The following is a 72,089-nucleotide window of genomic DNA, read 5'->3' as shown; positions in this document are numbered from 1 at the left end:
CACACTTTTCAAGATTTTATTTTATTTTCTTCTTTTATTTTCTCAATTTCTTCCCCAATATCTATCGATAAGCCAGAAAAATTTTGAAATTTAGCTTGGGCGTTTCCACTAGCTAGCTTTTGTTTTATTTTGCAATGCGGTTTTTGTTTCAATGCAATGATCAGGAAATACCCGGGAAAGAGTATTACGTTTTCATTTATTTCGATTCTATAAAAGCAAACAATTAAATCGAAATCTCCAAACCAAACACGTAAAAGGCGATCCGGCTCGCAGAACCAAAAAGTTAAGCAGTAGGACTTTTAATCTATATGTATTTGAGGCTTCAGGGGCATGAAGTACCCTTCAAATTCTAACCCTAGGGTAGGTGTAAGGTGTAAGGCGTAGTAGTTTCCGACAATATACATTTAATACATATATTGTTTTTAATCTATTTAATGGTTTAACAGATCATTTAATTTACATTTAATTAAAATTTGTACTATAGTTTTTAGTTATAGTCTAGTTCAGTTTTTAGATATAGTACAGTTTTTAAATATTTGTATTCTGTTTCTTCTAGGATATCCAAAACAAACTTAATGTTGCACATACCACAATTCAAAAGTTTTTTAGTATCCCGCTCCCCATAACTAAGCTTGATGTTATCGCGATACCTAGCCTTGCAACAGTTCCATTTATTAGCGCAAGTGGTATTCTGATAGCTAGGTAAGTGTGTTTAATTACTTATTACTAATACAATTACTATATTATATTAATAACTATAATATTATTACTAATAATATTATTTCATAATCCTTATAGAGAATCTGAAATTCTAAAGAAAGATGCATTTGAAATATCGCGCGAACTAATATATCAATGGATTGGTATATGGATAACGCCCGAATGGTGGACTGATGCCAATGTGAATAAAGCGCTAATCAGTTTTATTGCGTCGGAAATCGTTTTTGAAGTAAGTCAATATAATAAATATAATACGATTTTTGAAAAATACATATATAAGTTTTATTCCTTAGATTAATGGCGGAAAAGAGTTTAATGGCAAATATCCAATGACAATTCTTTACTCATTGTACTATGAGTTAAGCAAGAGGTATCCCAACTCGCACATAACAGGAATTAAACACGAGTTTGCCTCAATAAAAGTTCAGCTTATAATTCGAATGCTTTGCCTTACCGTAGGAAAATACACTTTTAGACTCGCAATACAAAGCTTTATTTCAGACTACAAATTTAAAACGTATAAAAGCTCTGACTTCTGGAATGCAATCACGACACAAGCCATAGCAGATAATTCACTAGATAGTGATCTGAGTATATTAAGCATTTCTGAGTCTTGGTTAAAGCATAGCCGCCTGCCTCTTGTCACAATAATACGAGATTATGATTCAGAAACTGCAATTGTTCAACAAAAGGTATATCTTAGGGAAAGGCTACATGATGTTCCCGACCAGGACAGTATGCTTTGGTGGATCCCAATTGCGTTAACGCGGCAAGACAGTCTAAATTTTGTGAATCCTAGTTCATTTATATGGATGAATAAGACTAGGCAAATGTTAATTTCAAACCTTCCAAGCAAAAATATGTTCATAATTGTTAATGAAGAGGAAATCGGACCCTTCCCCGTTAACTATGACGACAACAATTGGAACATGCTATCAAAATATCTAAGGACGGAAGAAAAAAGAGAATCCATTCCAGTATATACGAGGTATCTATATCATATTTAACTTTTAAAATACGAATTTTAATACAAATATATAAAAATTCATATATAAATATTCAAGATCTTTGCTTCGAGAATTTTAAGTTCTTTAAAATACGTCTAACGCAGAGATAGGTTGTAGACTTGTCCGACGCTGAACATATCTGCGGAGCAATTAAAAGGGAACATCGTAGGGCCCATATGGTTCCTAAAGAGGTATGTGTTCAGTTCATCGAGAAGTTATACTTCCTGAGGATGACGAGCACAATACGCGTCCAATTATCCTCTTGCTAATGTAGCAAACTCTATAAATATGAGAGACATCCAAGCAAACGGGAATTACAATCAACACCTGTTCCAACATATCCTTGTGAAATACTTCACATTGATATATTCACGTTGGGTATAAAGCTGTACTTAAGATGTATAGACAAATTTACCAAATTTGCCGAACTTTTTCCCTAAGAATCAAAATCTTCGGTTAATTTGCACGGAAGACTGGAAGAGGCTCTCCAACTATTTTACTGTCCCAAAAAAAAAAAAAAAATTAAATAAAAGGGGGACTTTTGTGCCCTACCGTCCTAAACTACTTCCCATCGCTAGAAATAGAATTGTACCATACCCCAACGCACAAGATCGAAGTGAAGTGGTTTTCCTCCACCTTTTTGGATACCTGTTCAAAAACTTTTAAGGATTTTGAGCTAGTCCAACACTTCTAGTACTGTTCAGGCTAGCAGGCTAAACACCAGGAATTGGTTGGCTTTAGAAAACAAAGGTTAGGAAACTTCAGAGCGTTAGTAGAAAGCAGGTAGAACTTAACAAATCTAAATTTCAATAACCTGTCACATACAATCTTGGAAAACAGCGCAGTAACAATTAAAATAAAATCCTGAAAAATGTTTCATAAGTCCGATTTAAGGAAGTGAAACAAGAATTCAGGGCTCTTCCTTCTCGCCAATTTTAAAAACCTTTCTTAAAAGGAAAAAAGGCGATACGTTTCCTTAGATCCGGGTAACTAACATAAAAAATAATAGAAAATTTAATAAGAATCTTTAACACAACATTATTACACTAAGAATTTCATATAACAAACAACTCCTAAAAATACCACTGTTAATACACTAAAGTATAGCAATGATTTGTTAAACGTTATTTTTTGTAAGCTTTGCTCTGCCTTTCGTAGATGTGGGCTACACGTATGAAGGCCCGATATCCCGCTTCAGCACGGCAATTTCTAGAGGATCACTGGCGTCTTCAAGCTGGTTCACGTCGTTGACCTGGGAAAAATGACAGGAGGATTAAGACATTGGTCTAGTACTATCTCAAAGACGCAAAGACGCTATCTCATCGCTCGATAAACAGGGTGGGAATCATCGTCTAGTTGGGACTTAGTCGTCTAATATGACAATGAGGTCGTAACAGTTGTTGGGCCGAAATTACACGAGCTACTCAACCTGATGGCATTGCCGGCTGTCCTAACACAAGTAACCGCATACGATAACCGCCTATCTCTGGACTAAGTGCATATCATCAGCTTAAAGAACTTGGAAAAGATGTCCGAGGTGGCCGAGGAGTTGTTGCTTTCATCCCTACGGAGGCAGAATTGGCTCTGCTCATCTTTTCTCTCTTGTATTTTCTGTGGAGGAAGTGGACCTCTCCGTGATCACTGATCCGCCCCTTACCCCAGGGCAGACCAAGGCTACTTAGTCTGCGGGGCGCAGATCTTAAAGGGGCAGGAGTTAACACGCAGCACTTGCTTCCACCTCCCAACCCGCTCGCTGCCAGCACTGCAGAACCGGTTATTGTTCTGCAAGCAGGGCAATTCCTACCGCACCTCCATCGCAGCGTCAGCACCGGACGACAGGCAAACGACTCTGGAGCTCTGCAGCATACCGTTGACAAAGTTGCTTACGCTGCGAGTGTGACTGTGCTGACATGTGGGATTTGCCTAAGAGTTCAGACAAAACGCTGGCAAGGTAGTAGAATTGGGCAGCGGAGCTTAGCTAAACTTTAAAACTAACTTTGTACTTAATCAAAAAGAAAACCCCCAATTTTAACAGAAAACAAGAGAGAATGTTATAGTCGAGTTCCCCGACTATCAGATGCCCGGTACTCAGCCAGTGTGAATGCGAACGCCAAATTGGATTATTTTTTCTGGGATATCGATAGATATTGGGGAATAAAATGAGAAAAAAATTTAAAAATTGTTCCAAAGTGTGAGCGTTACCGGTTCGGCGTCTTCAGGACGTGGGAGTGAGCGTGCCAAAAAGTAATTTGGCAAATCTATGGAAATTTACAGGACTAATAAAGAAATGAAAAAAAAAATAAAAAATCGCTTGGGTGCCACAATTTCGGCTCTGACGACAAAAGTTGTGAGAGTTAAGGAAGGAATTAGTAAGTTAATAAGTGGAAAACGTAATTTGCTTAGAATAACAAAATATGGAGACAAGAAGCAATTACACCGAGATTCCCCACACCCGGACCATCTTTCAACCCGACTCTATCGACAAACGAGCAGCCCTCGATTCCCTCTTCCTCAATACAAGGCTTTTGCTGGCCAATCGTTCAATTACGGTCCGAACGGATTTGCAGGGGGAATGTCCCGATTCCAAGGGGTCAGATTAGCAATAAAAAACAAACCAAATCAATCAGGGCAAAGCTGCAGATCTAACTTTAACCCCTGGCAGGAGGAGGGCGGTGTCATCAACCTGAACTTCTTCCATAAAGCATAGAGGCATTACCACATAAAACCAACATTAACGGTACCGGGATCTTCCACAAGCGAGTATCAACAGGAACATTAAAAAAAAAATATAATTTCGAGAATCCTCACCATAAAATGATCAAAATTCACTTGTCGAAGAGGTCAAGTGCCTTGATGATGGAGTATACAATTTTATGGTCGACGCTTGTCTAGCGTATCTCTTCGTATGACACGAAAAGTGGGTTCAAACTACAAATCCTCACAGACACCTGTGCTAAGAAAAATTGTATAATCCCCAGAAATTCTGCCGGTGCAATACCGTTAACAATAACCTTTTCTTAACAGTCTAAAGCAATTGGGAACAACATGCGTCAAAAGCACTGATTGATACGAATAATTTTGGTTAAGTCAAATAGATGAAAGTTGCGCCACAATTGAGAAAAAAATGCTCACGATAGTATGGGACTTGGACGGCATCTATCAAAATTTACACCGATCATTAGCCCTTGACGTTCGCATAAGGGAACATAAACTTTACCGCCAAATTAAAACGTTGGAAATCCCGAATCGAAGAGTACAATCAAGAGTTAATTTATAAGCCCAGCAAGTCATATGCAGTGGCCGACGCACTTTCACGAGTAGCAACATAAGCCAATCATTTGGGAACGGCAACTGCATCCAAGTCTGATTTGATAGTCACCATACATATTGCCTTTCATACGCCACGTTGAAACCCCTAATAATGTCAAACGCAACCAAATTATTATTTCGTCAAATTATACTTGTGAAAACCCGCATGTTACTTACGTAAGCCTCACAATTCTGATTGACCACAATACACAATCCAAATTACAACACTCCCTCTCTCAATACCTAAAGCCGTCGGTAATAAACGGGTTTCAATTTCCGGAATCCTACCTTTAATCCCTTTAAATGTCATCGAAAGAGAACATCGCAGAGCACCCAGAAACCCCAAAGAAGATTGCATCCTACTCCTCGAGACATATTATTTCCCAAAGGTCGACTATATTCGTACTCAAATATCTTCCTGCGCTACCTGTAAATTAAATAATACGACAAAATCCCAAAAATTCCTGCGTTGCAGTCGACCCTATTCAAAATTACCCATGCAAAATATTAAAAAAAAAAATGTAAAACGCTTAAATCAAAAGTTCTTATCTTGACCCTTCTCATACTTTTTATCTTTCTAAGCGAAAAATCAGTACCCACTAATGGCGTGTTCAAAATAACCCACGACCTCGATCTAGGAACAGTAGAATAAACTATCGAACAGATAGCCAGCGAGGGATTGATTCTCACGGATCGAGGAATCAACGCCCTAATGAATACTGAATAGAGCATGGATAGTGCACCAGAAAGAAGACCACGGTCCATAAAGATCAATGGGTTGGGGGTTCACCGGATAAATCTGACTGGGATGACTAAGCACATGAATCTCCCTTAAAATGATGTCACTGCTTTCACCAGCAAAGGTAACGAAATAAATGGGGACTTTCATGCAACAACGATTCTACTCTTAAAGGCAATAAATATAGCTAACCAAGTCAAAATGGGGTTCTGCTAACTGGCATAGACCAGCGAATTTAGTGGATCATGATGAAGCCGATATGATTCTGTCAGAAATTAACAGCCTTCCCTACCAAAATGATGTGGAAGCGGTAAAATTCTCTATACCAGAAATACTTCTGATAATCTTGCTTAATGTAGTAGACAGACATCACCGATTGATTAGGGCATACCCTTCAATATCCAACGGAAAGCTAGTCGTACTTAAACATAATAATTGACAGTGACAACGGACAATTAGGAAACGTCCCTCGACTACTGGAGTGAACCAAGAGGACGGTACCATTGGTGGCTGAAATCGTGAAGTCTCTGCGGTATTTCCGCATGGCGAAGCTTTGTAGGAACTAGTTGCGAACTCTGTGCCCTATCTGGTATTCTGCTGCTACCTTGCGGCTTGTTCCCTCTCAGCCGCACACAGCCGCTTTATCGCCAACTCAGTGATATCCATGCAGTTTTAGAGACCATCTCTTCAAATCCGGGATGATTCTTTGGGTCCTTTGGGTACTGGAGGAGTAGCCTGCGTCATTATTCACGCTAACGACCTAGATACGCTCGCAGCCTTCCAATATGTTTCCGCAGGTTTTCTTTGAGATACAACCACCTTGGTACTTCCTGGCAATGCACGGATGCGAGCTTCCAAATTGCTCTTCATCAGCGCTGTGTCCTATCGCCAAACCAATTTAGCTCGCAAAAGGTTACCGCTGTCCGTCGTATCCTTTTTCCGTCCGTATGTCTTTTCTTTCGCCTCGACTGCGTCTCTTGAGTAGAGAGACTGCTCGTGGACACTTCCACCCGGTGGGAAAGTATCCCAATGGAATGCATCTGGAATACAACGATGCTAGGAGGTATGGCGCGCAGGCTGCCTTGCAGATAGTGCCATTAATACCGTCCAAGCCGGGAGAGCGCCTGCTCTTCACCCAGGCCACACACGCGGAGCCAAATCTTGTATACGCGCACCAATGGGTCATCGGCATTATTTCACACGAACCGTTTCCAGGCATCCATTTTCTCCCTTCCAATGAGTTTACATCCTATATATAGCTGCAGTATCTACTGCACCGAATAATAACTGTAGAAGTGGCCCACAAGCGCAGGAAACCTGTGCAGTGCACCAACTGCTACGAATATGGCCACACCAAAGCGTACTGCACCCTACAGTTCAATTAAGTTATGCAGCAACTGTGGTGAAAAACACACAGCCAACTGGCGAGGATGCATTGTTTACAAGGAACTCAAGAGTCGCCTAAACAAACAAGTGGATTCAGCTCAGGATCGTATCACACCAACAATTCACAAAGTAATGGAACCAACTACAACTAACATTCCTTCGTCTGCCAGCCACCGAACCAAATTCTTCCGTTGCAAGTGTACTAAAATCTGGGATCCAAGTACCAACAGCAGAAACGAATAAACACACAGAACATGCAAAAGCAGCCTATTGGCGTTGAAGCGATTATGCTTTCGATGTAGAAAAGCATGAAAGACTTCATGACCTTCATGGAAGAAACTATGTAAGAGCTTATGAAGAACCAAAACATCTTTATTCAAATGCTCGTTTATGCTAAAACAGGATAATGACTCCCTTAATAATAGCTACCTGGAACGCTAATGGCGTTTCGCGGCACAAGCTATAAATTGCTCAGTTCTTAGCCAACAGAAACATTGACGTTATGCTACTCTCAGAGGCTCACCTTACCTAAAAGTACAACTTTTAAATACCAGGTTATACATTTTACTTTACGAATCACCCGGATGGCAAGGCCCATGAAGGCACTGGGATACTAATACGATTGCGAATTAAGCACCACTTTCTTGGTAATTGGCAAGAGACTCTCAGAGACTCACCTTACCTAAAAGTACAACTTCTAAATACCAGGTTATACATTTTACTTTACGAATCACCCGGATGGCAAGGCCCATGAAGACACTGGTATACTAATAAGATTGCGAATTTAGCACCACTTTCTTGGTAATTGGCAAGAAGACTGCTTACAATGTACCCCTATAAACCTCCAATGCCATCGCTTCACAATCTCTGAGGAAAAATTCACAACACTTTTTGACTCGTTTGGTGAAAGGTTTCTTGCAGCTGGCGATTGGAATACCAAGCACATGTACGGGGGATATTGGATAGCGAACCCTAAAGGAAAAAAGCTGTACAACGCAATCATCAAACCGCAACACAAACTTAACTATGTTTCCCCGGGAGCGCCTACATACTGGCCAGTAGATCCCATGAAGCTTCCAGATTTTATTGACTTTGCCATCACAAAAAGGATATCCCAATCAATGATTACAGCTGAGGCACTACCAGAACTCGCATCTGATCACTGTCCGGTATGGTCTTTCATCTTTTATACCATAGAATCAATACTTAATATACTTTTATAATATAGAATCAATACTTGTCGCAGCAGCAAAAGCGTCCACTCCACAAGACAACCATGTATACAGTATAAAGTTTAACAAGACAAGTAGAGATATTGACCTGCATGTGCTTAAAAAACGACGACACCGAAGGGAGTGGCAGATCACCTGGCGCAAAGAGTAAATTAAAAACAGCTGCTCGAAAACTTACCAAAGCGCTTAAGAAAGAAGAAGCGGACGCACAACTAAGGTACATCGAGAATCTCACTCGCACAGGCACAAAGAACTCGTTGTGGAAAGACCACATGAACCTACAGGCACCAACAGAAACGGTTGTACCTCTCCGTAACTCTACCGGAAACTGGTCTCGCAGTGACACGGACAGAGCAAGAGTCTTCGCTGATCATCTTAAAAAAGTATTTCAATCAAATCCAGCCACTAACTCATTTACTCTCCCGCCTTTAACTGCATCTGACTTAGCACCACAAGATCCTGTAGAATTTCGGCCAAGCGAGATAACGAAAGTCATTAAAGAGAAACTGAAGACTGGAAAATCGCCCAGCTACGACTATGGTAAATAAGCCCGAAAATGATCAACGAGCTCCCAATGTGTGCAGTTCTACGAATCTGCTTGCTCTTAAACGCTCTTCAACTAAAATTGGTTACTTCTTTCAAAAGTGGAAGAAATCAATTATAATTATGATCCCTAAGCCTGGGAAAGACAAAACACAGCCATCATCATGCAGGCCAATAAGCTCACTTACTTGTCTATCCAAGTTATTTGAAAAAGTGCTGCTGCTACGCATCAGCCCCCACCTCAAAACACACTCCCTTCGCACCAATTTGGTTTTCGGGCAGAACATGGAGCCATTGAACAGGTTACCGCATCACAACGGAAATTCGCACTGCCTTTGAACACCGTGAATATTGCACAGCTCTCTTCTTAGACGTTGCACAAGTATGGCTGGATGGACTTATGTTTTAAATAATCAAACTGCTGCCTCAAAACATACATACGCTTCTAAAGGATTACCTATATAAAAGAGTGTTCGCGGTTAGATGCACTTTAGTGCTTGCAGTTCAAGCACTTTAAGCGATTGTACTATAGAAGCTTTTATACTATAGAAAGCCTCAAGGAAATGTTCTGTTCCCATTTCTATACACCCTATACATACCATATGGACCTATGACTCCGAGCTATGGGGCAACGTATCGAGAAGCAACATCGACATAGTACAGCGAGCACAGTCAAGGATTCTGAGAATCATTGCTGGAGCTCCATGGTATCTTCGGAACGAGAATATAAAATTCATAAAATGATATTTAGTTAGTTTAAATTAAGATTTGAAAACTTATTGTTAGAAGGGAAGATTCAATAAATAAGCAAAAAATGAAAAAAAAAAAAGTTGAATGAGGCACGCCTCAGCTCGACCACTAAGAGGTCTGCAGCGGCATCTGTTGCTGTTATAAAAGGTTATTTATGAGGAGTCTGATTGCTTATATTTGGTCTTTGGATCTGCGGGGGACTTTTAAATGGATTAAAAATGATAACGAATTATTGATTGGGGTGAGAGTTTTTCTTTTTATTCCACACGTTACTCGTGGAGTAATAGCTGCTGATATTTTTCATAAGGTGTATACAATGGGGTTAGATTAATTTTTGGTTCCATGTAGTTTCCGCTTAACACTACTTCTCATATCTTAATCTTATTTGAAACTTGACAATCTTGCTCTATGGTTGTATCAGATACATTCCTGATAAACATACTGTTTTGATCTATGTGTTTATTTAAGTGTGCGCCAATTATTGAAACAAAATTGCATATTGGTTTGGTTTTATGTATGATACTTTTAATGAATTAATTATTTACTTCTTTGAATTCTTGATTAAAGTCTTTATTGTTTTCTTTGATATATGTACATATGTATCTATATTTATCTAAATTATCTTTTAATAGCCATTCATGTCGGATTAGAGTGTAATGTTAGTGGTATGGATAATTTTCTGCTTAGTAGTGTTTTAACTGTATTTGGTTCGCGCCAGTCCAGGCCGATGAATTGATATTTAATATGTTGTCGCTGTCAATATTTCCTAATTTGTCCTAATTAAGATGTTTTGGGTTGAAAAGTCCTTGTCGGAGATATTGTATTCTCATCTTTGCATAAAAGTTGTTACGAAATTTCGCGTTCGCATTTCTACTAGCTGAGTAAAGGGGTATTTGATAGTCGAGGAACTCGACTGGTTTTTTAACACACATTTAGACAAATTTTCAAATTCAAGTCGGATATAATATTATATTTTCAATTCACAATATACATTTATTTTAAGGGCAAAACTACTGCATGACGCCTGGAACTTAGCTTATGCTGGTGAACTTAATTTTTCCACTGCTCTTAATGTAACATTATTTTTAAAGTATGAACGTAATCATATTGTTTGGAGTCCAGTATTCACATTTCTCGACCAAGTTGGCAAACGTCTAGAAAAATCATCAATTAATAAAAAGTTTGAGGTGAGCATAACATAATGTAATACAAAAATATAATCTAAAACGGTTTTTTCAGCTTTACATTATAGAACTTTTAGCTCCATTATATGAATACTTAGGAACTGCACATTTTAACGAAGACATAAATACAACTGAACTCCGTAAATTTACTACATCGTTTTTATGTAAAGCTGGATATTTTCCATGTTTTAAAGAAGCAAGAAGGGCCTTCAATATATGGATCAACAGTTCTTTTCCAAACTCTGAAACTCCGTAAGTGGCTTGGAATTTTAAGTTAATTAAATATGAGTATACAAAAAATTAATAATTTATTTATTTAGGGTTCCCAACGAGTTCATTTGTTCAATTTTCAAGTGGGGCTCTATGGAGGAATGGATGTTTGGGCTCGATCGTATACGCGAGTTTCCCAAGTCTCGTATTCAGAGTGATCGTACCCACTTATTAAAAATGCTGGCTGGATGTCCAGCGCAGCAAGATAAAATTATTATTCTACTTGAAATGGCCATCCTCAAAAATATTTCAATTTTTTCCGATAACGACAAAATGTTAATTATTAGTATGGTTACTTCTCGATCCATAGGATACACGACACTATTGGATTTTCTGTCAAATAATTGGGACTATATTCATCAGGAGTAAGTGATCCTTTTTAATTTGAAAGTAAAAAAAATAGTGCTTATTATTAATTAATGACACAATTTCGTAGTATAAAGCCATTTGGATGATGTGAAATTTTAACTTTCTCACCATTTACATCTCTGTGGACTGTCGATAGTTTTGGATAGCTTGTGGACGTGGCCAACATGTTTTTGGTATACCAGAATTGAAGAAAAAGAAATAAACACATGTTTGAAAAGAATGGGATCGGCAGTTTTGTACGGTTACGTACGGTCGGTGTTACATACTATTTTACGAATCTATTACACGCTTTTACACCACGAATAACGGGTACATATACGCAATTAATCATTGCCCATAATTTTCTCAAATTCGATGATAGGGTCCGTTTAATAATATCGTTATTTCCTATAAATTTCCTGCCGTGTATTCAGAACCACTATTCTACTGAACGTTCTTGTATAATTGTTATTCTATCGTCGAGTTCTCCGACTATCAGATACCCGTTACTCAGCTAGTGGAGTTTTTGTGGGTTCAGGCAGGTGCAGGACAAGGTATGCTTTCCATATTTATAAGTACATATTTAATAAGTACTTTGCGGATCGAAGAGGCTTAGAATGTTGTGTTGTTTATATTGTTAATCGCTTCTATTGTGGAAAGGGAGTCGGAGCAGATGCAGCTTTCCCTCTTCTTTTTAATGCTGTACTGTGCGTGGAAAATTAGGTTGTCTGCCAATTATTCAGGACATTGATGCCGTGGTTTCGTATGAATCTCCCAAGAGTTCTTCCTCTTCTGTAATTTGTCGGGGTTGAAGTCTCCTGTTAACTATTTTTAACTGGGATCGGGACTTCTGGTTTGTTAGTGATGCGAATTTCGTGAAATGAGATGATTATTGGGTGTATCAATTCATTGCGATTCGTAATTCGTTGTAGTTGTTCCGGTATCTATTCATGTTCCATTGTAGTAGTTTCAGGATCATAACAGATGTTTTAAGAGTTAAGATAATTATACCCATTACTCCTAGATTTAAAAGAAAAAAAAGTACGTAACAGGTAGAAGGAAGCGTTTCCGACTAAATAAAGGATAAATATTCTTGATCAGGATCAATAGCCGAGTCGATCTGGCCATCTAAATGAACGTCGAGATCTCAGAAACTACAACAGCTAGAAGGTTGATATTTAGCTTACATTCTAGAGACAAAGACGCAGCGCAAGTTTGTTGACCCATGTCTAACGCCCTCAAAACGGACAAAACTGCCAAGCCCACACTTTTAAAAAATGTGTTGATATTTTTTCACATTATTATTAGTCTTGTAAATTTCTATCGATTTGCAATAAAGCGTTTGGCCCCACCCACTCTAACGCCCCAAAACCACAAAAGCCACGCCCACACTTTGACAAAATGTTTTGATATTTTTGGATTGCTCGTGATTGGAAGTACGGGTGCATTGAGTTGTTGAGATCCAGTTGAAAAGTTGGATGATTGAGAATTTAATTTCTAGTCACTGGATTTCTAGTTCAGGTCCTTTGAGATGTTGAGGTCCTTTTAAGTTGTTCAATTCATAATTTGATTTCTTGGCGATATATGAAAATAGAAGAGGACTTTCATCGCAATAGCGGCCTTTAAGAATAGAATGAGCTGGGTTGTTGTCACATTTGTGTAAATTTTTAATGGCCAGGAGTTCTTGTTGTCTCATGAAGAAAGGGCAGTTCCTGCTGGCCGAGTTGTGATGGCTTTCAGTTGTTCAATGTTGCGATTGATGTTCTTCACCGCAGTTGTAACATAATTCGTTGAATTTGTGAAGGGATCCGTATTTGAAGCAGTTGTTGCATTTTATTAATAATGGAATGTAAATTCTGACTGGAGCTCGTTAGTAGACAATCACTCATAATCAAAAAGGGTGTTGGAAGTAACAATAATGAGACCGGTCTCCTAAGGGAGCTTTTTATTATTTTTCGGACTTTATTAACACGTTTGGATTCTTATTCTTGTGCAATATCCTTATCATAAATTTCTCTGAAGTCATTTGAGTAAATTCTTCCTTTAGTAGTGTTTAGATAGTAGTGTATGTTTACGGAAATATTAATGTTGAGCAAAAGCATTAAGTCACAACAGCTTAAGAACTTATACGTTTGATTTTGTTTTAATTAAAATAGAGTCATTACGAAGTGTCTTTCATTCTTTAGTGTCACCGTTAAGGTATTATCAATTTGCTTTTTAACGAGAAATGGGTTGATATTGTTGATGTGAAGTCCAGGGTCCGTTCTTGAGGCGGTGAGATGCTTTGGTCCGGGGGAAGACAACAGTTGATCCGTTGTTCTTGCACTTGGAGTGCCACGGTCAAGCGGGTCCCCATTTCTACGACCCATTGCTGAATGCTTGTTGTGTTAAACGTTATTGGCTTTGTTTCACGGAGACTGCTCCCGTGAACTTTGCCGTGGCTCCCCCGTTGCCTCTCGATATAGGCGGTTGTCCTTCTGGCCGTTGCGTGCCCCACTTCCTTTCTCTGCCCATTTTGGGTGGCGTAACGACATGACTTGTGTTTTTATTAGTGTTTGTGTTGTGTTGGTTTAGTACTTCGTGTTGTGGTCAGTTCTGAAATACAATTAGTGTTAAGTGCTGGTGTTCCCTTCTTGTTTGTCTTCACTGCCATCGTCCTTTCCTGACGCTGATATCTCCAGCTCCCGATTTCCGCACCTTAGTACGAAGTGAAATCTTGCCATAAAATCTATGCCTAGCAGGATTCCACCTGACAACCTTTCCAGTATCATGAATGATATTGTAAACAACCTTTCTCCAAATCGGATTTTTGCCTCGAACCTGCCCGTCGTTCTTTGTCTGGTTCCGTTGCCGAGCGTAATCTCCGTCCTGGTTTGTGTCCACTTGCCCTGCTGCCTTAGCTCTTGGGACTGGCTCTTGCTTATAACTCTTCGTGATGCTCTTATGTCGATAACTACCTTTGTCCTTCCGCTTGTTCTCCGATTTCTATTGTGGCCACCATCTGGTATCCATCGCAGTTCAAATGTTCCTTTTCGTTGCCCATACACAGCAAAATAATCTTGGCGGGTTACTAAATGTTTGTGACGCATGTACGGTGCCTCCACATCGCATGCATATTTCCGTTCTGACTTGCTGCTGTGCTGATTGGCTGGTTCCGGCACTTTTTTCCGCCGCCTCTATCTCCTCCACTTCCTCGGCTAGTTTTTGAAGCTCTGTTAGCACTCTCCGCGTACACAGATTTATTTTGCTTCTATAGTTCCTGTATATGCGTGGGATGATATATATATGGGATAGTTATTCCTTTGTCCTTTTGCCCCAGCCGCGTTCTCGGTCTACGATCTCCGTTTCCACCCTTTTGTCCGCTTTGTGCCTCTTTTTTCATTCCATCTCGGTGTTCTCTTGTTCTGCCTATGTTACTATGACTTCGGGCTCCGATCTTTCTGCAGAGCTCCTGTCCCTCCTGTGTCTAATATCGATAGAATTTATTGTAAAGTCTTAAGAAAAAACGATAGTGTGATCGAGAGCGATGAGTTTTAATCGAGATCTTGAACGAGAAACAACGTAAATAAAAAAACTTAAAAAGATTGATACAGAAACCAGGTGTGGGACAATAATAATAAAGCAGGATTACAATGGGATATAATGTTATTTTTAAAAAATCAAAACCCATGTTAATTGACACATTAAAAGCAGAAACAGTTTATTTTGGTGAAGACGCGACTATAGTTCTACTCCGCAACGCCTTTAAGAGTGTAATGGGCGAGAATAAAAATACAACCATAGCGACAAGCCTAGCTAAAACCATTAAAGCAGATGAAGAACCAACAAATGAGATAATGAATATGTATATTTAGAGATGCAACATTTAAACAACTTAGAAAAACCGTACCTGTCTCGCAAGCGTGTTGCTGAACTTGATGCCGATGTAAAGTTGATGGAAGAATTGATATTTTGAACGAAAAGTGACGGCGTGGGACATGATCAAAATAAACAAGCAAGACAAAAATCGCCTGATGAAGATACACAATATTACATCGCTATGTGTGGCATTTCACAACAATTCTAGCGGATTCTGATGTAATTCGTGCAATTGTGAATGGGCTCACAATTAGCCTACTGTGAATCATTGGATGAATTGCGTAAGAAGCTATGACAAAGTAAAGATAGGTGATTAGCGGGGCATTTCTGTAAATCTGAATGATTCGAGTAACGTTCATATGACCAAATCAATAAACATTCAACAAGAACCTACAGATGTACGATGTTATATTATCGAAAATTGGGGCATATAAAAAGCGATTGCAGACGTCCATGAGACCAGAAGGTGCCTGCTTCAACTGACATAGTCAGGAAATACCATGACTGCGCGAAGAAGAGGGTCGTCACTGAGACCCATTCCCGGAGGCGAAGACGAGGAAATTATTAGTAATTAGTTATTGGATCTTTTACAAAAAATTCTCCATCCGAAGACTGTCTTCGGTGTGGATCTGAATGTTGTTCGGCCCCGAGGTCGTTCTGCCGTACTGGTTGATTGGCCGAACTCAAATTTCGAGCGAGGTTCCCAATTTCTGTGGACGGTACAAAAATTGGAGAGGTCTACTAGTAAGTGGGGAATGGTTTAGGGGCCTTTCAGGTCCACCTAGGGGAGAATGGACCAATGTGAGAATAGTTGAGAGGCCGAACAGGTCTACCAAAGTAAAAATTGGTTGAGAGGCCGGCCTCGGGTCCTGCTAGTTGTGCTGTTGCTGATCACCGGCTGGAGTGATGTGACTTTCGAAGGGCTGCGGTCCGCATTATATAGCGGTTTGCCGAGGTGTGGTGTGCCCGCATTCCCGACTCATTTTGGCTACATTAGTGTGCCCCTCCATGCCGTACCAGGCGCACGAGCGTAGCTTGTTAAATTCAAATGTTTTTCCTTCTGTTCACTTAATGGTTGTTTGTAAATTTATTTTATGTGACTTCATTGTTCTCTCTTATCTTTCTATTTTTACTCATTGAACTCATTCCGCGTTACATGTTCAATCTGTTAAGTTAGTATTTCATTATGGTGAAGAGAGTTGCATTACTGTTTTAAGTTTGGTCGACAAAGGAAGTCCAGTAAGTTTTATTCAAAAATCTTAAGTTCCAAATAATATCAGATTAAAACCGCAAAGAAGTAAATACCATACGGACAACAAACATTTTTGCAAGAATTTAGTGCATTGTATATACTAGGACGAGATTCAATGAAAATAATGTAAGTTCAATCAATCCATAAGAAACAAATAAGAAATACGGAATATAATTTTTCGAATAAGACTGATGTTCACGACAGTAATAACATATTTTGTGTATCTCTTTTTTTTTTAAATAAGGAAATTAATATAAGTAAATTTATATAATAATATAAATAAAATGATATAAATAGTTATCAAGAAAATAATCAGTTAAAAACGAACAATTTTTTAGTAACTATTTAGGATATATCGAAGGAACTAATTAGTAAAGGGAATGAATTCGGAAAAAAAGCCAATGAAAAGTGTAGAGAAATAGTAAAAACTTATTATTTAACCATTTTTAGATTATAAAACCGCACCTACTTATCAAATGACTATTAGAGTTACAGATACTACACCATTCCATTGCTCACCTTGGCGTTTGTCATATTATGAAAAAGAGAAAGTATTTGAAACAATGGATGATCTTCTTTAAAATAATGTAATTAGCTAAATTCTCCTTATGCATCTGCCATAGTTTTGAATGTGCGTAGATTATAGAGGACTTAATAAGCGAATAGTAAAAGATAGTTTCCCACTTTCGTTAATTGGAAAAATCTTAGAGTACTCAGAAGGCAAGATGCGTATATTCGCAGAGTATACCTTTTACCTCTTTCGTAACACCTCAAGAGCAACAAGAATATTTACGAATGCCATTTGGCTTAAAAATAGATCAGACAATTTTCAACGAATTATTACAGAAGTATTAGACGTATTAGAAGTAGACTTTATTAAAAACAAACAGATAGTAGTATATATCTATGATAAAGTGATAGCTACCAAAACTGTAGAGGAATATTTAGTAATCTTAAAAAAAATTAGTAGATCGTATAAGTTAGAACAACATAGAGATTAACCTAAAAAATTTTAAATTAATTTTTACAACATCAACGTGAAGTCCTTGGCTATAAAATCAACCGTAGTGGAATATCACTTATAGAAGCAAACCTTGATGTGTTTAAAAATTCCCCGTGCCGCAAATTCTAAACACCCTTCACTTATGCTTAGGATTTTTCTCATATTGAAGGCTTTTTGTACTATCCTTTTCAAAAATTTCGAGACCGATTTATTAAAATAAAGACGGCCCATTTCCCCTTAATGAAAACCATTTAAAAGCTTTTAAATAGTTTAAATCGTTTTATCAAATCCTCCAGTATTAGCGATTTTTAACCCTAATCGTGAGACTGAACTTCACACAGACTCTGGATCTCATGGCTTTGGTGCCGTCCTTATGCAGAGACAAGACGATGGCAAGATGAATCCAGTACCGTTATATTCATGTAAAACTAAAGCAGCTGAGTTTAGGTATCAAAGTTTCGAGTTAGAAACCCAAGCGATAAATAAAACCCAGACTTTTAAGAGCATAGGCATTTTAAAATAGTAAAAAGTTGGCATTCTTTAGTGCAGACATTGAGTAGGAAAGCCATAAACCCCAAGATAGCGTTGTGGTCATTGGAAATGGAAAACTATGATTATTCTATAATTCACAAAGCTGGACTTAATATATGCCGCATGTTGACGCTGTGAACTAGTTGTGTCGGGACGCCGACAATATCCAGGGAATGCCTTAAACGCTCATTGGCTTAGACAAATGAAAATGGTTTTATTCTATAGGGAAATAATACAGTTTTGCAAGGCATTACACATTTTGACCTTATATCTGTTCTAAATTTTACGTACCACAGTTTCTCTTCCCTCACTTTTGGATATCGTCAGACGAACTGATCTGACGCGCCAAGTATAGCTTAATTCTTAGTTAAATCGATGTGACCAATTATAATAACGATAAAAACGCATACATTAAAATACAAAATCCGAGTGCCCTCTATCGGTGACAAATTACTTAACTACTTATCGACAGCCAACTTATCCTTTCCGCGACAAATTGAATTATTAGGTGCACTTGGAGAAAAATCATGAAAAATTGCGTCACCTTGATGCTGAAAAAATTTAAAAATTTAAAAAGGCCTTAAAAAGAAAGTATTGGTCCCAGCTACAAAAAGTAAAGTAGGAAACATTATAATACATTTTGTACAGTGTATAATATACACAGTACCGAGAACCATTCATAATCGCACACTCCATAGTTTTCCAAGCTGTGGAAAGGTAAATTATCTGAGCCAATAGATAATAGGCAGTGCTATAAGTTGTTAAAAAAAGGAGAGTTTGCCATTAATAATTCTATTCATAGTAGTACTTAAGAATTCTATTATTTATTCTATAGTTGACGAATTGCAAGAATACATTGAGGACTAGTTTAATTGTTTATTGTTATTATTTAATTGATTGTTAACTAAGCAATTACCATTTAAGAGTTTATTTGAACCAGCAAGATAGAGATTGGACAATAGTTGTAAACCATACCATAGTATTATTATTGTAGATCGAGGTCGATCATAAGCCAGGTAGGCCGAATGTATGATGTGTATTAAAATAAAATACTAGGTAGCACTTATATCGATTGGATTAATTGTATAGTCTTACGAAGAAACGATAGTTGAAAAAGAACCAACGTGAATAAAAACAAGAGAGAATGCTATGATCGAGTTCCCCGACAATCAGATACCCCTTACTTAGCTAGTAAGAAGGCCAACGTAAAATTTCATCATTTTTCTGGGATATCGATAGATATTGGGAAATAAAATAAGAAACAAATTCAAAATTGTTCCAAAGTGTGGGCGTGACCGGTTCGGTAGCTTTAGGGCGTTTCAAAAAGTATTTGGTAAATCGATAGAAATTTAAGCGATTAATAAAATTTTTTAAAAATATCCACAACTTTTTCAAAGATGTGGGCGTGGTAGTTTTGGGTGCTTTTAGGGCGCTAGAGTGGACGTGGGAAAAAGTTCTATGACAATTTAATATAAACTTACAAGACTAATAAAATTGAAAAAAATATCGAAAATTGGTTCAAAAATGTGGGCGTGGCAGTTTTGTGCGGTTTGTAGCCCTAGGACCTTTGAGTAGGCTGAATGCTGAATCTCAACCTTCTAGCTTTTATAGTTCCTGAGATCTCGACGTTCATACGGACAGACGGACATGGCTACATCGACTCGGCTATTGATCCTGATCAAGAATATACATAATATATTCATCCGAGGCTATAGTCTAAAATTTTTTTAATGTGTCCATTGGTAATTTCATCTACTTTGATAAAAATTATTTTGTGGCTTATCCACTTGGATATTAAATGAGTAACATGTTGTTTGACTTGCTGGTTCTTAAATTTCATCGTTGTTTCAGAATTTTTAAAACTTATAGGAATGAATTTGTGATCGTTCTTCAATTATTCGTACAGCTTGGGCAGTTTGTTTTAATTTAAGGGGTGTTGAAATATCATGTTAACTTAACGTGACAAACAGTTTGTTTTTCGCGAATCAGCTAATGCATCACTCAATGTACTTGCTCATTTTACAACATACTTGTCTGATCATCTAATTCTTTAACAAATTTTCGTAAATTATTTTTATATTTAACCTCACGAAAATGGACAATATTTACTATTAGGACGCCGCCGATCGTTAGAAAGATTTATGACGCCTAAGGATTTTAAAAGTTTATGGCGTATTGATTTCAATTTCTAGAGTATTTGCTTATACGCCACTCGTACGCAAATTTTTTCTAGCATTAATTGAATTTACTTTTTAGAAGACACATTAGGCCCAAATTTTTATAATTGGGCTTGTACTTCAAATTTACTTTTTTTATAAACAATTTACTGTTCTTTAAGTAAGCAATGACTTCAGTTTTTGTGCTACCTTCCGATTGGGTTATCACTCATAAGGATCGGGCACATACAGCCAATTTCAATTTGAATGCCTTCCACAGTTTTTAATATTTTACAGTATTGTAAAGCAAATTTTTAACTAAATAAATTACATTTCGTTCAAGGTTTAATAATAACACAAATATTTGGAGCAAGCTTATTTCATCTGCAACGGGAATGTTTTCTACTCAACAAGGTTACGATTCGGTTAAAAATTTTTACGATAAGCATCATGGACATTTTGGCCGTGCACAACACATTATAGAGAAGTCACTTCGAAATATCAAAGAAGAAATTCAATGGAGTAATCAAAATATACCCGTAATAGAAGAGTGGATTGACCACTATTTGTCTGACGCCCCAAAACACGCATATGTAAACTAATGCATATAATGTATAAGGTATGATTCATAATTGCGAATAAAAATACTGTTTGTGTGACTTCATTCTCATCATTTTTTTTTTCTACATATGGCCTACATGTGGTGAAGGTGAAGGTTATGTATATAATATTAATAAAAAACTGTTATTAATTTTGAAAGTAGTACGTCAGCCTAATAGTGCCCGATTCATGATGAACTTATATTGGTAGAGTAAACAGCGACTTTATAGAAATTTATTATCGATAATAAAAACTTTGTATGTATATAGTAGTGGGGTATATATTACTATGTATAGTAATAGGGTATAATAGATTAGTTGAAAAGAATGTAACTCATAGAAGGAAGCGTTTTCTACCATTTAAGGTATAGATGTATTCTTGCTCAAGATCAATAGCCGAGTACATCTGGACCTGTCTAGAGATATCGACATGAACGTCGAGATCTCAGGAACTAAATAAGGTTGGAGGTTGAGATTAAGCAAGCAGATTCTAGAGACATAGACGCAGCGCAAATTTGATGCCCCATGTTCCCATGGCCACACTTTTGCAAGTTTTTCATATTTATATTAGTTTTGTAAATTTCCATCGAGTTGCTTAAATACTTTTTGCCACGTCCACTCAAACGCACACACACCGCACACACAACGCCCACACCTTTGAGAAATGATTTAATTAGTTTGGATTAAATCAGTCTTGCCAATTTCAATCGATATGCCAAAAACGTTTTGTCCACACCCACTCTGATCCCTAAAATCCGCTATCCGATATTCATAAGAAATGTTAAAAATTCTATGTCCTACTTGGCCCAGCTGATTAATGGTGTGACGAACTCTTTTCCTTGGTTCTGCTCGCTACGAGTTGCAGCGGCTAGCTCAGAGTTAAACCAACGCTCTTCCTGCGCCCACCACGGACCACTGACCACCGCGTCCTGACCGCGTGACTAGCTCCCGTACTCTCCTCGACTATCCTCGGGAACGGCTCCTCGCGTGTTGTGACTGACTGCCCCGAGCCGCACTCTGTCCCTTTAGGCCGCATATATCCAGTTGTTTCCCTTTTCCGCACGGCCAGCTCAAACTAGGTGTCCCGTTAGTTCACGTTGCACCGTTTAAGTATTTATTTTTCTTGTTTTGTTGTACTCACGACCTTAAAATATCCTAATAAAAATATCCATAATTTAAGCCCCTATTCAATGCCAAAGCTCCCGTCAATCTGCGAGTACTTAACTTATTAATAAATTAAAATAAAAAAAAAATCAATAATAAACAAAAAATTGAGCAGCGTCAAAAAAATGCGAGCGTTTGCCAAGAGGTTTTATCTAAGAATGAATTGAGCTCTGGGAAGCTGCATGCAGGTGGTCACTGCTATGAGCTTTCCTTTCTCATTTTATTCCTTAAAATCTGTCGATATCGCATTCACACCAGCTGAGTAACGGGTATCAGATAGTCGGGAACCCGACTATAGCATTCTCTCTTGTTTTATATAAATTCACTATCGGCAAGTCATCAATTTATATCGGTTGAAATATTTTGAATAAATTAGATAAAATAAATTAAAATTCTTTCTCATCAGGTAACTGTTTTCTTCAAACTGCATTCTAAACAGCTTATTAAAAAAAACGGATCCGTTTAGAAAAGTAAAGATTACTACCTTCACAAAAAAGCACGGAACCTAGGAACCTACTTTTTATTAGGTCTTACAATAGGGATCGATATAACCGATGAACTCGACTATCATATACCCTTTAATTGGCAAGAATTATAGTCAAATACACAAAAATACAAAAAACATTTGTCATAATTGTAAGAGTGACAGTTTTGGTCGGCTTGTGATCGTAAAGAAAGGTGACAACCTTTGTATATAATCGTTAGTGCCGACGTCTGGCATCGGGGCCCGGGTAAAAGTTGTGCGTGCTTAGAGGATTGGACCCTGCTGAAGAAAAAAGGAAGAGCACTGCAGCCCTGCTCGAAAGTTTCCACTACTGAGAGAGAACCTCACATACTTCTATGCGACATGTGAGGCTCGTAAGTCTTCAAGTTAGTGAAAAGTTCTCGAACTTTTCGATTGACGGAAGCCTAGTTATAAACATTTTCCAGGACATTACCGCCGTCAGCAGACATATATAATTTTTAAACTTTTAAGCGAAGGGTTCAGACTGTGAACCCATTCGTCAGCATCAAAGCATTGACCAACCCAAATTGTGGAAACCTGTTCGCCAAACCTGCGTTTTAACCAATCGAAGTCTTATGATCAAAGTATACTTTCGTCTTTATTATCAAAAGTTAAGAGATATGTGAAATCACTTTGTTGTTTGTGTTACGCACTGCTTTTCCTTTGATGGCATTGCCGCTAGCTTGGGCTTTCCCCAGGTTGTAGTTTTCCCCGTGCCAAACAGCTCGCAACATAAACATCGAAGTCTCACAACCCTAAACACATACTATATCTTATAAAAAACGACGAAAACTAAAGTTCTTGTCGCTGTAGTTGTTGCGGCCATGCGCACCCATCTAAACTATGGGACAGTAAGTAAGTCCCCCAAAGAAATAAAATAATAATTACGTTATTAGTCTCTCAGATGACTGTCGGCTGCATGTGGGAAAGGACAAAGGCGTTTAAGACTTACAAAACACGGCGAAAAACTAGCCTCGCAATTGACGGTGCTTATAACGACTGCACTAAAAACGGACGTATGTAAATAAGTGTAGGGTCTCCAAATCCTGAGGGTCTCCAAAGGATTAGACGGTACGTGCAAATAAGACGAAGGTATGCTTTGTATTTCCAAAGTTTAAGCAGATGCAGCGGTCGGCACCTTATGGAATACCCAAGGAATCTTCTGGATTAGGTTGGATTAGGTAATTAAGGTTGGTGGACGATGGGCGTGTCCGTCCCTGCGCATAGATATTGGGATGCTCGGAACAGACTTACAGACCCACAGCTTTTTATTTATTTTTATTTTATGTTATTTTTTATGTTACACATCTAAAAACCAAATTAAGCTGTTAGTCAAATTTCACAATTATTTTGGAAAATTTCGGCACTCGATGCACAGAGGTAGAAGTAGAAAAAACGCTACAGTTAAGTTCCCCAACTTCGCAGTAGTCTTAAGGTATGATGAGCTGTATGAGCTGTGAACATTTGAGCTTGGCCACCTTTCAGTCAAAAATACTAAGGAACATATTGGGAATGAGTTCTATGTAACAAAATTGGAAAAGAAGATTCAGAAATGTATAAGCTGCTGTATACCATGTAAGAAAGGAAAGCAAGAGAGCTAACTCGCAATTGGCTCCGGATTGATTAACAATAGTTAAGGTAGAACGATAAAAATTTACAAGACTAATAAAAGTATTGAATCTGAAATATATAAAATATCAACATATTTTTCAAAATCTTTAACTCTACGAGTATCGGGTATAAATATAAATATACCTACTGGAATTTGACAGACTTCATTGTATTATACATTTTTTTAAGATTAAATATTAAGCTTGTTAGCATCTTTTGCATAGGCTTTGTGATTTGTTATCATATAATGGCTTAAGTGTGTCCTATATTTGCTTTTAATGCAACCACGCACAGCGTGGGCTAATAAAGTCGAATTGGTTGAAGTTCAAAGCCAACCACGTGATTGCGGAAAATGCTGCCCCGTGGTAACAGCGCTTTACTCACCTTGGTTCACCACGACAAGTTCTAAGTCTGCACTTTAAAAACACTAGGGTGATCTGAGAGTCACATACGATATCTTCCGACTACTTTGGTAGCCTAAAATTTTAGTAACTACTCCCCCCTTAGAAGAGTGGTCGTCCTCGATTACTTTGAAGTCGTTGGCGATGTGTTGCAACTCCCGTGTGACTCTCCTTCTTCTCCACACAAGATGAAGCAAGATGGATACGCTCGCTAAGATGCCTAGTCCCGCGACGCACGGAATCCCGATGGTTTTTGACCTCTTCCTTAAGCTTCTGGATTACTTGACGGTTTAGACCGTTAATACTCTAGAGTAGTGGCATACTTGATACGTGATTATACCCGATGATGTTCAATAGAGGAAAAGCTGCCATTCCCGGAGTTTTTCGTATGGGCCCTCGTTGATTATTAATATCCCATCGTCTACGAGGGTGACTATCCTGTGCTTCGCATTGTACTGCTCCCCCTGCATGTAGGCTACGAAAGCAAATGGTGATGAGCGATTTTATTGCAGAGCGATCAGCAGACCGCTAAGCTAAAGGTGTAGGTGCGAGACGGAGTACAAGAAAGAGCTAGCAGGAGAAGGAGGCTTAGAAAACGAAAGATATTGCTGCACTTTAGCATGTACACAAATAGGAATTGCTGGCGGCTGCGCGACCCGACAGTATATATAGTAAAATAGTGGTCATATTTTGAGTCGAACTAATGTCCCGTCAGTTGACTAAAGACAACTTTAAGATATACAAAATTATCGGATAAATATTTTTCACGTCTTTATTCTTTTGATCTCAGCTTAAGACTAAATGTTAGTGACACAAATCTTTCTTATACTGCCCTTATGTTTACATTATTTATATAGCGAGATGGCCCGCTTGGGTTATTAATTATATAGCTAGCGGATGTGGTTTGTGTACATTGCGTGGGATTCGCAACTCTGTATTTCTTCCGAAAGAGCTGATTATGTGAATATGTCACCTATTGCCGATTTGTTTATATTATTTGCGGAGCGAGATCGCCCGCTTGGGATATTGATTGTATACAGTGAGTGGATGTGGATGGTTTGGTTTTTGTCACTCAGCATATTCTTAATTCTTTGCACAGTGCTAATTATGTGATAACGTCTCTATATACTTAAAATTATGCATACTTTTAAACGAATCTAGGATATATTTGATTCTACGATTAACGGTTATACAAAAATTACTGTCCTTTACCTTGAACGATGAAACTTTAAGTTATCGGTTATCATCTTGCATGTAAGACAACACATCAGACGTTGTTTAATCAAGGGAAAGCCAAGAAAGGCAAATTTTTAGTGAATTTGTTTCTATTTGGTTTTTACACTGCAAGTTGTGAGTGGAGCCTGTGGGGCAATTCCTTTAGGCGTTCCCTTTTGGTCTAGGGAGGGCGAATACTATCTTTATCAATGACAAAACTGATCAGTCACTTAAAGCCTTCTTTTGTTTGGCGCATGAGCGATTTCATTTTGTTCGCATACCCAAAAATAGCAACACAATAGTAATAAAGATTAGAATCTGAACCAACTCACTTAGTTTGCAGCATTTTATCGCATAGTTCAACCAAGAGGTCATTTTTAACTGCTCACGCTTTATTACCTGACGACATTATTTTTTTGGATGCAGCCAACATCTGTGTCCATTTTTGCTTAATTCAGACCACTGTGTACAAATCGTGTAATATTTAGAAAAATCAAAAAAATCGCAGCGAAGAAAAAACACGACCTGTTACTTTCAAGTCGAGGAGAATTGAAGAAATTGGCAGGAGGAAAATTAGTTATAAAAATAGTACGGACTCCAGAAAATTCTAGAAATTGCAAGACAATTAATGAAATAAAAAAAAAAATGTTGTAAAAGACATTGTGAAACAAACTGGCAAAGCATTACTAAACTCTTAATGCATGCTTAATCTTAACATTCTAGCGTCTCTAGAATGGGCGTGCATTATTCCCGATATCGTTCATACGATCAGACTGTAATCAAGGTACATGTTACACATCATATAGCAAATCTGGAATATCATTAAGCGGCGATCTATGTATATTGCACACAAAAGAAAGGAAGATTTCTTGCCATTTCATTGGAACAAAAGCTCAGTGCTGTTTTGATTAAGGCCTCTTTTATTTATAGATTACAATAAAATAAAAGTTTGATCTAATCTAAAAGTCGCTCATGGCCAAATAACAAACGACGAATTTATCTCAATGTTCAAAGTAATACAATTGTTTACAAACGTCTACAAATGCACTTGCAAAATAAAAATCCTATAACCATCAGTATGGAACAGAAAAGTAAAATAACACATATAATACTTCCATTTACCTTTGTATTATTCATACTTAAATCGTTATGTATAGAATGATTTTCGATGGAATTAATTTTCTCTAAGAAATATCCAGTTGGTGCCAAACGCCTTAAAAGGCATAGCGCTATACCTCCGTTATTTTCGAAATATTTTAACATACTATAACCATCGATCCATCCCTCATAGTTCCAGATTAAACAGGAACCAGGCGGACTTACTCCCTTGTTCTTGGATTTGCGAAAGATAAGTGGCACAGGTACAGGCAGAAATGAACTATACCCAGGTAATGATATAGATGCCACTCGGCTTAATAGTGTTAAATTTCTATTAGATTGTCGAAATAGTTCATCACTTGAGTATACCTTAATAACAACAATAACGTCATTTGTCTCATTGGTTGAAGCTTTCAAGGTGCCAAAGAGTTCTATTGGAACATATACAGCAAGCTCTAAGTCAGGTTCATTAACAATATCATTAATGTCATGATTTACTTGAAGAAAGCGGTAATGTTCATTTTGAAATGCTCCCTTTAGTTTTGTATGTGTATTTTCTGTATTATTGTTTGCAAACAATGCTATTCCAGAAACATTGGCAATACTTGGATTAATTGAGAAATATAAAATATATTTTGAAATGTATACTGATACTCCTATATCATCATAGTCAATTGTTTCACTGTGCAACTCAGATAAATACTCTTCACCATTATCTATTTGAGTGAAAGATAAATCAGTTGATAAAGTGTCACATAACATTTCAAACGATTTTAAAAACTTATTTGTTGCGTTTAGCTCAGCAGACATCTTTATAACTTTGGAGTCAAGGCCTATTAATGTATTGTATATATCGAAAATCTGATACAGGACATTCTTCCATTTAGTTAAGTCTTTATTTGTCTGTTGAAACGCAGAATTTGATGAATGGACTTCAAGCACTGCCTGAATAATTTTATAAATAAAGAATATGTCAGCCGGGACTATATTATTTTTACTTTTTGCAATTGTATATTTCAAATATTTTAAAACTTTATCTGGTGGGGACTTAAACATTTTGGCTACTTGCAAATCATGCAATACTTTGGTATTATTCTTGGGACTTTCACATACGACTGGTTGTGTTAACTCTTTCCAATATGCGCCATGGACAAAATCACCTAAGCATAATCGCGTATAAGGCATGCCATCTTTTTGACTACACAAATTCTTTGTCATAGCGATTTCACCAACACGCGTTGTAGTCCACAGGTGCATTCCGTCGTTTGAAAATGAAAGCTCTGAAAAACAGTAGTCTGTACTACGTATGAGATAAGTAGAGTTTTTGATGAAATTAAAAAAAAAATTGCTTAGTGTAATTTTAATTTGCATAAAGGCAACAAAATCCTCTGGAATTTTCGGTGTATTGTCCCTGAAGGCAATTTCCTTGTGATAAATTGAAGCGGTTATTTTCAGAGCCGCAGTTATGTGAATCCAAAACACAACGCACATATTTTTGATCCATTCCATATCCATTATTCGAACGTCGTATATGAGAAGATTACCCAGATTTTTGTTTCGATATATGCCTTCTACCAGCTTTCTTACATTTTTATCGGTTACTTCGTTACACAAGCTATCAGCCAAATTGGCATTTATACATGAGACGTTCCAGCGTAAAACAAAGACAGGCGCTGTGTTTCTGTTAACATCTACAAATAACCGGGTGGAAACCAGTTGAAAATCGAAAATACTGTGACCTTCACACCAATATTCGGTGCGATAGCTTGAAACTATATTGACTTTAAGTATTGAATACGATTGTTCTTGATTCTCCCAAATAAGGTCCAACCTGGCATTTTTTAAGGTGCCATATTTTAAAAATGCAAAACATTTAACACCAGCATAAGAGCTGTTATTACCCCATAAATACTTTCGATTATAAATCACCAATCTAAGCCCTTTAGAGCTGTGATCTATTTCCAATACCATTTCAACAGCACTACTTGGCTTCACAATTTTTTTGCTTAAAGTTGGAATCCATTTCAAGCCTTTGCTAACAATTTGGAAATTTTCAGATAGACTCATTATTATAACATATTCTTCTGTCAAGTGGTGAAAAAAGAAATCAATTTTGAAAAATTCGTGTCGATTTTTCTTTGATACATACTTTGCTAAAATCCGTCTAAGCCAATTTCGTTTTTTTAAGTACTCTTTTAGATCGAGCGGTTCAGAAGTAGTATTATTCCAGTCAACACCATAACATACTGCCGGCTGATAGACTAAAGCTCCAAAGCCGCTCGGGCATCCAGCGTTAGATATCAGTTCCGACTTAAAAATGCAAACTGCATTCAAGAAAGCATTGCAGTCCACAGATACTATTTGGCTTTTAAAGTCAGTTGGAGTTTGATTACTTATAGTATGCTTCAGACAGTGCTCGTTGGGGTTATTTTTCAAGTGTGTTATACTCCTATTTATTTTTTTTCTCCATGATTTTCCTGGCAAACGTACTTCATAAGGCATTAGCTCGTTATTTCGACGAATTGGAAGCCAATATTCACTTATATTCATTTCTTTCAAGAACTGAGATACTTCGGATAGTTCAAAACTTTTTAAATCCATTGGAATTATATTTGAGCCGTAGCAAAATTGTTCATTAAATGCATTAGGTTCAGTTGAAATTTTTAGACAAATTGGAAGTTTACCAACATTTCGAATTTCAAAAAGGTCATCAGGGCAGTGCAGGTTTTTGTTTATTTTTATTTTGCACTCTATCAGATCCGGTATCCAACGCCCATAATTTGTATCGCACACACGCATCAAGATTTGATGGTCAGATTTAAGGCACAGCAGATCTTCAGATATTGCGTAAGGAATGCCTTTATACTTCCAATATGCCGTGCCTGATGTTGTATTAGTAAATTCGTCAAGGCATTTTATCTAAAATATATTAATTCGAAAATTATTTCACTGATTTTAAATTTGACCAAGAACTACACTAACTTTGCATACCCTTGTCAAGTTTTCTTGAAAAAGTGTGAAATTAGGCAAAAGGCACATAAATACTACAGTAGAGATAATTTTACTACACATATTTGTGACATACCACAGCAATAACGATTTTTTTTCTGGCGGTCCAATATCTAAAACCAAATAATCTTTTTTATCTCTGTTATTGTTAACTGTTCTATAAGCTTACAAGGTGGACCTGTTCTATAAGCTTATAAGGTGGACCTAAAAAGATGGTCTCATTTAAGACGGCCTCAGTTTAGGTAGGAGGTAATATGATTTAGCATGCCAAGAAGTATGTACTTGCGAGTCCACTGGCTGACTAGATGTGGTGCATAGTTGTGAATTTGGTGTCATAGTCCATTTTTAGGCAGAAATGTCAGAGTTTTTATCGGAAAGAAAAGTTGGGAAAGTATTACCGGGGCTAATGTTCCTTCTGATTATACCGCTTGATGTTGGATTTCAGACTTTCATTGTGGCAAGCAATCTGCGTCGGAGTTACATCTACTCTTCGTGTACTACCTCGAAAATCGAAAAACCATCATCAGCACATTGCTGGAGAGATTTAATAACGCTCTTGTTTTTGCAGGTCAAGAGCGTCCATCAAGAGCATCCAAAACAACTAATGATAATAAAAGTTTCAATCTTTCAAAGTATCGCCTGGTTGTACACTTTGGTTTCCTAAATGGTACTAAATGATACGCTCACCTGTCATAGTCATCACGCCGGAGTCGGCTTAGATGCCTAGCATACAGTCTGTCTTAAGTCGTCGCAACTAGAACATAGACTAGTTGGACTGTGTGGTTAGCACATACCTAGTCTATGCGACAGCCTCTGTTGAATGCAAAGTTGTCTTCGCAGTCAAAACTAAAATTGACTTAATTGGTAATATTAACGCTTTAATAGATAACAAAGTATGTCAATCATAATTATGTGTCGACTAGAGTGCATAATTGCTAAATATATTTGCTGCAATGTGGAATTGGTTCAAGGATTAGATGTGTCGACAACGACGTTTTCTGCAAAAACCCTTTAACTATAGTCAATCTTAATCAGTAAGGATCAGTTTATTAAACACATCATAAGATAAATAAAAGTTGTTATAACTCATTTCCACATAATTTGGGGGCTCAACACGACAAAAACTAAACGAAAAATAAAAACATGAATTGAAATACTAAACAAACACGTGAGTAAACAGGACAAAAGAAAATTTCGGAAGATTTTGAGAGTTCTTCATCCGAATAGAGTATACACATAGAGTATACACTGCAAAATGATGAGGACGCAAAACGATGAGGACCTGACAAACACATTTGTGCGAGAAAAATGACAAAATGACCATTGTTAAATTTAAATTTTCAAAACTATTTATTAAAATGTCCAGATTGTTTTCTTTAGTTGATTTTGTAATGTTTAATTTTAAGCTTTATAGTATTCCCTATATCTGCTCTTATTTTATTTATTTTTTAAGGACTTAATATTTTTTTCTGTTCACGATTTTTTCCGTTTCAGTCTTCCTTCCGTTTAGTTGTGCTGATTATTATCTGTTTGGGTCTTCCTTCAATTTTTTGTATTTAGTTGTAGCGAGGGATTGCCCCCCTCGGCTCTTCCTTCCTTCTTGGTGTTGACTTTTTTATTTTTTTAATATTTTTAATTATATTTTTAGTTTGGTTTTATTTGTTTATTTTTTTCTTATTGTGTTTGATTTTTATTATTCTTGTATTCTTGTTATTTTTATTAAGTATTCGGTCCACCTTTTTATAATATATAAATTCTTAATTGGATTATGGAATTAATTAATTTCCAATTAAGTTTTTCCACGATCACTGTCACAGTGGTTAGATGTCGTTGTATTACTGTGTGTTTTGATTTTTCCACTGACTGAGCTGCGTACTGACGCTTCAATAGACGGCACTCGTTTGATTCTTCAAAACAGAGCTGGGACCCGTATTCGACTTTCTGATGCTCTCTGTCTAGCTAGCTTAATGATGATCACGGAAAAAGCCTTCACAAGAAGCGCGTCATAGTTGAGAAAGAATTCTATGTACCAAAATAGGAAGTGAGGATTTAGAAAGGCGAACCTTATTAGTCAGGAAAGATAAGCACCCGCTACAAACGTACAATATAGATTTCCTTTTTTGAAATACTGCTCAGCACTGTCACGCACACACTTTTGAAATATGTTTTGACATTTTTTTATATTTTTATTAGTCTTGTAAATTTTAATCTCACCCAAAACTGCACACCCTCACCTTTGGACAATTTAAAATTTTTTCCAAAATAAATTATGAAATTTCATGTTCGCATTTCAACTAGCTGAGTGACTGGTATCTGATAGTCGGAGAAGTCGACTACAGCATTCTCTCTTGTTTCCTTTATGCTTCTTAAACATACTTCTAGCTCTCTTTTATGCTACTTCTAATCTGAATTTACTATTCTTAGCATAATTATAAAACGTGTCTATGCTAGTTAAAGTATTAAAATACTTCGGTATATTGTTTGTTCAACCAAATACTAACTCATAAGGGCAATTATTATGTACCATTGGAAATATTGGAATCATATATCCCAATCAGACGTATCTTACTCGTTTAAAGTTCTATGGCTTCTACCACTATTTGTCTGACGCCTGTTTTGTGGGACTTCATTCTAATAATTTGTATTTTTCTACATTTGGTCTACATATGGTGAAGGTGAAGGTTATGTATATAATATTAATAAAAAACTGTTATTATTTTTGAAAGTCAGCCTAATTGTGCCCGATTCATGATGAACTTTTTATTGGTAGAGTAAACAGCGACTTTATAGAAATTTATTATCGTTAATAAAAACTTTGTATGTATATAGTAGTAGGGTATATAGGGTATATATTTCTATGTATATTAATAAGGTATACTAGATTAGTTGAAAAGTATGTAACTCATAGAAGGAAGCGTTTTCTACTATTTAAGGTATAGATATATTCTTGCTCAAGATCAATAGCCGCGTACATCTGGACCTGTCTAGAGATATCGACATGAACGTCGAGATCTCTGGAACTAAAAAAGGTTGGAAGGTTGAGATTAAGTTCTAAAATTGAAGGTCTCATGGTCTCAAATTGTTCGTTTTGGTGTAAAGCTTAAATTTTAATTGTTTTTGCCCGATCGGATAATGTATAGAGGTGCCTCTCTCAATCAAAATTTTGATATACGGATTTTTTGGCTAAAATTCTGTATTTTTTGGGTAAAATTCTGTTTTTTTGTGAGCATTTAAGGTTTTAGGTCGCAAATTGCTCTAATCAACTTTATTTTAGTTTTATATGATAAAATATATTTAAAATATATAAAAATTATTTTTAATTAATTTTTAAGCGATTTCTTACTGCTGAATGGGTACTTCTTTGTATACTCTTTGACAACTTGTAAAAATTTTTGATATTCGAGCTCTTTAGTTCTTAATTTCTTGCGATCTGCAATATCATTACCAACTTTTAATTTTCGTACAGTCTCAACAGCATTTTTATAGTCTTCGTAAACATGCCCTTCGATGGATCTATGACTAAAAAAGATTTCGATACATTCAACCAGTCGAAAAACTTAATACTATTTGATGTAAAGAAATCAGATAATTTTTTTGAAACAAATCTCGTACTTTTTATTTAATGCGCTTAACGGAATGTTCTTCCTTTTCTGTATCATCCGCAAAGGCTAATAGGCGCTGTGTCATTTCTCGTTTTTCTGCGACAGTAACGTTATCATCGAATAGGGCTAATGTGATATTTTCGTCTGCCAGTTACCATAAATGATTACATGTCTTTTTGAGCACTGCCGTTGAAATCCTCTCGTCCACTTCTCTGTAGCCCGAATAAATTGAAAGTTTCTATTAGGAGCTTCAACGGCCAACGGGGATCCAAACCACAATTGTACATAAAATTTCAGTATAAAAACAGACACATCACGCAAATACTTTTCCTCGTGTTTAGTTAAACGGAAGACTTCTCGAAAAAGGTATAGCTTCAGTGTATAAATTGCCTTAGACATCCAGAGAGCATGATGCAAAGGGCCAGGCAGACGGAAATTATAGCCTTCCGGGACTATTCCCGGAAGACAGAAATCAATGATCTGATTCATTTCTTTGTTTATATGTGTGTACATAATCATTTAGTATACCAAATTTAAAGAGTTTTTGGTCAATTTTGGCCCATGCTATTTGAAATCGTTCAAACAGAGGGAAACTAACGCTTGAAGATCCAGCACTTGACTTAAAAGCAGCTCGTAAATATAATTCACATATATGATGCCTGCATGGAAGATAAAGCAAACTGCGTTCCAATAACTGTTCTATAAAAACTGCTGAACCGTTACATCTTCCGGAATTTGATGCAGTTTTATCAAAACATGCAGCAACGATTTTATCCGAAATTCCCCACTCTGTTAGCATGTTGAAGGTTGCACGAGATATTTCAACGCCAGTGGATGCAACTACTTTTGGTACTCCAAAAAGATGTTCACCATCGGAACTGGTATTCTTTCGACTTCTTCTCGACCAGTCAATTCTGGGAGCATTTTTCCATCCCAATCAGAATCAACTTTTTCCAAAATTACGTCGACACAGCTTCAACAACCGCAGAAATCAAATGCATAGCTGCATTATTGGAAATCAGCCATTGTACAACTCGGGAACTCGGGATGTTAAAAAGATTTTCCTGGCTCTTTTTATAGGGGATCTGAACTTAAAATGTCCATATGTTCTTGAACAGCAGACAAAGCATCACTGTTGTTGCCACCTTCAGAAGATCTTATGCAAGATTATAACTAGAAATTAACAACTAAAGAGCTCGAATATTACAAATTGTCAAAGAGTATACAAAGAAGTACGCTTTAGCAGTAAGAAATCGCTTAAAAATTAAATTAAAATAAATTTGTATATATTTTATCATATAAAACTAAAATAAAGTTGATTATAGCAATTTGTGAGCTAATACCTTAAATGCTCACAAAAAAACGGAGTTTTACCCAAAAAATACAGCATTTTATCAAAAAAATGTCTATATCAAACTTTTGGTTGAAAGAGGCACCTCTAAACATTATCCGATCGGGCTAAAACTGTACAAATTTAAGCTTTACACCAAAACGAACAATTTGAGACCCTGAAAATTCGCACTTTCGCAAATAAGCCGAACCCTACTGTCCCTTCTAACAACGCCAGGTCCTTGTTTTTCCTGCTCCGACGATCGGTCTTCACTTGCAGTGCTCGTCCTTCATTCTCTGTACTGCGCGTTTCTCACTGCCCAACACCTTCTGACTGTCTGTTTTACTGACCGTCACTTTATCCGTGCGTTCTAGCGGACTGTCACCTTCTCCGCGCGATCTAGCTTACTGTCACATTCTCCTCGCGTTCAAGCTTACTGTCGCCTTCGGACCGCGCGACTCGCTCCAGTACTCTTCTTGACTATCCTCGCGTGTTGTGACTGACTGCCTCAAGCTGTACGCTGTCCCTTTATATTCTGCGTGAATCCTGTTATTTCGCCTTTTGCGTACGGCCCGCTCGAGTCTAACTAGATGTCCTGTTTGTTCACATTGCGTCCATTTTAGTTCACCGTCTCTCCGCTTTGTCGGGGTCAAGGTCCGTTAACTCCCGTTAGACCTGAACGCCCTTGACTCTTCTCGCATTCCCGCCGTCATCGCTGTTGCTAGGCCGCTTCTCTGCACCCGAATTTGTGGGGAGTTTTAAGACTAGCACCTTTTTAGGAAATCGTCTAAATATACTAAACAATGGGTACCATTAATGTTGTGTAGTATATTATTAAAACAACTTTGAAATGTAGGAGGGACGTTTTTTAGACCATGTAATGTACGCAGCTCGAAATGTTTTAACCAACCGGACTTTCAGTCTTTACCCTCCCTACCATGACAATGCTACTTAAAATATCTACATTGTCCCTTGGCCAAGTTCAAAATAACTTTACCGGATATTTAAGAAAGTGTTGGACACAAGTACTCGACAAACCATTAAATATATTTATTCCCATTTCATTTTTTTCCATTTATATTTAATTATAATTCCATTTATATAAATTTAGTTTCAGCTGCTCCATTAAATTCTCATTTGCAATCTAACCAATCATAACCTAACGTATGATTCTTCTAGTCATTCTCTAAGTCTTCATTATACTTGTTACTCGGATAGTAATAGGGTATACTAGATTCGTTGAAGAGTATGTAACAGGCAGAAGGAAGCGTTTCCGCCTATATAAAGTATAAATATTATATATAATATATTATATATTATATATTTATAATATAAATATAAATCAGCATACAGATTCTAGAGGCAGAGACGCAGCGCAAGTTTGTTGACCCATTTTGCCACGCCCACTCTAACTCCCACAAGCCGCACAAAACTGCCACACTTTTGAAAAATTTGTTGATATGTTTTTATATTTTTATTAGTCTTGTAAATTTCTATCGAAACGGCCTAATACTTTCAAGCCCCCATTTTTGAAAATTTGTTGATTATTTTTTCATAAGCTCACAAAACTGCCACCACACATTTGTGAAACATTGTTGGATATTTTTCTTAATTTTGTTTGTCGTATAAATTTCTAACTATTTGGCAAAAAACTTTTTGGCACGCTCACTCTAAAGACCTACAGTCGCCGAACCGGTCACGCCCACACTTTGGAACAATTTTTAAATTTTCTCATTTTTTTCCCCTATATCAATCGATATCCGAGAAAAATTATAAAATTTTAAGTTCGCATTCACACTAGCTGAGTAACGGGTAACTGATAGTCGGGGAACTCGGGGAATTTTCCCTCTTTGAACTTAAATTAGGATTATAGATTGATTGAAGCAAGCAAATATGTTTATTTGTTTATTGCTGAATAATTGATATGCTTTATTTGATTTATCTTCTTAGAGCATCTTTTACAGCTTCCGACATCGCCAAGTATTCTGACTCAGTACTCGACAAAGCCACGGTGCGTTCCTTGCGCGCTTCCCAAGATATGGAATCCACGAAAATGCAAGAATCACAGGGGAACCAATTAGAACCAATTGATAAGGATGCCGTTTCATTTACTCATTGTCTGGCTTCTCTGGACGCTTTAATGCTGACATCGCCTCGACCTGTGTGATAGCTTGCTTGCAGTCTTCCATTCCGAATTTTCGAAGAATATTCTCGATGTACTTCTCCTGACTCAAGAAAACAGTCTGATTTCACACATGTTTGAATTCAATGCCCAAATATGTCTTGACTGGATCAAAATCTTTCGTCTTGAATGATGCTCCTAAGTGGGCGTTGGTTTCTGCCAACCATTTAGGATGATTCGACGCCAAAAGCAAATCAACCACGTAAATGGTGACCAGTAAATATTTTCCATCGCCTTGTTTGACGAACGGCTTCTCTGCAAGCTTGCAATACCATAACGTGTAAGTCCTATACAGATACCCTACATCGGCTCTTTAAAAAAATATCCGAGGTTAAAGAGCGGTACCGCATGGATATTTATTGTAGTGGTCCATTTCTCAAAAGACATTTTCCTGAACGCTATGAAGGATGCGACGGCGGCAAACGTAGTAGATTTTCTGGTGATCGAAATTTTTTACATCTTCGGGGTCCCTGAAACAGTGCAGTCAGAAAATGTAAAATAGTTCACAACTATGACGTTTGAGAAGATGGTCGATGGGTTCGGAATCCAACACATCAAGACGCCGATATACTCACCGCAAAGCAGAGACGGTAAATCGAAATGTGCTGGCGGCAATCCGGATCTTCTTGGAAGAGGATCACAGAGAGTAGGATGCGCATCTGCCGAAAATCGAGGTGGCCTTCCGTATGGGCTGTCAGCCACAGGAGAAACTCCATTCTTCTGTGATCTGCAGAACGGAAGAACAAAGTATACAATGTCAAGGAACCGATCAAATATACTTCCCGTACAGCGTGAGCATCACGTAAGGCGCCGCTCGACTGCTTGACTGCATCAGTGCCTTGTTGATTCTTCCAAGCTACCATTTATCGTTATGCCAAAACTCAGCATAGTCTTTAGTAAGTGTTGGTTTCGATGATGATAGGGCCATATCGATGGGGGGCGATGGTTTTGGCGGCGCCCCATTTTGGGTCGTTATGGACATGGACGACAAGAGGGGACTTCCTAAGGAAAATAAAGCCTAAAGGTTGCTAGAAACAGATTGCTCATCAACTGGAGCTATTGGCAAATCTTACACACAAAGTACATATTCTAGGATATGTATTTCACAGTGGAACCATAACTCCAGGTTTTGAAAATATCCAAGCTGAACAAGAATTTTCATTCCAGAAACTCCATAAAATGCTTGTCTAGACTGGTGGTTCCCAACCAAGCTCCTGAAGGTAGAAAACACATTCTTCGCCCTGGGTAATTTGGGTTGCTCCTCCACAGAAAGCCTCCTCCTCCTTGTTGGGATCGTCCTTCTGGTCGGCATAACGGCTGCAGCTGGCTGTCGTGGATATCGCCGGCCTGTGATCGCCCCTGTCTAAAACCGTCGGATCCAATATAAACGATTTCGCACTTTCGCTCTGGAACTGATTTCATCAAGCGAGAGGTCAGCTGTTGCACCGCAGGCAACTTTTGCATCAGCAAGGACATCAGCTGGGGCAACATATCCAACGTGGTGTGCTCCAGCAACGCTCCGCCAGATACGAGCGCCACCATCATTCCGCCGCGGCTGTCCAAACTCCTGACAAATATTCTTGTATTTTTACTTAATAGCAATGTAATCAATAGGAAAATGGACGCACGTTTAAAAACGACTAAGTCGATTCCTCATTTTCCCAAAAACGTTATAATATTCTACATTTATTTTTATCACAATACGTAAATTTAATCACTAAAAATGAAATATTTTAAAGTATTTCAAGTATTTGGCTTTTGGAAACTGTCCAATTCAAAAGTATAAAATTTGTTTTTTTGTTCTATGTAAACTTATAGTTATAAATTATAGTTGGACAAGCGGTTTCTAATAATCAAAACTATGAGTTTCTTCATTACATTGAGTAGAGCAATGTTCCATTAGTGATGGCAGGAGAGTATCCGACGAAGGCTGTCTAAAAAAATAAACAGATTAATAGTAAAATTTGTATAATCGAAATTATTATACCTGGCTGTTGGCATATGATATGAACCAGGTGCTGAATTAGATCGACCTGCGCGTATGAACCTTTCAATCCTCGAGCAGCCCGCGAGTGCTGATGATGTTCCAGAACATCCTTTTACAAACGGGTTGCCAAATGAATGCTTTTTTAACATTGTTTTTATTAAAATAAGTGTGTCTAATTTAGGAATGCTGCGCACGACGGAGTCTATGTCTTCGTCGTCTACTTGCACCAAGCAACAATTTTCTTCTTCGGTCGGCAAGGGATACTCCCCATCGGAAGTTACCCATTTACTGGTCTAAAAATAAATTTATTAATAGCAATACAAAAAGTCACTTCGTTTAGCACCTTTAACTGGGGAATAGTGATTCTGTGCTTCGCATCCTTTTCCAACATTTGAACTATGCAACTTTTTAAATTTTCAGTTACTTTGTGGTTTTCTGGAAATTTGACAGAATCGTGTTTAATTTTTTCGTACAGTAAGGGCACTGAATCAGCTAGGAACGGCACATTTCCGAATATTAAGGAATATAGAGTAGCGCCTAAGGCCCACACATCTGCCGCCCTTCCACAATATTCGTTCTATATAAGAAAACAAATGGAATGAAGAATGCACGTAATTTTAATTGTTAATTGTTTATTATCTAAAAAACTGTATACCTGTCCAGGGATTAGAGTTTCAGGAGCCCGGAAAGCTGGAGTTCCAGCCGTTGATCCATTACTTATTGTTGCATCATCCCCAAGGAATTCATTGCATACGCCAAGATCAGCTATTTTTACATGTCCAAATTCGGTTAATAATATATTTCCAGGCTTAATGTCGGCATGGATAATTTTTTGATGGTGCACTGTTTGTCCAAAATACACAAAAATAGTACAGTTTAAAATTAAATTAAATACAACTACAAAAGTATTTTATTTTTTATGCTTTAAGCAAAGTTTTCTTTTTAAATTTCATAGGCCGATAAATAATACCAAGGTAAAACCAAGAGGGAATACCCGTATACACGAAGATCCGTTTCATAGATGTTGCCGAGGAAGACACCATTGTGTCCACAAAATGTTGATATTTGTGGGTTATACGGTGGGGGCGTGCCCAAAATATGAATAGAAAGGGAAATACTATAAATCCAAAAAGGTCGAGTCATTTTCCAGAGAGTGGGCGTGAATGTTTTAAGTGCGTAAGAGAGGTCGGATCCGAAATATTTGATGCGTATGGATCGGTATTGGCAAGAGAAAAATAAAATAAATTCAACAGTTTGTTGGGATGATGATTATATAACACTATCAGGTAGCCGTTGACTAACTAGAGGGTGTGAGAATAGGAATAAGAATTGGCAAAAAGGATATTAAATGAACAAAATCCAAACCATTTTCAAGAGTTTGGGAGTCTATGCCTCTGGAACCCTCTCATGCTGAATCTCCACTTTCTAGCTTTTATAGTTCCTGAAATTTCAACGTGCATACGGACGGACAGGCAAACATACGAGCGGACATAGCCCGGTCGACTTGGCTGGTGATCCTTATCAAGAATATTTCAGTATACCCCTTACTCGAAGAGTGAAAGAGTTTATTAGATTCAAAAATAGATTAGAAAATACAAAACAAGCGAATTTGCTAAAGTCGAGTTCCTCGACTATCAGATAACGGGTATAGTTACCGAGACGATTTTGGCTGGCTTATTTACTTTACTAATTTAAAAGTTTGAGCGTGACCGTTTTGGGCGTTTAAAACGAAGAATAATCTAAACCCATCTAAGGCAACATGGATCAACGAACTGCACTGCGTCTATGTCTTTAAAATCTGTATGCCTAATCTCAAACTTTTAACTTTTATAGTTCCTAAGATCGAGACGTTCATATAGACAGACGGACGTGTCCAGATCGATTCGGCTATCGGAATGGCTTTCTTCTGCCTGTTACATACGAATCTAGTGTACCCTTTTACTCTACTACTAACGGGTATAAATATCTGTGGACACAATCCACTGTATAAATTATATATTTACGATATATGAGCGGCTGCAACTTATATAGGCATAAGTGCTTTCAGAGAATCTAAGTACTCTTCTTATGCACTTATAAAGCTCCATTAGTTGGAGTCGGGATATCATGCTTGCTTTTGTGTATATGTGAAATTTGAATGAGGAGGGCTTTCTTCCCGGCATAATCCTGGAAGGATCATAAGTTGCACCTCCTGACATTTTATCCGCGTTGATTGAACCAGAAAACTGCTTCAAATATTCAGCAAAGGTTTATGTTCTAAATAGTCATTCTGTGTCTCCTATGCGTTCTACCAATGGCACTAGAATAACAAGATGCATAACGGCCATACATTGCAAAAAAAACGAATTCTGGACCATAGTGAATTGGTTTGGCACTATGCAGCCAATTTTTTGGTGACGACGAAAATTGCTCTCTGTCCGCTCGCTTACGCTGAGAGCGTAAGAAATCTAAAAATAAAATTTGCTTGCTTGTGTGTTTTTAATATTAGTTTGTAAAAATCGCTGCTCGAATTAGCTGGCCTCCAACCAAGATTCTTCTCCTCCTCGATCTTCTATGTTTGCTTGGACATCTTTGATCAAGTAACGAGCAAGTAAACTCAGTACGAAGTCCGACTTAAACTAGGGACTTTCCCACATATATATATATATATCTATATTAAACAGTTGCTTATAGTCATTTTGATTTTCTTCTTTCGATTGGAACTCTTTTTTTTTGCTATGTTCTACTCACAATATTCCAATCCAAGTAAAGACTCCCGAAATATACTCCAAGCTCTTTTCTCAGACAAGGGATTATCTGTTGGAATCCTCAGAACTTCACCTTGTTTTACCAATTCAAAAACCATATACAATGAATCTTCAAGTGGGTCATCCAGCACTTCTACCAACTTGACGACGTTTGGATGATCGAGTTTTTTTAAAACTGCTATTTCTCTGTAAACTCGATCTAGAGGTGATGTTGCTTTTCGAGGTCCTCGCCGCATAAGACCAGCTTGTCGTAGGAGGCGCTTTTTTGAAAGAATTTTCATTGCATAATGAGTGGAGTCTTCTTCGGAATAAGCCAATTTAACGAGCCCGTAGGAACCCTAAAAGTAAAAAATGATTTATAATATTTTCAGTAACTTCAATCTACACATAGCCCTGTGGAAAATAAAAAGAAAAAAAGCTATTTTATTGTCTAAATTGTTCAAAAATTTTGGGCGGCTTGAAGGTGTATAGGCGTGGCCAAAGTGTTTTTGGTATACCTGTAGAAATTGGCAAGACAAAAAATAAAACGAAAAAAATCAAAAATTTACTCTACTTTTTTTTAAGTCTTCTAATTCTATTTATTATGGTTTCAAAAGGAATCGTTCAGTAATTCCTCTGAACTTAACCTAATGTGTGATAAAGATAAATGAGACCAAGTGGTATCTTAATTATAAAGTACAAAAGAAAATGTAATATGTTATGGTATGTTATCCTCCGGGTAAGGAGATCGCTGGGGTGTACCCTCTTCAGTCTTCGGAGGGAGATGGGATCAGCTAGGATAGTTGCTAGTCGGTTCTGGTGGGCCATAAGCCTGTCGGCATAACGGCTGCTGTGGAAATTAATCTGATCCCCAAGAAGGGTAATTTTCAGATCTCTTTCGATGACTATGTTCGTCACGTACCAGGGGAGCCCAGATGCGTGACGTGCAGCTCTCGACTGGACCACACGGAGCCTATTAAGCTGGGATTTGGCGGCAGTTCCCCACACCTGTATGGCATAACTCCACGTTGGAGCGAGAATGGCTTTGATTAAAAGAGCCTTAGAGCTCATTTGAAGTTTGCTGGAGTGGAAGAGCCAGTCGAGCTTTTTTAGCTTCGCCAGTGACTTAGATTTGACCGACGTGATGTGGGCCCCCCAGGTCAGTCTCCGATCTAGATGAACTCCTAGGTAGCAGTGCGATCTAGCATTGGTGATAGGGCTTCCATTGAAGGTCAGATCTGTGCAGGTTCCGGGCCGCAGGGAAAAAGTTACACAGGCTGACTTTGAGGAGTTAATGGCCACATTCCATTTGGCAGTCCATTTTTCGATTGCGTGCAGCCATTCCTGGACTGCGTTGGAGGCAGTTAGCAGTGAAGGATGAGACGCCAGCATGGCAGTGTCATCGGCGTAAGTGGCCAGGAGCAGCTGAGCCGGGGGGACTTCGGCGTTGTTTGCGGGAGATGGCATGTCAGCAGTGTACATGGTGTATAGGAAGGGCCCAAGAACACTTCCCTGTGGAACTCCTGCATGAATCTCCTCCAGGCTGGATCGAGCATCACGCACTGCAACGTCGAACGTCCGATTAGAGATGAACGATCTCAGGATGGCATAGTAGGGAGCAGGAAGGAGAGCTTTCATCTTGTATAGAAGGCCCTCATGCCACACCTTGTCAAACGCTTGCTTCACGTCTAGAAAGACGCCGACCGTGTAGAGTTTGTGCTCGAAGCCATGCGTCACCTGGTTTACCAGTCGATGTATTTGTCCAGGGCAGCCGTGGGACTTCCTGAAACCAAATTGGTGTCGAGGTATGTGGTTCACTTCTTGCGGCAGTTCCATCAGGCGGGCTAAGAGTATTCTCTCAAAAATCTTGGAGAAAGTTGATAGCAGGCTGATTGGGCGATATACATCGATCTGCGTTGGCGGCTTTCCGGCTACTACTTTTAATCTACGAGTAACGGGTATAATTCAACGTCTATGATTCATAATCTCGGAAATATCCGTTAAACACTTAACGAGTTTACACTTCCTAGTATCAGTTTCATAGGTTATTGAAATAGGCGTACTGTCGACAATAATACCGTGACCTGTCCACTGACTAACATGTAAAAAACAATTTCAAGGAAATGATTTTATTTATTATACCCGTTATGTATGTATGTAACAGGCAGAAGGAAGCGTTTCCGACTATATAAAGTATATACATATAATCATGTTCAGGACCAATGTCTTTTTGTATGAACGTCGAGATCTCAGGAACTATAAGCTATAAGGTTGAGATTCAACATACAGATTCTAGAGACAGAGACGCAGCGAAAGTTTTTTGACCCATGTGTGACTACATGGTTTTCGTTTTTAGTGTTCTCTTTTTTTTTCATTATTTAACGGCTATCGCCAAGTATACAACTTGGGGAATAGCAACATTAAAATAAACGTAAGAAATTAAAATATCGCTCACAAAGCAATGCTAGCTGACAGCTTATTCATAAAACAGCACAGATATTTCTTAAGCAACGATATTGCTGAATTGTTGTGTCTATCACAGCAATGAATAAAAACAAACAGAAGAGAATGCTATAGTCGAGTTCCCCGGTATACTAATCAAAAATGGCAAGACAAACCATACAACGAAGAAAAATCACATAAAAACAAAAAAATTTCAAATAGAGTGGGCGTGGCAAAAAGTTTTTAGCAAATCGATAGAAATGTAGAAGACTAATAAAAATTTGAAAAAATATATTGGGTGTGGCAACATGGGTTAACAAACTGTAAACGGTACAAAATCTAGAATCTGTATGCTTAGTCGCAACCTTCTAGTTCCTGAGAACGGACGGACAGATGGACGGGCGGACATGAACAGATCGACTCTGCTATTGATCCTGAACAAAAATATATATACCTTATATGGTCGGAAACGCTTTCTTCTGCATGTTACATAGTTTTCAACGAATCTGGAGTACCCTTATACTCTCCGAGTAACGGGTGTAATTGCAATTTGCGATATAGTTTGGGTCGAAGCCAAAAGAGACACCCAAAATGAAGATGTAGAAGATGAAGTAAAGTAGATAAACATTTTTATCTTTAAATTCCAATAGATTTTAGATGAGTTAGATGAAGCGTTCAGTGCCTTTTCTCGTAAAACTAGATAACCTCTTTAAAGTTGTCTGTTCTGAATGCAACAAATTCATATTTGGGGTTGAAATCGTCGATTGACTGGTTTCCTCCCAACTGATACCAAATGCATGCTTCCTTATGAGGGTCTCCTATCCGGGTATCCTCTTATTTTTATTTATTTAACAAAATTAAATATAGTATACAATACTAAACCTAATAAATTTAATGGGTACTAGCTACGGGGGCCTTCAACTCATATCCTCTTATATTTTCTGCGGTTTGAGGTCTTAATCTCTTTCCTCTGCGTCTTGGCGATCCCTTCCTGTACCGATCCTTTTTGAGTTGACAAAAGGCTCTGCAGGCTATTTTGTAAGTATTTTCTATATTTGCACTTCAACATATCTTATTTATGCCACTTGCTCTTTTCTCTTTATACTCTTTGTTCTGGACTAACAAGGGCTTATCTCAAGGTCATTTCTTTGGATCACTTTGTTTCAACATCCAGTTTCTTTTCCGTGATGTGGGTTAATTCCATAATTAGGCTTGGCTCCTTATCTTGCACTTGGCTAATCTTATCTTGCACCTATCTTTCCCGAGCGCTATTACTACGATGATCTATTTTAATGTACCTAGGTTTGATATGTTTGCTGGCGCATGTATTTTACTATCAATTTCTTTTGAGCTCCTATTTCCTATGTGTGTTATTTATCGTGATCAAGAATTTATATACTCTATATGTTCGGAATCACTTCACACGGTTGGATCTGCTAAGGGAAGATTGGGCTGGAAGTGATAACGTCAGCGATGTCAAAATAAAAGAGGTAAATTCAGTGGTTTGATTCCAATTGCAAGAGTTCAGCCTAAAGTTTGCGCGACCTCGGGTAATGACATCGCGGTTGGCTGCTAGACCAAGAACGGAAATCCATGCGTAAATATGGCTGCGTTGAGCGATAAACTGGCGTGTGATGCATGCGGCATCAAATCCGACATGTGTGTTTTAATAAACAATTACCAGCCATTTGCGTGGGACTGAGAAAATTGAAGCAGAGATTGTTTAATTTCTCGCAGTGATGCAAAATCCAGTGCCATGAATGGTCGGCACGTAAACAGTGGATAAGCCTGTGTACACGATGCACATTTCAGCTCATCCCGCTTTAGCGGCGCATGAGCGTGGTGCGTGACAGCTGATCTTCGAGTGTGGGTTGTGTCGCAACGAGATGTAAAAAATTTCAAAAATTGGTCAATGGTGAGACCAGGCTTCGCGAGTATAGGTATACAATTTGGTTGACAATATGAAAATTAACAAGGGATTTCGTTTCTCACAGTCTTGTGCCCGTAACCCACGAATAATGTTTAACAACGATCATGCTGATGCTCCCAAGCTTCTTGGTGATAGCAATATGTTTGAGTAATGTATAAGCATTTCCAGACAAATAGAATTTTTGGAAATTAAATCGTTGACAGTCAGTAAAGCTCACATTGGTCGTCCAATAAAAGTAGTGTAGTCCTCATAATTCCCGGAAAAGTTGGTATGTTTGATTCGCTAAAACTGAAAGTCCGTCCACCTGGCTTCTCTGCGGGATATTAAGAGGTCGAATAACGGTCGGGGTACAACTACATAGAGTAGAGTAATGCTTCTCCTCATATGCAGCAAAGTCGTCGTCATGGTTTTCCCAATCTTGTTCGTCTACTAATGCCTGGACAGATCAAATGTCATCCATAAACTTGATGGCATTATTATGCGCGCCAATAATTTTGCCCCGCTGTTAAATCACACTCCGCATGGCGTCTACAAAACCGTAATAAAGTACAATTATCAAAAATCAAACGCGACCGACCTCGAAGGACCGAAAGTTTATATTATCAATAAAACGCCAGTAGGACTTCGGTGGCCGCAATGCGCGTGTTTGCATTGAAAACAAAACTGTGTTTGACTGAAGTGGTGAATACGACGCCTATGCTAAAGGTGTATAAACAATTTCCGTTTTCTGCTCATTGAATAGTACTAGGAAGGCTTATGAAACAATGAATGGATATAATGTGATAGGGAACTCATAGGAATTAACAAATCTACAAAGGTATATTAAAAGTGGAAAAAAGGGTGTCTTGTTCCCAAACAGATACCTTGGTAGCACTATATTCTAAATAACTTGGAGCTGATCTTGAAATGTCGGTTGACCTGAGACGTTCGAGTAATTTAAGTAAAAGTAATTAAATTGTTTAATTTTAAAGTTTATTTCTAAAATGATTTATGAAATAATATGGATATAATTGCTAATTCAAAAGAAACTCTATTACCTGTCCAATTTGTTCCATTAATCTATATTGGTTTAACTGAAGAAAACTTCCAGATTTATCTATCGATATCCTTCTAGACTCCCGAAAAGCTGGTTTCCGTCGACTAGATCGAGGACTACTGAAAGGAGTACTATAAGGGCTATACGGTACATTCGGGTAGATAGGACGAGTCTCGTATAAGATTTGAGGTTTTGATGCCGTATTATGTTCAAGTGGTTCATTGGAAACTTTACAAGGATACCTTTTAACGCTTTCATAATCTAAGCACTTTTCCACTGTGTTTGGCTTATTCGATTCGGAATCGACTACGCATTTATGGATATCAGTAGAACATTTTTCATGTATGTGTAAACTACATAATTTATCAGCGCACAATTCCAGAGAATGAAATTTAATAAACATTGCTCGTTCATCCAAGGCATTTTTTTCTTTAGGACTTGCATTTAAATTTGTATATAAACATTTATTGGTTAAATTTATTTCAGAATTTTTTTTTAAATTTTCTACAGACTGGGATTTTTTAATATTCTGAAATTTATTAATATTTTCATCTGTCTTCCTTAATTCATCTGATATTTGTTTATCTTTCGGGGAAGTGTGATCTTGGGATTTAAGTTCTCTCGAAACATTTTTTGAAGAATTTTCTGCAATTTGAGTGTCAAATGACGACTCTACGATGTTGTTTTCACATTGGTCCTTACAGCGACTTTCATCAACAGCCAACAGTCCACAACAAGCTTTATTTTTATGAAACCTTGAGGGAAATGCATCCTCAGTTTTTTTCTGAAAATCAACTTCTTGCCTGTTGACTTGCTGAGACTTTGTTGAATCCATTTTTTTATTAGTGTAATATTGTTTTTATGTTGTAGGTGATTAAATCCTGCAAACAGAAAACAAATTTATCAAATTTAAATATCAGTTCGATCAAATGCAAATTTTAAGTAACTTGATAAATAACAGGGCTAACATAAAATCGCATTCAAATAATCATTTTTCCTAAAATGGTTATTAACCCCAACCCCAACAATTAACCCAAGCATAACCCTGCATTAAATATTAATACTTTTGTTCGAAACACAAAATCCTTCAAACCACTCCATAAATAGTAAACTATAACTAAGGCCCTTCATGGGCGGGTTGCTTATAACAATCGAGATTATATACAATCCAGCACTGGTCCTTTATAAAAGTATATTCAAATATACATTTAATCACGTAAACTTCCAGTGTCACAGGTCTCCGCGTAAAAAGTGCAGTTCCGATTGCAAAGTGTGAGCGTCTATGTCTCTGAAACCGACATGCTTAATTTCAACTCTAGCTTTTAAAGTTTCTGAGAGCTAGGCGTTCATACGGACAGAAGGACATCGCGTCGGCGAACTCGACTCGCATTCTCTCTTGTTTTCGTTTCGTTATAATAAAATACGGATGTGGCACATAATAGATAAACTATATACTATATATATATACTATATATTTTATATATATATATATATATATACTATACTATACATATATATGCTTAAACGGGAGGAAAGACGTGCATGGCCAGATCGACTAGGCTAGTGGTCGTGATGCAGAATATATATAATTTATAGGTTCGGAAACTCTGCCTGTTACATACTTTTCAGCGAATCTAGTATGCCCTATGTAACTTTATTATTTGTCTTGCCAATTTATAAAGGTATGCAAAACATTTTTTTGATACGCGCATTCTTAATTCCACAATCCGCCCTGAACACCATCACCCACGTAATTGAATTTTTGTATATTATTATTTTTTTGTTTTGCCTTTTTCTATTGGTATGCCAAAACAGATGTGGAACTTTCTCGTTCGCATTCCCATTAACTTACTAATGGGCATCTGATAGTCGGGGATCTCGGCTATAGCATTCTCTCATTGCTTAAAAGGGTGTGCGTGACAAATTCGGACTGTTTGTGGGCATATGCCAATCAAACGGCTGCATCTAATCCATATGTCTCTAAAATTGGCGTGCCTAATCTTAACTTTCTCTAGGTTTCAAGGTTCCTGAAATCTGAGCATCCATGCGAACAGACAGACATGGGCGTGTGTATATATTTTATTTATATATAAATAAATATAAATATATAAAAATAGTATATTTATGTACACATATGTATATTTTAAAGAGTCGAAAACTGACGAAAACTATTTCTTTAACAGTTATGTATGTGATTGTTTAAATGTCAAAGGAAAGGGTGTGAATACTTGAATGTTCTTTCAAATGTTCGTTTGGATATAATTAATTTTCCGATTTTACTTTACAATGTTTGTGCATATGTATGCATGTGCAAACGTTTGTGCAGTAGACATACATATTTATATTTTCCCGGCAGGTTTTTTAATGTAACTATGTACCTATATCACCTATGCACCTACATATAATTTATACAATATACAATAAAAGACATTTTACATTAAATGAATTTGACTGAGTAATTTTTCTACTTTTTCTATTTAAGCACACTCGTAAAAATAAATTTAATAGACTACAACTACACGCACCAATTGTATTTAGAAACAAGTTACGTCATAATCGCGCCAATATGCAGATGGGATCTGCATTTCGGTTACATCTCCTTTCAATTCGTTGTTTATTTTTATTTATATTCACAACTACACAAAGAGAGAACATTAAATAGAAATTACTAACTAAAGGAAAAACATCTAAGCTTTAAATAAAAGACGAATTAAAAGTTTCCCATTGCAGCTTTAAAAGCTCTTAGTCTTATCGATAACTTAGTCGATAACTGGAATAGTGTATGTATAGTGTACATAGTATGCATAGAAATATTCCTTGCCGCGCAGTTATATCTTGGGGATCATGAAGATAAAGACCATTTAGACCCCTTCCACAGGACTTCCACCACCAGCCACCCTAGAAAGTGTAATACATGGATTAATTTTTCAATAAAAAAATATTTATGTATATACAGCTGTGTTCAAAAAAATAGCAGTGCGATGGAAACTAAGAAACACAAATGTATTTCTCCATGTCCCTTTTTGGAATCCACTTTTTATTCCACTTATTTTTGTAAAATGGAATGTATAGATATAGAAAAAAAGAAAATCCCGTCTGTTTTTCATGTTATCCTTTTTTTATTTACATTCGTGAGCAAATTCACCACTTTTAGGCTGTTCATAAGAATAGCAGTCTCTGGTTTTGTCCATTGTAAAGCCTCGAAATTATCAATATTTTCTAAAAAGTGAGTTTGGTTAAGATAATTCGTATATTTTAAAGGGCAATAAATTAAAAAAAAATTCAAAAAATTTTATTTAAGTGGGTAGAGGACACCACTGCTCCCAGGAGAAAAGAATGTTAATTTTTAAGCTTAGAAAGGAAGGAAAAATATATAAGGACATTCAAAAAACCCTTGAATGTTCTGCCAAAATGGTATCCAATGCCATTAAATATGAATGGAAGCCCGAAAACCGTGGTACCATACGTAAAACCACAGATATAGAGGATCGGCGCATAGTTTGTTACAGCAAAGTCTATCCTTTTGCATCCTTTGGGGACATAAAGTCTGAGCTGAACTTGGGAATAAGCGACGTTACTATTCAGAGATGACTACTGAAACAAAATTTAAGTGCGAGGAGTCCACGAAAGGATTCCCTACTTAGCCCTAGGCATATTAAGGCAAGGTTAAGCTTCCATAAAACCTACCTAATCTGGCCAGTCTCCAAATGGCGTAATATCCTTTGGATTGATGGGTCAAAAATAGTGCTATTTGGTGGAACTGGTTCACTACAGTATATCTGATGAACTCCAAACACGGAGTACCCAAAACACCCAAAACACCCACTGATGACTTTTAATAATGGTGGTATGGGCTTGTTTTTTTTACAATGGTATGAGTCCATAACATATGATTTATGGTATTATAGACCAAAACGCATATGTAAATATACTTAGTGATGTCTTACTCTCATATTCTGAATATAATATGCCCTTAAAATGGACATTCCAACAGGATAATAATACGAAACGCAGAAGCAAATCGGCTATGAATAGATGTAATGCCGTGGCCAGCATCATCTTCCGATTTAAGCCCGATTGAAAACGTGTGGGGGGGGACATTAAAAAGTATGTGTCGAAAAACTGCCCGACGTCTAATGCTCAGATTTGGCAAGTTGTGTAGGATGCATGGTCAAAAATTCCACCCAAACGTTGTCAGGAACATGTCGCGTGGGTGTAAGGCTGTGCTGGCTAACAAAGGCTATCCAACCAAGTACTAGGCCCTAATTAACACATTAAAAAGAAAAACTAAGTTCGTTCTAAGTCAAGTTGATTTTTTAAAATATTTTTTCATAACACTGCTATTTTAGTGAACACCTGAATTTCTGCCTATTATGTTGTTTTAATCTATACTTTCGAAACTATTGAAGAAATAAAAGTGAAACATTTGCTAAATTGTTTGAAATTAAATAACTAACGATATTAGAAAAAAATTTGACCATTAAAATTGTTAATCATAGATATTGTTTCTCTTAAACTCGCAGGTCCCAACCACTGCTATTTTTTTGAACACAGCTGTATGTATAGTAATTTAAATACAAGCAAAATGAATCCAAACTTTCAAACTCACTATCAATCCAGACATCCACCATATCAACAACCATAACAGCCTTTTCCTAATCCATACCAGTATCCACAAATTCAATCACAATATCCACCCATTCAAACTCAACACCGACAAATGTTCAACGTCCTAGACCAGCTGACAGCGATCAATCAAGAATGTCTATCGACGATAGACTGGCAGTAATCAACTTATGACGCCATCCGAAAAAATGAAAATATTTCTTAATCTGACGAGAATTTTCGGTTACCAGCCTCGGACAACACCGATACATAGAAATTACACACAAAGGTCATAAATACAAATTCCTCATTGACACAGGATCGACCATTAACAGGATGAGAGTATGGTCGTAACAATATTTTTATGATTTATTAATTGGCAAAAAATTACTCAGTGATGGACAATCCATTATAAATTATACAAATTCCACAATTTCAATTTATAATAAAGTAGACCCATTAATTATTTCAGACCCAAATAAAATCATTCTTTTTACATTCAAAAACATAAAATACCAATATCAGATGAGAAATTAATTCAGACTTTCATAAAAAAATAGATTTTAAATTGTTTCGATTAAACCATCTAAATAAGGAGGAAAGTTCTAAATTAAAAATATTATTAAATAAATTTAAGAATCTTCAATATCAAGAAGGAGATCCTTTAACATTCACTAATATAATAAAACACGTAATAAACACAACACACAATTCTCCTATTTATTCTAAGCAATATCCATTTGCTCATATGCATGAAATAAAAGTAAAAAATCCGGTACAAGAAATGCTTAAGCAAGGTTTAATTAGATAAAGTAATTCACCATATAATAGCCCCATTTGGGTAGTATCAAAAAAACTCGACGCTTCGGGTGAACAGAAGTACAGAGTTGTAAATGACTTTAGAAAGTTGAACGAAAGAACAATTCCAGACAGATATCCAATGCCAAACATAGATGAAATACTCGGTAAACTAGTACAGTGTCAATATTTTACAACAATAGATCTAGCGAAAGGCCACCAAATAGAAATGGACCCAGACTCAATTCAGAAAACTGCATTCTCCACCAAGAGCGGACATTACGAATTCGTTCGGATGCCATTTGGTCTCAGAAACGCACCCGCAACATTTCAAAAGTGCATGAATAACATTCTTCGACCACTGCTCTACAAGCATTGTTTAGTTCACCTAGATGACATAATTGTTTTTTCTTCATCGCTTGATGAACATCTAAATTCATTACAATTGGTTTTTAATAAATTGTCCGAAGCAAATTTAAAATTGCAATTAAATAAATGCGAATTCTTAAAAAAAGAAGCCAGTTTTATTGGTCATATTGTAACTCCGAATGGAAAACATCAACTTGGATGAATCCCAAAGACAACTAATCATATCACACATACCCACTAGACAGACTACTGATGTCGAAGCTGCGCCCGCGCAATAAATTAGGAAAGCGAACTTCGGCGGTTTTATTATTTTTCGAGTGGAAACTCCGATAGTCGCCAGTCCGCATTATTTTAAATAACTTTCGGATTTTTATTTATGTTGCGAGCTGTGTGGCGCACGTGGAAAACTCTGCCCCGAGAACAGCCTGAGCTAGCGGTAGTGCCCTAGGGAAGGAATGACGATGTTAGACGATCTTAGTTCTGATGATGAGTATTAGAATAAAAAAGAGTACCGAGTGAAAAATGTCTGCCCGATATTAAAACATAACTTAAAAAATTTTATTTATTTTAATATTTACTGCAGTTACACTATGTTATCTAAAAAGTAAAAACATTCTTTTAATTCTGTTGACATTTGAGTATTTGGAAAGCCAATTGGAAGACAGTAGTTCGGGTTCGGTTCCAATTTAATTTGATTGTTGTTCCATGTATTTCCTCGGCGAAATCTTAATGCCGCTGCTCTGCCTTTTTTAGTTTTTATATCGATGAACATGTCCAGCTCTGCGAGATTTCTAAATAAGGTTTTAAGATCTTGTTCTGCGCTTTTAAGAAGCTTACATTGTAGGTTAAGGCTGTTATACATTAAACAATTGAATAATCGTTGGATGCGAAACTCAAGTTGCCTTACTATGTATTTTATGTTAAGCTTCGTTACAGAATACACATCGTATATTATATTAAGATTATCCAAAGTAGCGCATTTAAAAATCTGAGAGGACTGATTCTGCAAAAAGTTGACATAAAGTTTGCAGCATTCAGGATTAGTTTTCAATTTCCAATTTTCTAGAATAATATTTTGAGTATCAGCATAATAAAAAAATAGTTCTTGAGTACGTTTTAGGGATTCAGTACTATATTCCATAGCCTCATCTATAATTTCTGAAAACAACACATGAAAGAATTCTATTTCCGCAAAATAGTTTGTGAGTAAAACCTTTACTAGAGTTGGTTGGCCTGTTGGGACTTGACGTAGTTTAAACAAAAGTGCGTAGCTTGCATTTTTTGATGTTTCATAAAAAGTTTTGATATCAGAAGAAAATTGTTGGAAAGAAAAAGAAGCTTCATAAAAGAAGGTTGATAGCTCTCGTATCTTGTAGACATAGTTTCTTTCACTTGTGATAATATCTTCGGAGTCACTCAATACAGCCGATATGGTAAAGTTTTTTTGAAGTTTTTCCAGGAAATGCTCTAATTTATTTTGTAAACTATGTTTACTAAAATCTGCTTTTTCGATAGCATCATAAAACTGTTTGGGTACTTGTACTGCTCTAAAAGAGTCTCTTGTTCTGCTTAGGTTTTTAATTCCAGTGCCATTTAATTGAAGAACTTGTATTGACCACACTAATAAAGTAACAATAAAACTCCGCCAATTCATTGCGAAAAATTTGATTCTTCTAAGAGTGGAGTGCGTTAAATTATCACTATTATTACGATCACCAATTTTAAGAAATTCGGAAATGAAAAGCTCATTTTTCATATGTATTTATTTGGTCTAAAAATAGCTTAAGAAGTATATGGCTATAAATACAATTTCCTATTTCAATTTAATACTTTTGAGGTGACGGCCAGACTTCTATGCTCCGATTGCATTTCCATAAAATCTTACGGCAATTTTTTAATTTAATTTTAATTATAATTTTTAATTTTTTTGAGTCCTATAAATTTAAGCCGTACATAGATGGGTAGAGCTTTTTTTTAACATCCTTGCATTTTTATTTTTTACAATTCACTTATAAATAAAGAAAAAATAAATAAATGAATAAAAAACCTTCCCAAGTTTGAAAATTCCACCGTTCCGCCATTGACGCTAACTCACCGACGCTAATTTGACGCACATTCTGTTGACGTCGAAATCGATAAACACTCTTTATAAAGAGAGAGAGAGATAAGCCGAGTTTATTCAAACACATAATATTATCAATAGTATCGATATATGCCTTTCCCTGTTTGACCTTTCACGTGCATTTCTTTGCCATGGTAAAATATATGTTTTTATACCCGCTACTCGTATAGTTATGTAATTTTTGGCTTTTCCCACGTACTCTTCAAAAATTCAATACATAATATAAGTTTATATAAATATAAATTTATAAATATTATATTATAATATATATATATTATATAATAATATTAAAATCTAGTGTTGAATAGAATAGAATTTTAATAAAAGCAAAAGTTTCTTGGCATTGTCATAAGCGTGTAAACTTGGAATTTGTTTTTTATATTCTTGTATATTTAATATATTGATTTACAAGTAAAATAAATATTGTTTAATTATATTCCCTAAAAATGGTGTTTAATTACTCAAAGAATCCTTAATTACTGATTCAACTTATTTTACAGTGTGTAAACAGTTTCTTGACATACTGATCTAAATGGATGCAGACATTCATAACGAGCACAATTTAGTGCTACCACTAATTAGAATTAAAAAAAATTATGAAAAACTTACTTCGTTTCAAGTCAACTGGTCAGGACCATTTTTTTAGACATTAAAGCAGCCTTTAACTCAGTGTGGCATGATGGCCTAATCCATAAACTGTTATGTTTAATTTTTCCCCCAGCGGTCATCAAAATTGTACAGAATTTCCTAGAAAAGGGATCGCCCTTGTTGTCCTTTGTTGCCACATCCACGACAGTAAGTATTCCAGCCGGTTGGTTGTCCAAAGGCTCATGCTTATCCCCAATATTGTATAGTATATATACCTAAGATTTCCCAACTTTAACCCATTGCACAACATTGATCTTTGCTGATGACACAGCTGGTCTTTGCTCTGGATTACTGTCAGCAGACATAACTGCAAACCTTCAGGTATTAATACTTGGGTCTCACGCTAAAAAAGCTAAAATTCAAAGATCACAAATGTAAGTGAAACGTTCAAAAGACTTAAAGCCATTATCTGCTTGCTTTATCCATTTATAAACAGAAATTCCAGATTAAACATTGAAAACAAAATGTTTCTGTTCAGGTGAAGCTGTAAATTTCTAAGGTGCTCCAGTATGGTCAGATATAGTCAAATGTCACATAAACCTGCTACAAATGAGGCAAAAAAAATACTAAAACTAATCTTTAATCTCCCTTGGCATCACTCAACAGCTGATTTACATAATCGAGCCAATATCGAAATGGTCTATAAGAGCTTAATAAGATTGTCCAAAATTTCTCAATTAAATGTCAAGAGTCTGGGCACCAGCATGTAAATGATATAGCCTTGCCACCTAAATTGTAATTTGTACATAGAAGAATATTTTTAAGTGCTTACGGGGTTTTTAAAAAAGAAGCTTAAATGAATGTTAAATCTAATTTTTAAATTACAACGCGGCCGTGAGTGCTGTAGCAGCTTCTATTGACGTCGCTGCCGTTTGGCTAGCTGCTGTCTCGTCGCTGCGTTCATTGATAAGGATAAAATCTGGCATAAATCGAATATAAGCCCCTCAATTTTATGAACATTGACCAATAGATAAACGTGGTCGATCGATACAAGAATTAGTTTGATTTAATCGTCCAAATGACGGGTTTGCCAACAACCAAACATTGGAAGAGCGGCGACGCGACGTTGACTGAAACTCTGATAAAAGAAGAAGAAATGGAAATAATAAGAAAAGGGAGAGAAGGAATTAACGGAGTAAATGCAAATCTGCACGTTGCCAACAGAAAGCAACTTTGTGGTGGGTTTTTCATTCAATAATTTTTCCTCTCTCGTTCCACACACACACACACGCACTCCGCATGGTAGGTTAAGTGATGAAATTACTCTTCGTCTTCTTCTTCTGAGTAAGAAAGACACTCCCTAGCAACCAAAGAAATCCAAACAAAAAAGGGAGTTTTAAGGCCGAGTACGCATCACAAGTTCTAAAGAGAGAATCTGATAAGTGTTAAAAGCCAAAATATACAATAGGTTTATTTATAACAAATTAATTATAATACATAAACAAATAAATAAAAAAAAGGGAGAGAGAAGGAATTATTACAAGCTTTTAAGAAAAGAACTATGTAATTAATCTGAGTTGCAAACAAAAAAAATAATATAGATGTCGGGTGGAGGAGGCCAAAGAAGGAAAATCAAACAAACGAAAATAACTAAACATCAAATGTAACTTGGGGAAATTAGAACCCAGACACTAGGCAGGCACATAGCCACGTAGCACATAAGAATTATTTTTCATATGTATGCACATAAGCATAAGCAAGAAGCGCTCTCGCGCAGATCAAGTAAACAACCCACTAAACGAGTATATCTAAGATTTTTACACACCAACTGTTTCAGTCTTAAGATGAGATCAAAAGTATAAGGTCGTGAAAACTATTTCTCCAAAAATTTTTAATTTCTTAGCGTTGTCCTTAGTGGGGACGGGAGAGTTAGTTCGACTCAAAAATATAACACTTTTACTATATATATATATATATATATATATATATATAATATATACCTCGAGGACGAGGATATTGAAACCGAAAAGCAGAAAAGGAGTACGCTACTACTCTTTTGAGGAGTCCAGCTACAGTCAATAGTACTATACTCTTTACCTGGCATCGGTCCCTTCCTCATCGTCCATCTAAATAAACACTTCTCACCGACACAGAACTCAACGTTTAAGAGACATCTATTTAGAGACCTGACACGGATTAGCGGATTTCTTCCTGCGACTCCGTCAGCAAATACCAAGATGTACGTTCGGACATTGAGGACATACGCCTTAAAGATAAAATTATAGATGTGTGGGAACCTCTAGATCAGAACAGATCAAGAAGGTAACAAAGGCAATGACATCAATACCAGTTCCAGAACCCATCTGTAAAATTGCAAATCGCGGTTTGAAGCAGAGTGCGGAATGCCCCAGGTGCGGAACGGTAGGTCACGCATTCAATAACCAATAATGTCCGTCAAGAAAAGTCACCTGCAATAAATGCTCGAAGCCTGGACACTTCGTCAGGAAATGTCGAACTAACCTGAACAGTCTATTCCCTAAGTCCGATAGGAGTAATCTGAAAGGGCCTTGTACGTATATACACCGTGTGGAGAAGGAGGCCACCAGCCCCAAAATCTAAAAAAAAAAGTCGATGAACACTGCTTTAAAGCTTTATACAATGTTCATACAATGCCGAGTGTGAGTCCGTGAAATTCGACTAATCATCGACTCGGGTTGCAAATTTAACCTAATTAGACACGAGGACTGTTCTCAGCTTGTAAAGGGAAAAGCCACAGTCTTTAACGTAATAACCCACTCAGAAAAGCAATTCCGAGCAATTTTCGAGGCCCGTTGAGCCAGGTACCGAAGAGATTGCTTCATTTTACGTTCTTAAAAATGGTAAACAATATCTTTTGGGCCGAGTCACGTCCATGGAGTTAAAAGTCTTCCGACTGGGAAGAAGCATTGACCGGATTGTAGAAATGACGCTTTTCCCGACGAAAAACTTTTAATCGATTCTGACATAAGCAACCAGTGAGACAAGTTCCGGCAGCTCTCGAGGGCAAGGTCATGGAAAAACTCAGAAGCCCTGGTCGAGACATTTTGAACCTGTGACGGGTCCAAGCGCTTGGATATCTCCCATCGGTCCAGCGCTTGGATATGCGTCGACTTTCGACTGGCACACAAAGCCATTCTCGTTCTGGTACCCCACGTCGGGAAGTTCATTCCTGACCTTGCAAGTCATAGGAAGCTAAGGATGCTGCTGAAAACCGAAAACAAATTAACCTGAGGCGAAGCCGAGAGGTTTCAACAAGGTACAAGGTACCCAAGCTATAATATTTCTATCCAAAGCATCGTACTCGAGTGATTGTGGATGCTAGCCCGGTTTCCTTTGGGGCCGTTTTATTGCATACGAAATGATATAAACCATTGACAATTACCTTAGCTAGCAAGGCCCTTCAGAGGTGGAGAAAAGCTACTCTCAAACGACGAAGAAAAGCCTTGCCCTGGTATGGCCGGTGGAGAGATTTTACTATTACCTGCCAGGTCTGCATTTCGAGCTCGTAACTGATCACAATCCCTTAGAAGCCCGTATAGCTGAGTCTTCCACGAGGGATGAAGAGATTATAAACGCAATCAGTTGCCCGACGCGACTCCTGGAAGCCCGATACGTTAGCAAACCTTTACTCCATTCGTAACGAGCACTCAGCTGTTGGCCCGCTCAACATCATTGAGAGAAAGAATACTGGAGTTAGCCCACGAATGACATTATATGGAGCATAAGTTTTTTAAAACCATATCTTCCATGACCCTGGTAGAGCCAATGAAAGACATCTTTTGGGATATACTGAGAACCTACGAACGGATAATGGAGGCCTCTTCATGTCAATATAACCCCATATGGAACAACAGGGGCAGGGCCCACAAAGCTGATGTTTTACAGGGTTATCCGTGTCAAAATTCAAGGCATTGGGGAGATCTGCGAGCGAACCTTGGACTCTGGGAAAAGAGATAAAGACATAATTGATAAATGTAAGGGAAAGCAGATAGCCGACAAAAGAAGAGGGGCAAAGGAAATCGATTCCGAAGTGAGCGAAAAAGAACTTTTGAAAAACGTAGTGTTCCCGAACAAACATACATCAAACTTTGATAAGACTGAATTTATTGTGTTAGAAAGACAGAATATTATTATAGAAATCGAAGGGGGTGTTAAAAAAACTAACAAGAAATGCTTCACATATCAAAAAGGTTCCAACCAGACGTATCAAGCCTCATGCCCAACGCCTCAGTCAGATGTCGGCCTACCGGAAACATTAGACACTAATGACCGCTGAGGAGTGAGATGGTGAAGACAGCTTACTCTAGTGCGGACGGGCGAGCGGCACGGTGTGCCAACGTCAAGACTACTAATTATTCTAATAATATTGATAATAATATTAATAATAAATCGACTTCAACCGAAATTGTGTTACGTTACTGAATAAGATGGTCATTACAGGTACCTCTACACCTGGAAGAGGTACTGTTCAAGAATGAATTACATCAGCGGCTGTCACTAAAACTACTCGGTTATCAACATGTAATTATCAAAATCCATCAGTTGCTTATTCATTTGTACAATTTAAATATGAATCAAATTCAATATTGTTAAAATGTGAATATTCATAACTTCAATAATCGATTTAGGTATCTATTAAAAAGAAACAGAGAATGCTATAGTCGAGTTCCCCGATTATCAGATACCCGTTACTTAGGTAGTGGGAACGCCAACTCGAAATTTCATAATTTTTTTAGAATTTCTATAGATATTGGGGAATATAATAAAAAAATATTTAAAATTGATAAAAGTTGTGGGCGTGACTGTTTATGGGCGCTTTGTTGATGAAGGGAGGGGCGTGGCCAGTGTTTTTGGTCTACCAATAAAAACTGGCGAGGCCAACAATAAAACGAAGAAAAATCTAAACATTTTCAAAAGTGTGGTCGTGCCATTTTTGGTCGGGCTTTAAGCGTTAATGTGGGCGATAGAAATCTTTCGAAATTTACAAGCATAATAAAACTATTTAAAACTATATTTAAAAATGGTTTAAAGATGTGGGCGTGGCAACATGCGTCAACTAACCTGTATGTTTAATCAAAACTTTCTAGCTTTTATAGTTCCTGAAATCTAGACGTTCATACGCACAGACGGACATGGCTAGATCGACTCGGCTATTGATCCTGATCAAGAATATATATACCTTATATGGTCGGAAACTAGTATACCCTTTTACTCCACGAGTAACGGATATAATAATTTAATTATTTAAATTATTGAAATTCGGTTACCATGAAAAAAAAATTAATTGTTCCATTAAAGGAAAAACTCTATCTCGCCCTCGGACTGTGTTCAGACCGCGCGACTTGCGCCCGTACTCCTCGCGTACGTATGGCTCCTCGCGTGTTGTGACTGACTGCCTCGAGCTGCCGTCAAGTCGACCAAGACGTTGGCATTAAAAAATATCTCTAATGCATCATTAACACTCGAAGAGCTCCTGACGGTGTTCCTTGATGTCAAAGCCATTATCAACTCAAAATCGATAGCACCAGCATCTGACGATCCGAACGATATAAATTCAACAACTCCAGTCCATTTACTAATTGGAACTGAGTTAACCTCAACGCCAGAGTCGTTGCTCTAAAATTCTTCCGACCCTCCAGGAAAGGATGTGCGGTATCTGGAATGATGGCAGAGAGTGACTTATCTAAAGAAACAGTTTTGGTCACTTTTGCATAGGGATTGCGCTCACAATCTTTAAAATCGCGACAAGTGGCTCAAACAATTAGTCATCGTTCATAAAGAATACCTGCCATCACAAAATTGGCCCTTAGCAAAAATTGTATCCGTGACTCTTGGAAACAATGCTATGCTGAAGTAAAGACGACAAAAGGAATTTACAAAGGTCCAGTTCATGAGCTTGCCCATCTTCCTCAATAGTGGTTTTAAAGACGGATCTTTTAACGCGAGAAAATTGTTGGAGAAGTCAGAGGTCAATCTATTTTGTATTTTGTCTTGTATTTGATTTACAAGACAAAATTGTTTAATCTTTATATACAGTATGTCAAGAAACTGTTTACACACTGTGAAATAAGTTGAATTTTTGACTTTAAAGATAAAACTAAAGAGTTCATTGCTTAATTAAACGCAATTTTTTTATACAATATAATAAAAGAATATTTATTTTACTTATAAATCGAAAAACAAATTAAGAATATTAAATATACAAGAAAATAAACAACAAATTCCAAGTTTACACACTTTTGGCACTGTCAAAAAACTCTTTACACATTTTGTTTTCCTACTTTGTTTTGCTATTTTTCTTAGAACGAACTCGATTTTTCCGTTATTTGTGGGTTTTGAATTACTTTTTACAACGCTTCTATTGAAATTTTTCGACTTTGCTTGTGAAATTTTGATGTTCAAACGTGCTTAAGGTGAATTAAAAAATTCAATAAAATGCCTGGAAAGAGATTAACTTTTGAAGTTACCCAATTCATATACCATAACCACCAGTTGGGAAAATCTATTCCAGAATTAGAAGAAAAGTTTTCTGTATCCCGTAACACCGTCTACAATTTTTTAAATCGCGCGGAAAAAGAGGACAGGCTTGAACCTATGAGTGGTGGTGGGCGCTAAACCAAAATTATCAAGCGTGTAGACCGCGCCAAATCATCCTACGCCATACGTACTCTTCAAGGAAAAAGCCTTTGCTATCAGAGGCCAATATTGAAAAGCGTCATTCCTTCACTGTGAGCATGGTGGATCATCCGGGTAGGTACTGGGATGACGTCATATTTTGTGAGTATGGCGCAAACTGTTGAGTGGGCTAGAAAAACAAAATATCATTCAAAATATCATTACAAATTTGAAGGCCAGTGCAGAAAAATTTGGTCTAGTTAGCAACAACAAGCCAAATTTTAAGTTTTATCAGGACACAATGATCCGAAACATTGTACTCTATGTACGCACCTGGCACCTTTTTAACTGTGGTAATGTGATCGATACGCCCCCTCAGAGTCCCTGATCTGAACCCCATTGAAAGTTTGTGGGCCTACTTAAAGAAGAAGGTGGCAAAAAGGGGCCCTGAAACACGACAACAGCTTATGACTACAGTAGTTGAAGAGTGGGAAAAGATCCCTCTTGAATATGACCTCCAAAAACTTATCCAAAAATAAAAAAGGCTTCAACTTGTAGCCAAAGCCAATGGGGGTCATACTAAATACTAAAACTTTTAAAATTTTAATAAAATAATTTAAAAATTTAGGGGAGTCTAGAATAAAGTTCGTGTCTAACAATACGCACCTGACAAAGTGGATAAAGTGAAATTAGTTTTTGGGGTAATTAACTTATGGACAGGTCCAGAATACTGGCACATATCGCAAATGGTGACCCCCCAAATCACTAACAGTGAAATAATAGTGAAACTAAAACATTTTCATTCAAAAAATGAAAGTTAATTTACTCGAATTGGGACTCCGCTGCCCAGCTGCCACGCGATCGCACAAACAGCTGTTTGCGAGCTTAAAGCTTTTCTATCCCAGGGTTCAAGTTTTGGCTGGAACCTTGGTGATTTGGTGCACACTTACAGTATGAACTATTTAAATGAAACTGCTACGGCTGATGAATCATTGGCTACTGCGGTTCTCTCGAGCCCCCAATGTGCTGCCCAGCAGCGCGTTCAAAAAATAAAGCGAAAGTCTCGTGTTTCTCCGGAGAATGAAAGGAAAAAATCCAAATCAAGCATCGGCAAACAAGGGGAAAACCCTTCGTCTACAGAACCTAGATATGGCGGCAACTCAAACCGATTTGGTTTACTTGCGCATCTCACAGCCGACAGACAAGTAGGCAATGAAATTGGCGATCTGTATGACCAGCCCAGTACCAGTCACCAAGCTGCTATTGCTGCCGCTAAGCAGCCTCCGCTGGTACCACTAGCTCACTCAACAAGGCGCAGTCCAAACCACCTCCTATAGTAATGGAGGGAGTGGACGACGTATGCCTGATGATGCAGAGCATCGAAAGTATAGTGGACCTAGAAAAGGTTGAGGCTAGGGCGTCAATGAGCATTGTCAAAGGCTTTACGCGGCTGACGCTAATTCATTTTGCACCATAGTGAACTGGTTAGAGATCGAAGAGTATGAGTTCCACTGCTACCAGCTTAAAGAGGACAGGCCTTACAGGGTATTCGTGAAAGGCCTGCACCACAGTACGCTACATCACCAAATCAAGGATTAGCTGGAAAAGATCGGGCACAAGGTTCTCGTTATACATACACCGCTAAGGCGAAACGAACCAGGTACCTCAAAAGCGTCGCCAGTCAACATGTTCTTCCTAAACATTGCTGCTGCGACAAACAATAAGGAGATCCTGGCGGTAAAGGCACTATGCCATATGAGAGTAGTTATTGAGCCTCTCCGCAAGCGTAACGCTATTGTCCAGTGCCATCGTTGTCAGCAGTTTGGCCACACAGCCAAATACTGCCGTAAGGCCCACATTTGTGTGAAATGTGCCGGCGAACACTCAGCCAAGGACTGTACTAGGCCACGCATCGAGCTGTGCACTTGCTACAACTGTGGCGGTCAGCATCCTGCAAACTATAAAAGTTGCAGCAAACTACAAGCGTTCCTGCAGCGATCCAGACCCAGAAGTGGAGTGGCTGGAAGAACCGAGGTAAGCGAGCGACCAACTTCACGGGGCTTAGCTGGAGGTAAGGAGATCTCCTCTTCTCGAGGCGGAATATCTTATGCAGATGTGGCTAGAGGGTCCGTTCACCACAAGCAACCACTGAGCCTGACAAACCAACAACAGAAGCAACAGCAACAGCCCAATGATGGAAGTCCCAGTCGTCAAAGGAGCCGCAGCCGGACAAGGACGTCTAGGGGTACACTTCAGCGCTCGACGGATGCTAGCAGTAGCATTGAAGCCATCCTGCAGACGCTAAATGAAAACATTAATTCTTTGCGCTCGATTCACGAGAAGCAGATGGAATTAATGATGATGATGATGAAGCAACAGCAACAACAGTCACAGCAGCAGGGGCAGATTATTGTAGTAGGCTAGAGGTACATAAGTTTAGTATAGCAACATAGTAAACATTAAGTGTATAAACATTAAGTCATGGTTCGCTTTCGGGTGGCATTCTCTCTGTTTCGCAACATCGGCTCTGTAGCAACAAGCATATATGCAGATCGCTAACGGAGAGGGAGTCAGTCGAATGCTAAAGCTGGAAATGCAAAGTACCGAATAAACTGAAGAGGCTAAATCCTGCGTTCCTGTTTTATTTAAATAAGAGGGCTTATTGTACCCCTACATTATCAATCTGCTCACTGCTCTCCAAGCGCGTCAAGCGCCATAATGATGCCGCTGCGCATCCTAGTGTGGAACGGCGACGGCGTATCCACGAAGTTGCCTGAAGTAGAGTGCTTCGTGCGACGTCATGAAATCGATGTGTTACTGCTCAGCGAGACACACTGCAAGGGGGTAGAGACGCCTAAGCTATTCGGCTTTGTAGCTTACACTGCCAATGATCCGAGTGGTGGCAAAGCCAAAGGCGGAGCAGCTATCTTAATCAAATCTAGCCTTGCCCACTTCCCGCTAACACCAATAGTGCAAGGTGCAACTTGCGCCGGCGGTTATTGAAACGGCACTGGGTCTTATAAGCTTTGGAGCGGTCTACTGCCCACCGAGATTTGCATGGACTACGGACGAGACGAAATTCGTTGTTGCAGGCGATTGGAACGCGTCCCACTGGCTCTGGGGTGCGGGAAGGAGCAACCAAAGAGGCATTGCATTAGCGAATCTCGTCCTAAATTTGGAGGTGGACTCGCTAGCAACAGGAGGAGGCTCACCAGTAGAGGCAGTAGAGGCTCACCAGGGTACATTGATTTTGCACTGACAAAGGGTGTGCTGGGTAGTTAAGCTTAGCTCCGACCACCTGCCTCTGGCTTATCACTAGGCGCACTAACCTGGAGGTATTCCAATCGCAACTGGAGTCCACACTGCCCCTCAACACTGCCTTAAACTCTGGACAGGACGTTGATGATGCTATTGAATTGCTCACCAATAATATCAAGTCAGCAGATAGATTGGCAGATCGTAGCATATCTCGGCAGATCGAATCAAAATAACCAGGGAGATCCTGCTGCTTATAGCTAAGAAGAGGCGCTTACGCACTAGGTGGATGAAGTCTCGTCACCCGTTGGACAAGACGGAATGAAATCGAGCGCTGAGTAGGCTCCGATGCGCGTTGGTGCTGCATAAAGCCAACCATGCGACGAAAGGCTTGCCAATACTGGAGTCGAAAGCGAAGCGACGCATTCGCTGTGGAAGGCCCCGCGCGCAATCAAAAGGCGTTGCACGAGGAAGGCGCCACTAGTCGATAGCAACGGGACATGGTGTCGGACCGACTTGGGTCAAGCGGAGGTATTCGCTGCGTACCTCGCCGAGCGATTTCAACCATGCAAGCTTGCCAGCCTGCAACAGTTTGAAGAAACTCAGGACCAGCTGAACCAAGTGCTTCAAATGGAGCTGCCAATCACGCCGTTTGAACCCTGCGAGGTAGCCGAAGTCATTGTGCGCCAGAGTAGCAACAAAGCACCAGGACACGACGTCATCTGCAACGCCACATTGAAGGCCCTGCACAGACAAGCGATCCTCAACATAACGTTGGTTTTCAACGCTATTGTGAGGTTGCAATACTTCCCTTATCAGTGGAAGCTCGGGATAATCTCCATGATCCACAAACCTGGCAAGCCGGAAAGGGAGCCCGCCTTCTACCGGCCGATCAGTCTCCTCCCTTCAATTTTGAAGGTGTTTGAGAGACTGATTGCTGTCCGGATTGTAAGTATTATGGAAGCCCTGAGCGGCAGTTCGGTTTTCGTGCTGGCCACTGTACTGTCGAGCAGCTCCATCGAGTCGTCGAGCAAATTCTGACTGCCTACGACAGTAAGGAATATTGTAATAGCCTCTTCTTGGACATTCGAGAAGCGTTTGATCGAGTGTGGCACATTGGACTTCAACTGAAAATCAAGCAGACGCTGCCTGCTCCATATTTTGGGTTGCTAAAATCGTACCTGGAAAGAAGGAGGTTCGCTGTGCGTTTTCATTCAGCATTTTCCACCGAGCACAACGTGGCAGCTCGCTCAATAATAGAGGATGCGCGACATCAAACTTTGAAACTCCCAGCCTTTTTCCCCCTCTCATCACACCCGTTTTCAAAAGCAAGGCAGCGAGGAATCCAAGGCCAGGAATGGACCCCCCACCAGCCGTAACCCTGCAGCATCAATGCCCCCAGCGCAAACGATGAGTATTAGATCGATTACCATTGGAGATGCTGAATCGATCCAAACAACGGGGCCACTTGACAACACAGAACCGCATCCGCTCCACTTCTACTTTTTGGTCAATAAGCATAAATGTACCAAACCAAAACTATAAAAACTATGACAAAGAAATAAAACATTCATTCAGAATTTCAAACACAACTCCAACGGACGTTTCTCTTGGGATCAATTCCACCAAATCTTCACCACTCATACTCGCGGACCTACGGTGGGAGATAACTGGCAAAGTCGGTAGTTCTAGGCCTAAGGACGATTCAACAGGATTCGTGACGACCAGGACATGAGGATATTACTAATAATATAGATGTAAGGAAAAACAGTGAGAAGAGTGAAGTGTGGAAATATAATATAATAAACCGCGAGCTAACAACTAGAAATTGCATTGGGAAATTAAAAAAAAAAACATAATAATTATTGAAATACTAAAATATTATGTATGTTAATTTGGCAACAACTATATACTGAAAGTTGGTCACACTGATCTGAATAAGTTCTTTTTGTTTTTCTGGAAACTTCCTTCTTCTTGTGTTAACTTCCAAACGACTCACAACGATGTCACGCTTATGTCAAATAAAACAGTAATTAAACTTTAACTAAATCGCCTCGCGTTTTACTCCGCCATTTACAAATAATAATAATAATAAATAAATAATAATATCGGCGACCGTTGTTATCACTTCCATTTCATATCGAGATTGCCGGTGTTGCCATGTTGTGCCGACTGCTGCCAATAGTGTGACCACGTGTTGAAAAACCTTGTGTATGAAGTATTTTTTTCCCTATCGATCTCACTATCGATCGCCGCTATCGGCCCCATCCCATTTGCTGGAACCGCTGCAGGGCTGCGACTCGTGCCTCCATAATCCTGCGCACATCCTCCGGGTCCTTGGTGGGCGGAGCAACGCAGTAGCAGGGGCGGATAGGCCTTGCCCCTGCTACTGCGTTGCTCGTCGCTCGCTGCGGTATGCATCCTGGCCCTCGCCAACCGCACGGACTGTCTTCGTCTGACGGGGTGCCCGTATCACCCCCGTCGTCCCACTCACTCATGATGGAAAGGGTGAAGTCCTAAACCGCTCCTTCGGTCTCCGTACCTCCATCAGTAAAGTTAAAATTAAATAAATAAAGTTAAATAAATTAAATTTATTTAATAAAATAACCCGCGCTCTCATATGAAAAATATTCTCACGCGCAAATTTAATTAAAATCGCCCTTTCAAGTTAACAAATTGAAAGTTACAATACAATAAAAACATTTAATCGACAAACGAAAAGCGAACAATTAATCTGTGATATATTTGTGCAAAATTGACAAGCTGCCGCCATAACTAAAAGGAGACGAAGAACCATAAAGATGAAAAGAAGAAAAAAAAACACAATCCGGAAAATTTAAACGAAGAAAAGGAGGAAAGGCAAGTGATGGAGACGACTGAAGCTAGAGGAGACGCCACAAATTAAAAGCCAGGGTATTTATACCTAAACAAGTATCAATTTTATATAATAAAAATCAGCAAATATCATGTCCGACCAACAATTTACTAAGTCCTCTTCTGACGATGAGGCACATTCAATTTCCTCAAGCCCAGAACAGCGAACTTCCCCGTTTTACCTTGAAATATCGCCCATTTCCCACGGATCAGACAATTCTCAGTTTAATACTAGCATTATTAATCAGAAGAAATTACCCTCAAACCCAGCAAATAAAATTTCAAAAAACTCTTCTGGGGCTGCCATAAAAATTGTTAATTCCCTTTCACATAAGGGGAAACAGAACACAAACACTAATAATGCCCAAAAAGACCCCCTCTCGCTCACTAATACTGTTGAAGGTACTGGTAGCGCCAAAAGCAGCATCTCGAAGGGAATATTGCCTTCTCCTCCGTCCTCCTCACACATATATAAGAGAAAATTACTTCCAGCAACGACTCACACTAATGCAGCTGCTCTCACTCACAACGAAGCCACTGGAAGAGAGAATACACCCACCTCAGCGATCTTCACTAATCTTTACTTTACTAATACGGATGCAGATCTAAAAGGCGCCAAAATTAGCAATGCTATGGGAATTTTCCCCTCCCTCTCACACAGCGATCATAGCATGGAGACACAGCGATTACTCTAAGGTGCCTAAAATGATGTTTCCCAATGTGGTGAACTTCACAGCATTTCGCAGCCAGCTGGACGCCCTTGCGGGAGACTCCTATACAATCAAGGCCCTTAATTTCGGGAGACTGCGCTGTTCAGTGCAACTCCCGCGATAGCTACAGGCTGGTGGCCCGGCACTTTCTCGACAAAGGATCCCTATTTCATCACCATCAGCTACCGGAAGTACGACCCTACAAAATAGTCATGCGCAATATTCACCACGGAGTCCCATCGGAGGATATCATCGCAACCCTCCAGAACGAAGGACATAACGTTGTACGGATTTATACCCCGCGCAACAAGGCAACCTCTCTTCCTCTTAATATGAGGTTCATTGACCTCAAAAAGGCGGAGAACAACAATCAAGTAAAGGGCACTATATATGCAGAGAATGCGGAGAAAATCACCCCACTGCAGAGTGCAAGCTGGAACAGGACGAGGCCAGATTCTGTTTCACTGTGGTGGCCCCCATGCAGCCAACTTTAAAGGTTGCAAAAATCATTTAATTATAACTTTCTCGCATAATTTCTTGAATTTACAAAAAAAAATCCATATCCTTATATTTCTTTAAATTACTTCAGTTTGTATTTATTTAAGTACTTATTTAATTTATTATATACTTGTCATTAGTTATTCTAAACATTGTTATTAATAATATATTATAATTATAATTATATATTATAAGTCACCAACCTGAATACAAAATTGAATTTCTAAAAATTTATACACTGAACTCGGCTGATGTTTCTCCGGACATAGGGTACCAAAGCGGCCACTAGAGCCATGATCTTAAGGAAAGTGGTCCATAGGTAGGGTAGGGCAATCAGCGAACACGATTACACCGGTGTTTCGCAGGCAACGAATTCTCAAGATTTTTCTACTCTTCTGGAATTGTCTTCTCCTTCCGAAAATATTAATTTGGTATACTAGATCCTATATTCTATTGTCGCAAGCACGCTCAATTCTTGATCTAATTCATTAATGTCTGTAGCGAAAAGGTATCTGCACAAGCAAGATCACCACACCCAACGCCATGAGCTAGAGCCGGATTCAAAAGCGTGCACCCGCCAGTACAGATTCCCTTGCCCTCCATCAATTTATTTCGTTACACGACACGTTACAAGTGCAGTGGCTTTGTGCATCAGTGCTACGACTTAAAGTTGAAGATTCGTTCCTTCTATATCAGCTGGCCCTCACTCGGAAGAATCGTTCTAGATTTCCAACGCAGATTCTTTCAAACAAGACTTTTGGTTCTGAAACTATTTAATGCTGGTAATGATGAGTGTGTTTACTCATAAACATCGAGTAAAAGTCTATCCAGTTCGCACAGCTTCCGCTGAATATTAAAAGGGGCAAAATTGGCATTACGCTTGGGTACAGCCGATCGTACGCTAGTCTTGAATTGCATGATAAATTCGTCGAAGTTTTCATTAAAATCGCTGTCAATTTTGTCAAACTCCAGATCCTATACATCGGTGTGACGCGTCTTGACAGAGTCTCGAAGTTCGTCGATATCCAGCCTCACAAGCATCGTTGGCTCATCGCAGCCGCTTTGCGTCTCATTTTATGTGTATCATGCAGTTGATATACGCTTTAAATCAGTCCACTCCGTATGGGCTTCTTGCATTATCCATGGCAAATAACTTCAATGTATACAGCTTGAGCAGAACTTTCGAGCAGCTGAGAACACAATTTGCCGATATTCGTGTATCTCGCGATGCATTAAGCTATACTATTTCATATGCACACATTACTTCGTATTCGCCCATGTTTAGCCAATAAGCTTTTTTATTAGCTTTTGACTAATAACATTAATTAATATCAGATAATAACAGGCAGATAGAAGGTTGAGATTCCGAATACAGATTCTAAAGACAACGACGCAGCGCAAGTTTGTTAACCCGTGTGGCCACGCCCACAAATCTGCAACGCCCGCACTTTAAAAAAATGTGTTGATATTCTTTCACAATTTTTATTAGTCTTGTAAATTTTTATCGATTTGCATAATAAAAATGTTTGACCCAACCACTGTAACGCCCTCAAAACGCCCAAAACTGCCACGCCCACATTTTTGGATATTTCTTCATAATTTAATTAGTGTTGTTAATTTTTACCGATTGGCCACATCCAATCGAACGCCCTAAAGCCGCCAAACCGATCACGCCCACACTTTTGAACAATTTTTAAATTTGTTCTCATTTAAATCTCTAATATCCATCGATATCCCAGAAAAAGTATGAAATTTCGCGTTCGAATTCACACTCGCTGAGTAACGGATATCTGATAGGCGGGGAACTCGACTAAAGCCTTTTCTCTTGTTTTGTTTTGATTTATAATATATGATTTTTCATATATGATGACGCATATGTTGATTTCTTCACATTTATCTCTCGATATTACAAAAATGTCATGTCAAAGTATTGTGTAATAATAAAATCATTTTGTCTTTCCGAATGCTCAGTAGAAAGATGAGCGTAAAGATAAGAAGGTATGCAAACGTTTGCTCAGATAAATGAGCAAGAGGAAAACAATGACTGATATACTTTAATCTTAACTATTACAATTGGTCTTGTAGCATTAAGCTGTCGGCTGCGTGGCCTGACAAATGCTTTTTGCGATAAGTCAGAGGTCCAAATAAAGTATTACCTCTTATTTCTAGTATACTTATTAAATGTCGATATAAGTTCTTTTATTTAAATAGCGTATAATCTTATTATGTAGATTTTTTTTTGTAAGGGGTAAGAGTTTCTGTAAATTTATTATACTTTTTAATAGAAAAAATCTTATCTACTTCAGCTTATTATATCCAACAGAAAGACAAATAAATACAATAAATAAATCTGAAATAATTCAGAATAAAATTTTTTTTCCGAAAAAATATATCGATACACCTACAAAAAATATATATGTCGGTAATAGGAGAGTCTCATCCATTTTGTTTATTAGTAAGTAATTTTGGTGCGGCAGCACAGTAAACCAGT

The 72,089-nt window shown here is 38.0% G+C and overlaps 4 protein-coding genes across 13 annotated transcripts in view; 1 reads left to right on the top strand and 3 right to left on the bottom strand.

Annotated features, from left to right (window-relative positions):
• The window catches only part of LOC117140198 (aminopeptidase N), a 64,662-nt gene extending 43,710 nt beyond the window's left edge, over positions 1 to 20,952 (top strand). For all 3 annotated transcript variants that reach the window (XM_033302982.1, XM_033302981.1, XM_033302983.1), the window contains exons 7-13: positions 557 to 702; positions 799 to 949; positions 1,014 to 1,708; positions 10,690 to 10,873; positions 10,926 to 11,122; positions 11,191 to 11,505; positions 20,632 to 20,952. In XM_033302982.1, the coding sequence (XP_033158873.1) occupies positions 557 to 702; positions 799 to 949; positions 1,014 to 1,708; positions 10,690 to 10,873; positions 10,926 to 11,122; positions 11,191 to 11,505; positions 20,632 to 20,890 (1,947 nt within the window). In that variant the 3' untranslated portion in view covers positions 20,891 to 20,952. The remainder of the gene's footprint in view (positions 1 to 556; positions 703 to 798; positions 950 to 1,013; positions 1,709 to 10,689; positions 10,874 to 10,925; positions 11,123 to 11,190; positions 11,506 to 20,631) is intronic.
• A 4,387-nt stretch (positions 20,953 to 25,339) lies between these two features.
• LOC117141049 lies at positions 25,340 to 30,372 on the bottom strand. Of its 6 annotated transcripts, XM_033304335.1 has the most exons (3): positions 29,864 to 30,150; positions 28,371 to 29,800; positions 28,081 to 28,161 (listed from the first exon to the last, which is right to left on the bottom strand). In XM_033304335.1, exons 1-3 carry the CDS (start codon positions 29,951 to 29,953, stop codon positions 28,107 to 28,109), a joined length of 1,575 nt encoding a protein of 524 aa, XP_033160226.1. In that variant the 5' UTR covers positions 29,954 to 30,150; the 3' UTR covers positions 28,081 to 28,106. The 6 variants fall into 6 exon arrangements, with proteins under 6 accessions (XP_033160225.1, XP_033160221.1, XP_033160223.1 ...); XM_033304334.1 differs by lacking the exon at positions 29,864 to 30,150 and adding an exon at positions 30,289 to 30,372 and having other exon boundaries at positions 25,340 to 29,800; XM_033304330.1 differs by having other exon boundaries at positions 25,340 to 29,800.
• A 6,265-nt stretch (positions 30,373 to 36,637) lies between these two features.
• LOC117139653 lies at positions 36,638 to 49,868 on the bottom strand. 2 transcript variants are annotated; one of them, XR_004459370.1, is made up of 8 exons: positions 49,651 to 49,868; positions 47,127 to 48,006; positions 41,722 to 42,076; positions 39,647 to 39,834; positions 39,335 to 39,568; positions 38,992 to 39,284; positions 37,580 to 38,938; positions 36,731 to 37,474 (listed from the first exon to the last, which is right to left on the bottom strand). XR_004459370.1 is itself a non-coding variant. In XM_033302114.1 (3 exons), the coding sequence occupies exons 1-3, from the start codon at positions 37,834 to 37,836 to the stop codon at positions 37,458 to 37,460; spliced, it is 213 nt and encodes a 70-aa protein (XP_033158005.1). In that variant the 5' UTR covers positions 37,837 to 38,854; the 3' UTR covers positions 36,638 to 37,457. The 2 variants fall into 2 exon arrangements, 1 of the variants encoding a protein (XP_033158005.1); XM_033302114.1 differs by lacking the exons at positions 38,992 to 39,284; positions 39,335 to 39,568; positions 39,647 to 39,834; ... (1 more) ...; positions 47,127 to 48,006; positions 49,651 to 49,868 and having other exon boundaries at positions 36,638 to 37,474; positions 37,580 to 37,731; positions 37,793 to 38,854.
• Positions 49,869 to 53,431: 3,563 nt separating this feature from the next.
• LOC117141418 lies at positions 53,432 to 55,223 on the bottom strand. Of its 2 annotated transcripts, none has more exons than XM_033304845.1 (2): positions 54,111 to 55,223; positions 53,432 to 53,900 (listed from the first exon to the last, which is right to left on the bottom strand). In XM_033304845.1, exons 1-2 carry the CDS (start codon positions 54,651 to 54,653, stop codon positions 53,481 to 53,483), a joined length of 963 nt encoding a protein of 320 aa, XP_033160736.1. In that variant the 5' UTR covers positions 54,654 to 55,223; the 3' UTR covers positions 53,432 to 53,480. The 2 variants fall into 2 exon arrangements, with proteins under 2 accessions (XP_033160736.1, XP_033160737.1); XM_033304846.1 differs by having other exon boundaries at positions 53,598 to 53,688; positions 53,735 to 55,223.
• Positions 55,224 to 72,089: the final 16,866 nt, after the last annotated feature.

Source organism: Drosophila mauritiana, chromosome 3L (assembly GCF_004382145.1).
Source record: "Drosophila mauritiana strain mau12 chromosome 3L, ASM438214v1, whole genome shotgun sequence".
Taxonomy (NCBI): Eukaryota; Metazoa; Arthropoda; class Insecta; order Diptera; family Drosophilidae; genus Drosophila; species Drosophila mauritiana.
This window is presented reverse-complemented; position numbering and strand designations above follow the sequence as displayed.

Bases quoted from the DNA above. Each gene is read 5' to 3' on its own strand.
- LOC117139653 (XM_033302114.1), bottom strand. From the start codon at position 37,836: ATGCAGTCAAGCAGTCGAGCGGCGCCTTACGTGATGCTCACGCT. The intron at 37,732-37,792 runs GTACGGGAAGTA...TCCGTTCTGCAG, and splicing joins CCTTACGTGATGCTCACGCT to ATCACAGAAGAATGGAGTTT.
- LOC117141418 (XM_033304845.1), bottom strand. From the start codon at position 54,653: ATGAAAAATGAGCTTTTCATTTCCGAATTTCTTAAAATTGGTGATCGT. The intron at 53,901-54,110 runs GTTTTACTCACA...AACTTTTTGCAG, and splicing joins GCCAACCAACTCTAGTAAAG to AATCAGTCCTCTCAGATTTT.
- LOC117141049 (XM_033304330.1), bottom strand. From the start codon at position 29,953: ATGTGTAGTAAAATTATCTCTACTGTAGTATTTATGTGCCTTTTGCCT. The intron at 29,801-29,863 runs GTTAGTGTAGTT...AATATATTTTAG, and splicing joins ACTTGACAAGGGTATGCAAA to ATAAAATGCCTTGACGAATT.